The sequence below is a fragment of the Ostrea edulis genome, chromosome 1, assembly GCF_947568905.1.
Source record: "Ostrea edulis chromosome 1, xbOstEdul1.1, whole genome shotgun sequence".
Lineage (NCBI taxonomy): Eukaryota > Metazoa > Mollusca > Bivalvia > Ostreida > Ostreidae > Ostrea > Ostrea edulis.
Window position 1 is genome coordinate 109,910,759 of NC_079164.1, and position 72,089 is coordinate 109,982,847.

Consider the following 72,089-nt stretch of genomic DNA (forward strand, 5'->3'; position numbering starts at 1 on the left):
CAGCCATAGGCGGTCGTGTATTCGCCTCGTAGAGCATATAGGCAGCTAGATTTAGCCACGTCGATATTTTTGTTACAAAGAGCATTACATTTTAAGCAGGGTACCATGTTCGATTGGTTTTTTTTCCCAGACCCTTTAGCGTCAAAGAAAGGGCGGCTCTCTAAAGACTCTATGGCGGATTTCTATGTGAAAGGGTTAGCCCCCTGCACATTAGCTCAACGGGGACTACCTAGGTAGGTGTAGATATGTTCTACCCACCAAAACATTCATAAAGAATGTATGTAGTTAGGAAAAATAAATTATAGTCGATTAATTAACTCTCCGAAGAAGAAAGTGCCGTCCAATTTGCCGTATTTACAGAAAATACCGAAATTCGCGTTCTGAGCAGTAGGCGGTCCCGTATTCGTCTCGTAGTGCATATAGGCAGCTAGGTTTAGCCACGCCGATATTTTTGTTGCAAAGAGCATTACATTTCAAGCAGGGTACCATGTTCAATTGGGTTGTTTTTTTCAGCACCTTTAGGGCCAAATAAAGGGCGGCTCTCTAAAGACTCTATGGCGGATTTCTATGTGAAAGGGTTAGCCCTCTGTATATTAGCTCTACGGGGACTACCTAGGTAGGTGTAGATATGTTCTACCCACCAAAACATTCATAAAGAATGTATGTAGTTGGGAAAAATAAATTATAGTTGATTAATTAAATCTCCGAAGAAGAAAAGGCCCTCCAATTTGCCGTATTTACCGAAAATACCGAAATTCGCGTTCTGGGCCGCAGCGGTTTCCCCATTCGCCTCGAGGTGCTTATACGAAGCAAGGTAGAGCCACGCCGATATTTTTGTTGTAAAGAGCATTACATTTCAAGTAGGTCAACAGGTTCGATTGTTTTTTTTCCCCAGCCCCTTTAGGGCCAAAAAAAGGACGGCTCTCTAAAGACTCTATGGCGGATTTTTATGTGAAAGGGCTAGTCCTCTGTATTTTACCTCTACGGGGACTACATAGGTAGGTGTAGACATGTTCTACCCTCGAAAACATTCATAAAGAATGTATGTAGTTGGGAAAAATAAATTATAGTCGATCAATTAACTTTCCGAAGAGGAAAAGGCCCTCCAATTTGCCGTATTTATAGAAAATACCGAAATTCGCGTTCTGGGCCGCAGGGGGTCCCGCATTCGAATCGTGGTGCCTATACAGAGGTAGATTTAGCCACGCCGATATTTTTGTTGTAAAGAGCATTAAATTTCAAGCAGGGTACCATGTTCGATTGTTTTTTTTCCGGACCCTTTAGGGCCACAGAAAGGGCGGGTCTCTAAAGACTCTATGGCGGATTTCTATGTGAAAGGTTTATCCCTCTGTATTTTAGCTCTACGGGGACTACCTAGGTAGGTGTAGACATGTTCTACCCTCCAAAACATTCATAAAGAATGTATGTAGTTGGGAAAAATAAATTATAGTCGATTAATTAACTATCCCAATTAGAAAAGGCCCTCCAATTTGCCGTATTTACAGAAAATACCGAAATTCGCGTTCTGGGCCGCAGGGGTCCCGCATTCGAATCGTGGTGCCTATACAGAGGTAGATTTAGCCACGCCGATATTTTTGTTGTAAAGAGCATTAAATTGCAAGCAGGGTACCATGTTCGATTGTTTTTTTCCGGACCCTTTAGGGCCACAGAAAGGGCGGCTCTCTAAAGACTCTATGGCGGATTTCTATGTGAAAGGGTTAGCCCTCTGTATTTTAGCTCTACGGGTAGGTCTAGACATGTTCTACCCACCACAACATTCATAAAGAATGTATGTAGTTGGGAAAAATAAATTATCGTCGATTAATTAACTATCCGAAGAAGAAAAGTCCATCCAATTTGCCGTATTTACAGAAAATACTGAAATTCGCGTTCTGGGCCGCAGGGGGTCCCCCATTCGCCTCGTGGTGCATATAGGGAGCTAGATTTAGCCACGCCAATATTTTTGTTGTAAAGGGCACTACATTTCAAGCAGGGTACCATGTTCGATTGTTTTTTTTTTCAGCCCCTTTAGGGCCAAAGAAAGGGCGGCTCTCTAAAGACTCTATGGCGGATTTCTATGTGAAAGGGTTATCCCTCTGTATTTTACCTCTACGGGGACTACCTAGGTAGGTGTAGACATGTTCTACCCACCAAAACATTCATAAAGAATGTATGCAGTTGGGAAAAATAAATTATAGTCGATTAATTAACTCTCCGAAGAAGAAAAGGCCATCCAATTTGCCGTATTTACAGAAAATACCGAAATTCGCGTATATGCATATATTCTCAAGGGTTAAATTTTCATTTCTTAAGCTATGTAAGTGTGCATTTACTTTGATATTAACAGGTTAAATAAGAAATATCCCATTAAACTATAGATGGTAACCCAGGGGGTAGATCATTACTATATATCCCATGTTAAACGTTGAGTTACAATTTACACTATTGAAAATGGTCTTTTTCTATGTGAAAGGTTTATCCCTCTGTATTTTAGCTCTACGGGGACTACCTAGGTAGGTGTAGACATGTTCTACCCACCAAAACATTCATAAAGAATGTATGTAGTTGGGAAAAATAAATTATAGTCGATTAATTAACTCTCCGAAGAAGAAAACGCCGTCCAATTTGCCGTATTTTCCGAAAATACCGAAATTCGCGTTCTGGGATGCAGCGGGTCCCCCATTCAGCTCGAGGTGCTTATACGAAGCAAGGTACAGCCACGCCGATATTTTTGTTGTAAAGAGCATTAAATTTCAAGCAGGGTACCATGTTCGATTGTTTTTTCCAGCCCCTTTAGGGGCACAGAAAGGGCGGGTCTCTAAAGATTCTATGGCGGATTTCTATGTGAAAGCGTTAGCCCTCTGTATTTTAGCTCTACGGGGACTACCTAGGTAGGTGTAGACATGTTCTACCCTCCAAAACATTCATAAAGAATGTATGTAGTTGGGAAAAATAAATTACAGTCGATTAATTAACTCTCCGAAGAAGAAAAGGCCGTCCAATTTGCCGTATTTACCGAAAATACCGAAATTCGCGTTCTGGGCCGCAGGGGGTCCCGCATTCGCCTCGTGGTGCATATAGGGAGCTAGATTTAGCCACGCCGATATTTTGGTTGTACAGAGCATTACATTTCAAGCAGGGTACCATGTTCGATTGTTTTTTTATTCAGCCCCTTTAGGGCCAAAGAAAGGGCGGCTCTCTAAAGACTCTATGGCGTATATAGAGAGAGTCCCCTGTAGTATGTCTATAGAGAGTGAATGCCCTGTAGTCTGTATATAGAGAGTGAGTCCCCTGTAGTCTGTGTATAGAGTGAGTCCCCTGTAGTCTATATATAGAGTGTGTCCTCTGTAGTCTGAATATAGAGTGAGTTTCCTGTAGACTGTCTATAGAGTGAGTCCCCTGTAGTATGTATATAGAGTGAGTCCCCTGTAGTCTGAATATAGATTGAGTTTCCTGTAGACTGTCTATAGAGTGAGTCCCCTGTAGTATGTATATAGAGTGAGTCCCATGTTGTCTGTATATAGAGTGAGTTTCCTGTAGACTGTCTATAGAGTGAGTCCCCTGTAGTCTGTATGTAGAGTGAGTCCCCTGTATATATAGTGAGTCCCCCGTAGTCTTTATATAGAGTGAGTCTCTTGTAGTCTGTATGTAGAGTGAGTCCCCTGTCGTCTGTATACAGAGTGAGTCCCCTGTAGTCTGTATATAGAGTGAGTCGTCTGTACTATATATATAGAGTGAGTCCCCTGTAGTCAGTATATAGAATGATTCCCCGGTAGTCTGTATATAGAGTGTGTCCCATGTAAACTATAAAGTGAGTCCTTTGTATTTGGTTGAAAGGGTGGACCTTTAATTGGGGACATGTTTTATAGGTGTTTTGGACCATTCTAAGACGATGGAGACCCACCTTTGAAAGTCGAAAAATTGACCATAAATTTATTTAAAGTACAGGAAAAATGTAAAAAACGACTCGACCAACGATACGACCAAACATAAAAAGTGTAAAAAACGACGAAAGTTGTAAAAAGTGACTATTGAACTAAGAATTTTTCCCGGCTCAAAAAGTATCGATTGTTTTAATGTTCTACCCCTTGGAACTAGCATTTGTAGTTAGGATATTTAAAAACCTTTTCTACTGTAGATAGTTCGGACTATTTTAAGTACCGGAAAGTGTAAAAAACGACTCGACCAACGATACGACCAAAGATAAAAAGTGTAAAAAACGACGAAAGTTGTAAAAAGTGACTTATGAACTAAGAATTTTTCCGTCCTCAAAAATTATCGATTGTTTTAATGTTCTACCCCTTGGGACTAGCATTTGTAGTTAGGATATTTAAAAACCTTTTCTACTGTAGATAGTTCGGATTATTTTAAGTACCGGAAAGTGTAAAAAACGACTCGACCATCGATACGACCAAACATAAAAAGTGTAAAAAACGACGAAAGACGGCATTTAGTCGCGATTTGTTTTTTCTACAAACTATGGCTTGGGAACAGTAGGTATATACGTAGTCTGTATATAGAGTGAGTCCCCTGTAGTCTGTATACAGAGTGAGTCCCCTGTAGTCTGTATATAGACTGAGTTCCCTGTATACAGAGTGAGTCCCCTGTAGTCTGTATATAGAGTGAGTCGTCTGTACTATATATATAGAGAGGGAGTCCCCTGTAGTCTGTCTATAGAGAGTGAATCCCCTGTAGTCAGTATATAGAATGAATCCCCGGAAGTTTGTATATAGAGTGTGTCCCCTGTAAACTATAAAGTGAGTCCTCTGTAATTGGTTGAAAAAAGGTTAAGTCCAAAAGGGTGGACCTTAAATTGTGGACATGTTTTATAGGTGTTTTGGGCCATTCTAAGACGATGGAGACCCACTTTTGAAAGTCAAAAAATTGACCATAAATTTATAAAAAAAATGACGAAAGTTGTAAAAAAGTGACTTATGAACTAAGATATTTTCCGGGCTCAAAAATTATCGATTTTTTTAATGTTCTACCCCTTGGGACTAGCATTTATATTTAAAAACCTTTTCTACTGTAGATAGTTCGGACTATTTTAAGTACTGGAAAAGTGTAAAAAACGACTCGACCAAAAATAAGCCCAAGTATAGGTGTTTTCTATTTCTGTAGTCGTGATTTGTTTTTTCGACAAACTATGGCTTGGGAACAGTAGGTAACTTTCCCGCAGTGAGTCCCCTGTAGTCTGTACATAGAGTGCATTCCCTGTATATAGATAGTTCGGACTATTTTAAGTACTGGAAAAGTGTAAAAAAACGACTCGACCAAAAATAAGCCCAAGTATAGGTGTTTTCTATTTCTGTAGTCGCGATTTGTTTTCTCGACAAACTATGGCTTGGCTTTATACCATTTTTTTTTACCTCATTAAGACGAGAAAGAATATAGGTAAATAAAACATATAGCTTGAACAATAAAGTTTTTAAACTTTAATAAGACATTTCTTATTCAACTTGTTATTATCAAAGTATATGCATAGCTTCTTGAGGGTCAAATTTTCATTTCCTAAGCTATGTGAGTGTGATTTATAATATCCTTTTCGTCTCGAAAAGACGAAAAAGAATATGTAATTAAAATAAATGTAGGATGGATAATGAAAATGTTATGTCACAAACCTTTTATAATTTGAAATGAGCCATTTTTGATAAATGACTGTAATGCTATTAGGGACTGATTTCTTTTTTGATTATTATATTTCAATGTTCTTTATACCATTTTTTTTTTTCGCCTCATCAAGACGAGAAAGAATATATGTCAATAAAACATATAGCTTGAAAAATAAAGTTTTTAGACTGTAAAAGGATTTTTCTTATTCAACCTGTTAACATCACAGTATATGCATATATTGTTGAGGGTCAAATTTTCATTTCTTAAGCTATGTAAAGGTGCATTATACCATCTTTTTCGTCTCGAAACGACAAAATAGAATATGTAATTAAAATAAATGTAGGATGGATAATGAAAATATTATGCCCCAAACCTTCTATAATTTGAAAAGAGCCTTTTTCGATTAATGACTCTAATGCTATTAGGGCCTGAATTCTTTATTGATTATTATATTTCAATCTTCTTTATATAATTTTTTTCGCCTCATTAAGACGAGAAAGAATAAATGTAAATAAAACATAGAGATTGGAAAAAAAAGTTTTTAGACTTTAATAAGATATTTCTTATTCAACCTGTTATTATCAAACTATATGCATAGATTTTTGAGAGTCAAATTTTCATTTCTTAAGCTATGTGAGTGTGCTTTATACCATCTTTTTCCTCTCGAAAAGACAAAAAAGAATATGTAATTAAAAAAAATGTAGGATGGATAGTAAAAATGTTATGCCCCAAACCTTCTATAATTTGGAATGAGCCTTTTTCGATAAATGACTGTAGTGTGATTAGGAGCTGAATTCTTTATTGATTATTATATTTCAATCTTCTTTATACCATTTTTTTGCCTCATTAAGACGAGAAAGAATATATGTAAATAAAACATATAGCTTGAAAAATAAAGTTTTTAGACTTTAAAAGGATATTTCTTATTCAACCTGTTAATATCAAAGTATATGCATAGATTTTTGAGAGTCAAATTTTCATTTCTTAAGCTATGTGAGTGTGTTTTATACCATCTTTTTCCTCTCGAAAAGACAGAAAATAATATGTAATTAAAAAAAATGTAGGTTGGATAGTAAAAATGTTATGCCCCAAACCTTCTATAATTTGGAATGAGCCTTTTTCGATGAATGACTGTAGTGCGATTAGGGGCTGAATTCTTTATTGATTATTATATTTCAATCTTCTTTATACCATTTTTTTGCCTCATTAAGACGAGAAAGAATATATGTAAATAAAACATATAGCTTGAAAAATAAAGTTTTTAGACTTTAAAAGAATATTTCTTATTCAACCTGTTAATATCACAGTATATGCATAGATTTTTGAGAGTCAAATTTTCATTTCTTAAGCTATGTGAGTGTGCTTTATACCATCTTTTTCGTCTCGAAAAGACAAAAAAGAATATTTAATTAAAATAAATGTAGGATGGATAGTAAAAATGTTATGCCCCAAACCTTCTATAATTTGGATTGAGCCTTTTTCGATAAATGACTGTAGTGCGATTAGGGGCTGAATTCTTTATTGATTATTATATTTCAATCTTCTTTATACCATTTTTTTGCTTCATTAAGACGAGAAAGAATATATGTAAATAAAACATATAGCTTGAAAAATAAAGTTTTTAGACTTTAAAAGAATATTTCTTATTCAACCTGTTAATATCACAGTATATGCATAGATTTTTGAAAGTCAAATTTTCATTTCTTAAGCTATGTGAGTGTCCTTTATATCATCTTTTTCCTCTCGAAAAGACAAAAAATAATATCTAATTAAAATAAATGTAGGATGGATAGTAAAAATGTTATGCCCCAAACCTTCTATAATTTGAAATGAGCCTTTTACGATCAATGACTGTAGTGCGATTAGGGGCTGAATTCTTTATTGATTATTATATTTCAATCTTCTTTATACCATTTTTTTGCCTCATTAAGACGAGAAAGAATATATGTAAATAAAACATATAGCTTGAAAAATAAAGTTTTTAGACTTTAAAAGAATATTTCTTATTCACCCTGTTAATATCACAGTATATGCATAGATTTTTGAGAGTCAAATTTTCATTTCTTAAGCTATGTGAGTGTCCTTTATACCATCTTTTTCGTCTCGAAAAGACAAAAAAGAATATTTAATTAAAATAAATGTAGGATGGATAGTAAAAATGTTATGCCCCAAACCTTCTATAATTTGAAATGAGCCTTTTACGATCAATGACTGTAGTGCGATTAGGGGCTGAATTCTTTATTGATTATTATATTTCAATCTTCTTTATACCATTTTTTTGCCTCATTAAGACGAGAAAGAATATATGTAAATAAAACATATAGCTTGAAAAATAAAGTTTTTAGACTTTAAAAGAATATTTCTTATTCAACCTGTTAATATCACAGTATATGCATAGATTTTTGAAAGTCATATTTTCATTTCTTAAGCTATGTGAGTGTGCTTTATACCATCTTTTTCCTCTCGAAAAGACAAAAAAGAATATGTAATTAAAAAAAATGTAGGATGGATAGTAAAAATGTTATGCCCCAAACCTTCTATAATTTGGAATGAGCCTTTTTCGATAAATGACTGTAGTGTGATTAGGAGCTGAATTCTTTATTGATTATTATATTTCAATCTTCTTTATACCATTTTTTTGCCTCATTAAGACGAGAAAGAATATATGTAAATAAAACATATAGCTTGAAAAATAAAGTTTTTAGACTTTAAAAGGATATTTCTTATTCAACCTTTTAATATCAAAGTATATGCATAGATTTTTGAGAGTCAAATTTTCATTTCTTAAGCTATGTGAGTGTGTTTTATACCATCTTTTTCCTCTCGAAAAGACAGAAAATAATATGTAATTAAAAAAAATGTAGGATGGATAGTAAAAATGTTATGCCCCAAACCTTCTATAATTTGGAATGAGCCTTTTTCAATGAATGACTGTAGTGCGATTAGGGGCTGAATTCTTTATTGATTATTATATTTCAATCTTCTTTATACCATTTTTTTGCCTCATTAAGACGAGAAAGAATATATGTAAATAAAACATATAGCTTGAAAAATAAAGTTTTTAGACTTTAAAAGAATATTTCTTATTCAACCTGTTAATATCACAGTATATGCATAGATTTTTGAAAGTCAAATTTTCATTTCTTAAGCTATGTGAGTGTCCTTTATACCATCTTTTTCCTCTCGAAAAGACAAAAAATAATATCTAATTAAAATAAATGTAGGATGGATAGTAAAAATGTTATGCCCCAAACCTTCTATAATTTGAAATGAGCCTTTTACGATCAATGACTGTAGTGCGATTAGGAGCTGAATTCTTTATTGATTATTATATTTCAATCTTCTTTATACCATTTTTTTGCCTCATTAAGACGAGAAAGAATATATGTAAATAAAACATATAGCTTGAAAAATAAAGTTTTTAGACTTTAAAAGAATATTTCTTATTCAACCTGTTAATATCACAGTATATGCATAGATTTTTGAAAGTCATATTTTCATTTCTTAAGCTATGTGAGTGTGCTTTATACCATCTTTTTCGTCTCGAAAAGACAAAAAAGAATATGTAATTAAAAAAAATGTAGGATGGATAGTAAAAATGTTATGCCCCAAACCTTCTATAATTTGGAATGAGCCTTTTTCGATAAATGACTGTAGTGTGATTAGGAGCTGAATTCTTTATTGATTATTATATTTCAATCTTCTTTATACCATTTTTTTGCCTCATTAAGACGAGAAAGAATATATGTAAATAAAACATATAGCTTGAAAAATAAAGTTTTTAGACTTTAAAAGGATATTTCTTATTCAACCTGTTAATATCAAAGTATATGCATAGATTTTTGAGAGTCAAATTTTCATTTCTTAAGCTATATGAGTGTGCTTTATACCATCTTTTTCCTCTCGAAAAGACAGAAAATAATATGTAATTAAAAAAAAATGTAGGATGTATAGTAAAAATGTTATGCCCCAAACCTTCTATAATTTGGATTGAGCCTTTTTTGATAAATGACTAAAGATAGTTTCATGATCCCGGAGCCTGGTCCCACCTGGTATATTCAGGGGTCCGTGTTTGCCCAACTCTCTATTTTGTATTGCTTATAGGAGTTATGATATTGATCACTGTTCGTTATCTTCACCTTTCACTTAAAGGGAACGTAGGGTATAAAAAAATATTTTCACATTTCAAATACTAAATATTTAGTAATTAAGTCCACTGGTTATTTCCATTTGATTGTAATCTGTTGTGTAGAAATCGGCTATTAAATATAGCTACACATCATCTGCTGGAGGCTGCCATTTTGCAAGATAAAGTTATGGCTCTTTAAGATATTTCCAACAATCCCATCTGTTTATGACGTATACCGGGCAATTGCCTCTCAGTGAAAGCATCTGATCATGTCTGACTGCAAAGGATATCAATATGAGCCTGATTATAATGAAGTGGAATTATTAGCAGATTCAAATCAAAACACTAGTGCATTGGGATAAATTGATGAAAACGACACTCTTAATTCTTAAACTTTTAATTTTGTATTCTTTATACAGGATTGTTCATTATCTTCACTTCTTCATTCTTCACTTGAACATTCCTTAGCACATATGATGGACAATGACTGGGCAATTCTATCTGTATATGTTGCACAAAGTTGATTTATTCTTCAATATGGATTGAGTGTGGGATATTTTTGTCACTATTCATGTCTTCATTGAGCTGAAAATATAAAAATGAAATCAAACCATTAATTTATAACTTTAGTAATGAATTTTCATGAAAGTGCATGTACATGTATTTCACACAACAAAGAGTTTATTTTTTATAGTAGTTTTCTCTCTTTCTGATTTATTAGTACATCTGTTTACAAGAGAATCTTACAATGTGAATCTGTATACAGCACAAATCAGTTGATTATCACTACACCCCTGCAGTAATTGCCACGTAAATGTCAAGACTTGAAAGATTAACTGCACAGGGGGAATTAAAATGACCTTGGTTGTAAAACTTTGTTAATCATTTAATAGAGAAGTGCATCAAATTACCTGTTTCCTTAGATGCTGATAGTCCAGGTTGGTCAATAGGTTCTGCATATGAGTTTTCATTGGTTTCCAAAAGAAAATGGATTAGCTGAAAAATAATGACTAATTAATTATATATACTTACTTCATATATACTATACTTCATATATACTATACTTCATTTGTTTACTTGTACATTTCCAATTTCTTTAAAAACAATAGTATAATACAAAATGTGCTAGTGCTGTGATGAATTGTGAAAGTATTACATGTATCCTGCTTTTCCTCATCTTTTTGAGCTATTTTCTCTTATTTCTTAGGCTTGCTGCCATCAAATATTTTAGTTACTGCATCTTCTATTTAATAGGTTTTGGTGTGTATCCCAATATCTTAACTTAAATAGATATTAATTTAACTTTGAATATTTAAAAAGCAGTGTTTACCCGTCCCTTAATTCATATTTAGCCTGTACAAAATGTTCACTGGATAAGGATAGATTAAATTAGAAAATTATTATATAAGTAAAAGTTTGTTGTAAATAAACTCTGGTTATACACATTAAGAATTATTAGTATTTACTGAGTAAAAAGCAAATATAACTGGTACTTACCCTGATATCCTCTTTAAAAGACTCTTTCTCAAAATGCCGTTCAAAAACAAAAGATTCATTTCCAAGGTTATGTATCCAATTATTGCACAATGTTCATAGTTTTGGGGGGAGATCAGGGATGCTAAAAGGTAGATATATGTATTCCTTTTCCTTTGACCACAGTGCAAAATTTCGCTTGAACTCCCGACATTTAGATCATAGATACTCTGTAACCCATTTAGTGCTAGGCACAGCAGTTGTAATGAATTGCCGCATACACGTCATCAGCCGCCATGATAAGAGATTCTCCCATTCAGCTCAGTTTTCAGTGTAAATGACAGATTAAATCTTGTTATCAGCAGCAATTATTTTTTCTATGCTAGATTTTGTTGTCTGCATGGTACCAGTTTTCACATATCAAAATTTGATTTTTGACCCTACGTTCCCTTTAATACATGTAGTGAAATACATATTGTAATGAGAAATTCAATGCTCATGCAAAATAAAACCACCATGGAATGAAACATGGGAAAATAGTGAATTTTAAACATGTGGCATTAAAGACATTTATACCACCCTTTCTGAAAAATGCTGCTTTCAATTTGATACTAAGTATGTCCTTTTTGTAATCACAGCATGAATCACACACCAACCCCGAAAGTCAAATCTGATGGGCGAAATGATGGTAAGTTATTTTCTCTCAAAACTGTTTATATAAAAATAATGTCGAGTAGAAGTATTGAATCTCTTGCCATATATCATAATTGATAGCTTTGTCGTCTAATTTCCTGATAAATTGTATGTACCTTTACTTATTGCAGACAATAGCAAGCATCTCAATTTTGCGTTGTATATCGTCGGAATCATTTGTGTAATGATCCTCGTGTTTCTCTTGTTGATGGTTCGTCACTATGTGAAGAGAAAACGAAGAAACGGTAAGACGTAGCTCTTTCATTAGCTCACATGCACTATAAAGCTCACGTAAACTTTTTTGCTAACTTTCAATTGTGTCAATATCTGTCTGTAAACTTTTTCACATTTTAATTTTATTAACTTTATTAATTTTACAAACATACTCTGAGGTTAAGTGCCCTAAGGGATGTGATTTTTTAAATGGAGAATTCAGTTTTTATAATCCCACTATAACATATCCAAATTTATTCAACAGAATTTTATTAGTCAAAATATAAGAGTTTTTATGTTGTTTAAATTGGGGAAAATGCAACTGCTCAGGTGAGTGATGTGGCCCATGGGCCTCTTTCTTTTTGAAAACAGCCACTTGTTAAATCTGTTTGTATGCGTGCAGATTTGTCACTGAAATACAGACCTTGGCTTAATTCTAAAGTTGGAAAAAAGGAAAGGGTTAAAGGTTACAGAAGTATTACAATGTATATATCTGTAGGAACAGCTTGTGTCAGGTGAGTGTTTTGGCCCATGAGCATCTTATCACATAATCAGAAAGTACTCATTTGATATTTTGTCTTAATTACAGACTGCAGACCCGTAGAAGAACCGAAAGCGAACAGTGCAGAGTAAGTCACCACTTAAATATTTCTGTATAAATTTCTTCAAAGCTAAATATCCTATAAACAGAATCTTTAGTGAGGATTTATAAATTGTGGCATTATTAGCGAGGTGTTGAGATAACTAAAATTGAATATCGCTAACAATTTATTCCATTTCGGAGGTAGTAGTTGTCTTTCTTGGAATGATTAAGTTGCTTAAATTAGCTCTTCCTAAATATATATATATATCAATTTTTATGGGAAAATCACTAAATTTGTGTCTTGCTGAAAGTTCCACTTATACGGTACTCTTATTATATGTATATGGGTCAACATTGTAAATCACTTGCTGTTCCTGTCAAACACAAAAATAGTTAGAAATATCATTTAATGTTCAATTTTTATACCATTTGGTTTTTGTGGCTGAATAGTTACTTTTGTTTAGAAAGTTCAATGTTTTATTTTTGTTTTCAGGTGTAAGAGTGTAAGAATTGACATGTCAACAGAGGGTAGGAATGGAGATAGACAGCCCCTCCTGTCCGGCACCAGTGATAATCTGTCCGTGATGACAGAGCCCGTGGAACTGGATGAAATAGAACATCCTGGATTACCTTCCCCGAGTACAGAGGATCCCCAGGATCTGAGCACAGATGGAGATTGTGCTTTCGTGATGGACCAAGAAGCTCTTACCAATGTTACAGACGGAGACCCAGAACACGGCACTTCTGACTCGGGGAATTCGGAGACGACGTCCACTGACGACGGCACAGACAGCAGTACAGACCAGGAGGGTATTGGTGTGGATCTGGTGACGGATGCCACCACTGAGAAATTTTCTAGAAAAATCCTGTTTGAGCGGCAGTGGTCCCACCCGTTTGATGGGAGGGGAGAGAGAGAATATTACAGCAGAGCATCTGGGGCAGAAACGATGCCAGTCGTTGATCGTATTTCAAAGGATGACTTGTCTTGTGGCAAAGAGGAGGAAAAGTGAGTATTTTAGAATAAGCATGAAATATGTTCAAGGGAATGAGGATCGATGTTTACAGATAAAGCATATACATAATCTCTAACTGTTAGATTAACATCACTCTTATTTACAACAACAGTATATAAGTATAAGTAATTTCCAGTCTGATTAAATCAAACCTCTCACTTCGCTCGATATACAGACAATCGCTGCAGCGATTGTCCATATATCGCGCGAAGTGAGAGGTTTGATTTTAATCAGACTGAGCAATTTCTTAATTGGATCTAAATCGGTCTTCATATTTGTATATTTTTTGGCTCATATTGTTTTTTTTAAAGAATGACTACTAGCAACTCTTGCTTGAGCCAAACTTTCCAAGTTTTCCAAGTACACAATTCGAAATTTTTATTGGAAAAAATTCTGTTTGGTGTTAGGTATTGGTATTCATGGAATAACCAGCCTCTGTCAAGATACTGCTTTAACAGTCGCATAACTTAGTCTTACGGGCAACGGGCAATACGTCAGCTGGTAAATGGGAAATGTTTGTGATCGTTAAAGCGGAACTCTTGAAATCTGAACACTGAGGCTAGTTAGTCCATATACTCTATAAAACGAAATGTCTAATTAAATCTAATGAATTCTAATTAAAAATAGGCAGACCACTGATCACATGACTGAAATACGTTATGTTAGCTGCAGATCTGTAGCTCTCTGAGAAAATATTATCTGTCCCAATCAGAGACCTGTTCCGCTATTTACTCAGAGAGCTACAGATCTGCAGCTAACATTTTGTCAGAGACTCCATGTTAAAATGATGGCTGTCGTCCGAGTACTAACTGTGTTATGTCTCGTACAAGGGCGTGACTCAGCATAAATTTTGAGTACGCGAGACATTTATAATTATGAAGGAGTTCCGATTCACGGTTTGGTACAAATGTGATATGTTACAGTGATAAGGATTTCAAATACCCGAATGAATTAGAATTTCGCTGAGGAATGATTTTTGTTTTTTATTTTCCCCTAATTTCTCTGCCAGATCTCTTGAATTTAATGAAATCATTCAGAATTAATTTGATTTGAATAGTTCTTTGGAATTCTTGAATATTGATAAGATTGAACATGTTAAAGTTGCCGTTTAAGTATATATGATTATAAAAGCTAGGCAGTAAATATGGTAGTGCATATGCTAGAGCACAAAATTAAATGTCATCATAGTTTACCTCTGATGTTAGCTTAATTATAAGTACTTCATATTCCCTTGTCATATTTTAAAAGTCCACGAAAATGTGTTTTATTTGATATGTTTTCAAAAATATTTTATCGACAAGTTTTTTTTTTTTTAATTTAAAAAAAAGTTGAATAAATGTGTTTGTAACAAAGTGAAAACTTGGTTTTATGTTATAAATTTTCATGAATGATTGATTTTGCCTTAATTACTAAATCTGAAAAGAAACTGAAAAATATTGAAAGAGTATCTGCATTCCTTATAATCTGAATATCAGAGGAAGTTTAACAGGAGAATATAAGGTAATCAGTTTTCACTGATTATCAGGGGAGGAAACTCTTTCATGCCCATAACTCCCCTTCATTGACAAAGACCCTCTGACTATGATTTAGACATATTTGCATTGAGGGCCCGGCTGTATATCACAATTTTAATTACCAATTATGCGGAAAATTCATTGATTTTTCCATGCCACTGTCCTGCCTAACTTTAAATTTTATGATTGTGCATTATTATACGTCTTCACAATGAAAAGCTTTGCATCTCATCAACTTTCATTTAATTGCCTCAAACTTTAATATTAAGTTTAGCCAGTGAAAATGCAGATTGCATTTGCATATTGGTTCCTTTATAGAATTCGTTTTAACTGTACGAAACATTCATGTCTTGGTTCATTGCAGAAAGTCGGACTATTGACGAGAAAACCCTACACATTGCTTCCAAATATCTGGTGCCTAATAGACTCTACTTGTTGGTTGCGAGAGAATTCAGATTGGAGGAAGCAGATATTGATATAATAAAGTACAATTATCAGAATGAATCTGTACAAGAAGTTTCGTACCAAATGCTGCTGAAGATTTCACAGATTGAGCGTCATATGACACTGGACGGCTTAAGAGATGCTGTAGAGAAGCATGACCGACAGGCCTGGGAAAATATTTCAAGCCACTTACCTGCATGATGAAAATGTTAATTAGAAATATCTCAGGCAATGTACAGCGAAACCTGTCTAATCCGACATGCACTGGGGGATGAAATTTTTTGTTTTTTTAAACAGTGTAAAAAAAATGAAAATATAGGGATGGGAATGCCCTGTGAAATGGAAAGTAGTGTGTCTGATGAGGCAGTTTTTACTGTACATGTATAACTAGAACATTTCTCTTATACCATTAGAAAGTTCCATGTCTGAGACCATCATAAACATTATTTTGCATCAATAACCACACAAACTTGAAACCAAGGCAGCAATAGCTTATTTTTTTTAAAACCCTTTTTAAAAATATTTTCATTGAAGTATTCATAGAGCAACACCCACCTGACTATCGCTTTAAAAAAAAAACCTATCTAAAAACACACCACCATTTCAATCATGTTACAAAACCTTGTACTACTGTAATATTGTAAATCACTATAATGACTAGAGTCCTCATACCGGTAAATATGTATCAGGAATATAGATGCTGCATAAGCTTTAATGAAAATGTAGTGTGGTTGTATATGTTTAAACTCTTTAATTAGGCTTTCTAATACAGCACTCTTCAACAATGCTAAAGCAATGAAAATAAAACAAAACATAATCGTAATAGAAGTATATGTTGTTAATAAAACAATTACTCATAATTACTAAAAAAAAAAAAATTCTAATGCAAATGGGTCCTGTGCTGATGAGCCATGATAATCATGATAGAAGTATTTGCTCATTTAAAACATTCCTATTTATATAATTACTAAAACAAATTTTTAATGCAAACAGGTCCTGTGCTGATGAGCCGTTTTACATTTGGAATTTCTGCACTGGAAGAGTTGTTAATTGTGTAAGGTTTCTTCTTTTACAAAAGAGCTGAGATTTTTTCATAGTTTATTTCTGTTAATGATATTGTAAATGCATAGTTTAGATTTTGTGTGTAGTATCACAATATGATATATTACACAAGTTTGGTGAGATTGTGTCAAAACCCTGTGTTTAGTACTATAGCTAGTGAAATGTCACATGACGTTGACGTGCATTATGCTTGGAATACATGTACACATTAAATTTGTACTATTGCTGTAAACGTACTCCTGTAAAGTGAAGAGTCTCAGTAAACAGCTGTAGTTGTAAACTCTTGTTTACGTCGGATACGTCTAAAAAAAAAAAAAAATGTATGAGAATGGAAACAAAAATATGCATACCGGTGCATTATAACAGAATAAGTTATAATTACTGCAGAAATACGCATACCGGTACATTATAACAGAATAAGTTATAATTACTGCAGAACCTCTAGTTAGTGGAATAAAACACTATATTCATGTTGATGATGGTGTTCTTGGAAACTGCTATAGAGTTCATACATGTTTGCTCGTACAGAAATTGTGGGGCTCATGTATTGAATTGATGAAGGTGCAACTTTTTATATAGAAAGTTGTACACTTTTTTTCATTGAATATGAAGTATTTCAAGAGAAGAAGTGAAATTTTACCGAAACGTTTGAGTCACAAAAGTTGTGTGGTGGTACAACAAGTACAAACACATGAAGCTGAATGACATTTTGTTTCAAACTGCATTGTGGACACACGGGGGTCACTTATACAGTAGATATATGAATGGTAACTGTGTCTTGTGTACTAGATATATGAGTGATACCTGTGTCGTGTGTACTAGATATATGAATGATACTTGTGTCGTGTGCAGTAGATATATGAATGATACTTGTGTCGTGTGTAGTAGATATATGAATGATACTTGTGTCGTGTGTAGTAGATATATGAATGGTACTTGTGTCGTGTGCAGTAGGTATGATATATGAGTGATACTTGTGTCTTGTGCAGTAGATATGATATATGAGTGATACTTGTGTCTTGTGCAGTAAGTATGATATATGAGTGATACTTGTTGTATTTTGTGCAGTAGATATGATATATGAGTGATACTTGTGTCTTGTGCAGTAGATATGATATATGGGTGATACTTGTTGTATTTTGTGCAGTAGATATGATATATGAGTGATACTTGTGTCTTGTGCAGTAGATATGATATATGGGTGATACTTGTTGTATTTTGTGCAGTAGATATGATATATGAGTGGTACTTGTGTCGTGTGCAGTAGATATGATATACGAGTGATACTTGTATTGTGTGCAGTAGATATGATATATGAGTGATACTTGTGTCTTGTGCAGTAGGTATGATATATGGGTGATACTTGTTGTATTTTGTGCAGTAGATATGATATATGAATGGTACTTGTGTCTTGTGCAGTAGATATGATATATGAGTGATACTTGTGTCTTGTGCAGTAGGTATGATATATGGGTGATACTTGTTGTATTTTGTGCAGTAGATATGATATATGAATGGTACTTGTGTCTTGTGCAGTAGATATGATATATGAGTGATACTTGTGTCTTGTGCAGTAGATATGATATATGGGTGATACTTGTTGTATTTTGTACAGTAGATATGATATATGAGTGATACTTGTGTCTTGTGCAGTAGGTATGATATATGAGTGATACTTGTTGTATTTTGTGCAGTAGATATGATATATGAGTGATACTTGTGTCTTGTGCAGTAGATATGATATATGGGTGGTACTTGTATCGTGTGCAGTAGATATGATATACGAGTGATACTTGTGCAGTAGATATGATATATGAGTGCATGTTACGTGCTGTATCTTGTGAAGTACAACTGTAGATTACGATGCTCTTACACTATTTCTGACAGAATTCTGTAAGGTTTTAGAATTTTAACTTCAAGTCAATGTAATAGATCTATAATGTATTGGGAAAAATGCATGAAATGAAAATTTAAACATTCAAATTTTGTGGATATTTTATGAGAATGCAAGTGTAGGTTTTTGTATATCAGTAATTTTATTGTGGATGAGGCTGTTAGTATATCAGTAATTTTATTGTGGATGAGGCGGGTTTTTTTTTATGCATGTCTATGACTGGGTGAAAGTCATGCTTAAAGGCATAGTACATTATTTGTCGTAGAAATAGTGTAGATTAGTACATTATTTGTCGTAGAACAAGTGTAGATTTGTTGACTTAGCGCATTAAGATAAGCTTCGTAATTCACTATGGTTACAGTTGTAACTAACCTGATATGTGTTGTATACAAAATACAGTTAAACTTCATTATCTCGAACACTGATATCTTGAATACCATGGGTATGTCAAAGTGATTCGGAAGTCTCAACCAATTATTCTTTAAGTATTTTACCCTCGATATCTCAAATCCTGGGATAAGTTTTTTCTCAGTCCCATTGAGTTCTTGATAACGAGGTTTGACTGTATGTTTAAAATTTTATGGTATATTCATATTGTATAGAGTATCATATATTTTTCAAATTGTTGTATTTTTAAAAAAAAATCATTTTTCACATTTTGAAATACTCTGGGGGAAATTTATACGCATGTTAAAAGTTGTTGTGTTATATTGAAAAAGCTGCTGTTTCCTTTATCTAAATTTCATTATTGATGTTATGATCATAACTTTGATAACATCATTTACTGTTACTATACAGTCTGATTGATTGTTTCATGACATCAAATAGGGCAACTAAATACGGTATTGATTAAATCTTCATTTACATGTAATAATCACAGACTTCTCAATATTTTCTCCAAACTGCAGGCAGTTAAAAATATCCTTTTTGTATTCAAAGTACATTTTAAAGTAATCTTTGAAGTTTCCATATTATTACTTATAATTACATGCATGAGTGTAGTGTCATGTAAGTTTATTCATGTATAATTTAATGGGTTTTTTTAATTTTCTATTTTTGTACTGTTTATTGTCTGAAAATTATCATCATTGATAAATTCATTAGATTTCATGCAGAGAATTCGGTCATATCAATATGTATTCATACCATCATGATAGTTTTCTATATACCGAATCATCTGATACACTTTCAGTATGTGATATGGATAGGTACATCTGTTAAGATGCTCACCAGAATTCTTAGCAGCCATGACAATTCAGACTAATGATAGGCACCATTAACTATAAAGATTCTGCTGGGTGATTCAGTGTTAGAATGCAGCACACTTTCAGATCTCTCTTGTATTATTCGTGGTCACTGTATGTACATGTGTGGTACGGTCAGATAGTGCCAGTGACCAGAGAGAATTCAGCGGGTAGATAGACTAGAATTCGGGAACTCCAGTTGAATCCCTGTCTGATTTGTCACATTTTCTCCCTCTCATTTTACATTTTAATATTAATGGGTAACTCGTACTGTGTCTCATTTTAATGTTGTAAATATCCAATCTTTATAGGTCAATATTGAGATTCATGCATTTCATGGTCAGATTGTCAAATATTAATTGCTTCCTCTTGGATTTGGGTCTAACCTATTTGCAATATTGGAAAATATTAAGTGCCATATTATGTGAGTGATGTAGTACTGTATATCGGATAATTTTGCTGCACTGGAAATATTGGAAAATTTACCAGAACTAAAAGCACTGAAAGTTCTTTTTATATAGATACACTTGTTAAATGAAATTGTGCCAAAAATAGGCTTAATTTTTTTTTAATGAAATGTGCTAGATATTCCTTATGCCAATATTACCCGATATACAGTAACATTGAACTCACTTTAAAGTTATGAATGTTAGTAACCCCTCATTCTATGATAAGTTTTGTTTGATTGGAGTAAAATACATTGTTAATGAAAGTATAAACCCATTGTAAAATGGCTAAACCAAGATCATATATAGATGTTTGAATGGTGTGGAATTAAATGCTTCAACAACATTGAAAATGTTAATGGAATGTATTAATTTGCAATTGAACCATTTTTTTTTTCTGTAGGATAATTCAAGTGTGTATGTCCAGTGAAAAATTATTGAAAGAATTAATAAAATGTTGATCAATTGTGAATGTTTTTTTTAATTCTTGGTGACTTACCTAGAAGGGCATGGATTCCCAGTGTTTTACGCATAGATTTCTAAAAATTTACCAATCATTGGTGGATAACACAGAAATGGGAGATAGAATTACTGAACTCTGGAAAAGCACTGCCTGAGGCTAGCAGATAGAATTACTGAACTCTGGAAAAGCAATGCCTGATTGTAGAGGCTAGCAGATAGAATTACTGAACTGTAGGAAAGCACTGCCTGATTGTAGAGGCTAGCAGATAGAATTACTGAACTGTAGGAAAGCACTGCCTGATTGTAGAGGCTAGCAGATAGAATTACTGAACTGTAGGAAAGCACTGTTTGATTGTAGAGGCTAGCAGATAGAATTACTGAACTCTAGGAAAGCACTGCCTGATTGTAGAGGCTAGCAGATAGAATTACTGAACTCTAGGAAAGCACTGCCTGATTGTAGAGGCCTATCAGTATCATATATTGTAAACTGGCAGGTCTTGAAGGCTTAGCGCTCGTTATGTTGGCATCTTGTAAATCTCAATGTAAGCCCTTTGAGCTATTTTATAAGCCTGTTTTGTACGTTGCCTTTTGCTGGTGTTGTGAACAATGTTGTTGGCTTGCAGATCTCGTGAGCTTAATTAAGGTGATCAAATCACTCACTACACCCTGAAAGAGTATGTCAAATCAGCATGAAATGATTTTTAATCATGAAAGATATTATGATATGTAATAAGTGCATTCGTCAAAAAGGAAGAAAATGTGCAATTTTGGATAAAAAGCATGATTTTCAGACATTTATTTCATTTGAACTAAAGCCTCTGGGAGATTTGAACTTGGGACCTCAAGGTCACTAACTTGATACTTTATCCACTCAGCTACTGTGATAGTCAAATTTAACAAATCGATCGATACAAATAATTTCACAAAACATTTAAATAGCCATCTTATTGTATAAGTCTTGATGTAAGGAGCAACTCCAAATGTAAACTTGATTCTGTAGACCTAGTGCAAGTCTGATCCTGAAGTTTGAAAACTTATGCTCCATAACCATAAAATGAAAATAGACTTTTAAAAGTCAAAAATAAGAATATACCCTTGTCACAAATAATTTGTCATTTTGAATTAAAATTAAGTTTAGTATTCAGAACATGTAAACCTAATGTAAATCTGATCCTGTAAACCTGATGTATGTCTGATCCTGTAAACCTAATGTAAGCCTGATCCTTTAAATCTAATATACACATGTAAGTCTGATTCTGTAAACTTAATGTAAATCTGATCCTGTCAACCTAATGTAAATCTGATCCTGTAAACCTAATGTAAGTCTGATCCTGTAAACCTAATGTAAGTCTGATCCTGTAAACAACTTAATGTAAGTCTGATCCTGTAAACAACCTAATGTAAGTCTGATCCTGTAAATCTAATGTAAGTTTGATTCTGTAAATCTAATGTAAATCTGATCCTGTAAATGTAATGCTAGTCTGATTCTGTAAACCTAATGTAAATCTGATCCTGTAAACATAATGCAAGTCTGATCCTGTAAATTCAATGTAAGTCTGATCCTGTAAACATAATGTAAGTCTGTTCCTGTAAACTTAATGTAAGTCTAATCCTGTAATCTAATGTAAGTCTGATCCTGTAAACAATCTAATGTAAGTCTGATCCTGTAAACAATCTAATGTAAGTCTGATCCTGTAAACCTGATGTAAGTCTGATCCTGTAAACAATCTAATGTAAGTCTGATCCTGTAAACCTAATGTAAGTGTGATCCTGTAAATCTAACGTAAATCTGATTCTGTAAACCTAATGTAAGTCTGATCCTGTAAACAATTTAATGTAAATATGATTCTTTAAATCTAATGTAAATCTGATTCTGTAAACCTAACGTAAATCTGATTCTGTAAACCTAATGTAAGTCTGATCCTGTAAATGTAATGTAAGTCTGATTCTGTAAACCTAATGTAAAATCTGATCCTGTAAACCTAATGTAAGTCTGATCCTGTAAACCTAATGTAAGTCTGATCCTGTAAACCTAATGTAAAATTTGATCCTGTAAACCTGATGTAAGTCTGATCCTGTAAATCTGATCCTGTAAACCTAATGTAAGTCTGATCTTGTAAACCTGATGTAAGTCTGATCCTGTAAATCTAATGTAAGTCTGATCCTGCAAACCTGATGTAAGTCTGATCCTGTAAATCTGATGTAAGTCTGATTCTGTAAATCTTATGTAAGTCTGATCTTGTAAACCTGATGTAAGTCTGATCCTATAATCCTAATGTAAATCTGATGTAAGTCTAATTCTGTAAATCTGATGTAAGTCTGATTCTGTAAACTTAATGTAAGTCTGATCCTGTAATCCTAATGTAAGTCTGATCCTGTAAATCTAATGTAAGTCTGATCCTATAAACCTAATGTAAATCTGATGTAAGTCTGATTCTGTAAATCTGATGTAAGTCTGATTCTGTAAACTTAATGTAAGTCTGATCCTGTAATCCTAATGTAAGTCTGATCCTGTAAACCTAATGTAAATCTGATCCTGTAAACTTAATGTAAATCTGATCCTGTAAATCTAATGTAAGTCTGATCCTATAAACCTAATGTAAATCTGATGTAAGTCTGATTCTGTAAATCTGATGTAAGTCTGATTCTGTAAACTTAATGTAAGTCTGATCCTGTAATCCTAATGTAAGTCTGATCCTGTAAACCTAATGTAAATCTGATCCTGTAAACTTAATGTAAGTCTGATCCTGTAAACCTAATGTAAGTCTGATCTTGTAAATTTAATGTAAGTCTGATCTTGTAAACCTAACATAAGTCTGATCTTGTAAACCTAATGTAAGTATGATTCTGTAAACCTGATGAAAGTCTGATCTTGTAAATGTAATGTAAATCTGATTCTGTAAACCTGATGTAAGTCTGATTAGATGTAATCCTAGTGTAAGTCTGATCCTGTAAATCTAATGTAAGTCTGATTCTGTAAACCTAATGTAAGTCTGATTCTGTAAACCTAATGTAAGTCTGATCCTGTAAATCTTATGTAAGTCTGGTCCTGTAAACCTGATGTAAGTCTGATTCTGTAAACCTAATGTAAGTTTGATCCTGTAAACCTAATGTAAGTCTGATTCTGTAAATTTAATGTAAGTCTGATCCTGTAAACCTAATGTAAGTCTGGTCCTGTAAACCTAATGTAAGTTTGATCTTGTAAATTTAATGTAAGTTTGATCCTGTAAATCTAATATACACATGTAAGTCTGATCCTGTAAATGTAATGTAAGTCTGATTCTGTAAACCTGATGTAAGTCTGGTCCTGTAAACCTAATGTAAGTTTGATCCTGTAAACCTAATGTAAGTCTGATTCTGTAAACTTAATGTAAGTCTGATCCTGTAAACCTAATGTAAGTCTGATCTTGTAAATTTAATGTAAGTCTGATCTTGTAAACCTAATGTAAGTCTGATCCTGTAAACCCGATGCAAGTCTGATCTTGTAAATCTATAATGTAAGTCTGACCCTGTAAATGTAATGTAAATCTGATTCTGAAAACCTAATGTAAGTCTGATCCTGTAAAGCTAATGTAAGTCTGATTCTCTAAACCTAATGATACAACCCTAGAGGAAATCCCACTCTATAAATTTAAGTTACAGTGTACGTACGTGTAAGCAATTATATAATTCGATAGGAAATAACCTAGAATTAATTTATGTTGATTAATCATTTATAAATAATGGAATTATAATATCTAGAAAACGAATTTGAAAACATGTATTCTGGGCAACTTGAATTAGACAAATAAGAGCGAGGTTGATCAACACTACGTTGAAAAACTGGAAAATATATGAAACAATGTGAAAACTACATACAAAATTATCGCAATTCAAGACTGTTGTCTTGGGATGTTCAGAAAAGCGTGATTTTATGTTTGAAGAGATTCAGTTTTGGTGAACATTTTATGAGATGTTATTTTTTATTACCCCCCCCCTCCTTCCCCACAAAGACCAAACCAAAACAAACGCCAATAAAATTCTTCAATTTACGGAGATGATTTTAGCATCAGACTAGATTAAATACGTCAGAAAAATGTCAACTGGACTCCTGCAGTTGTATTTTAAAATTCCCGCGAAACTAGCGTGTTTTCCTTGACAACGACGGCGCAAGGAACTATTTTCAACACTCTCAGAAATCCCGTATAGTGATACCTGTTGAAGTAAAATATGGACTAATAAGACGTGGTAAAACTGTTTGTATAATTTCAAATGTGCAGTTATTTGGGATTGTGTACAGTTTGAGAGTTTAATTTTATTTATTGCATCGCGGATGTATTTCCGTATCTGATATCTTTGGTGTAAACAAATGGCGGCTAGTTGACAGTGATGGCTGAGCGCAAATATGATTTAGCGTTAGTAAATACTGCACCAGGAACTAGAATAAGAGAGAAACCTTGGTATGAATTTTGTAGAAGATTCTGTTGTTTATGTCAGAGCGCAAATCGCCTCGAACAGTGTATATATTTAGTATGGCATCATCCATTGAACACCTAGCATACATGCAGGCGCTGTTGATGCTGAGTGTGTATCTAATTCCTCGTTCTTTCAATATACAGGGTTTCCTTGCACCCATATTATAATTACTATGAATCCTTTGTTATGAGATACAGGGGCTAGGACGAAGGGTAGGGCATATATTATTCTGAACATGATTACTGAAAGAATAGGTACATGTACTGTTAAAGGTAATGTGATAGCTGACTGCCAAGAATATAAAGTACATATTGAACACTGTTTTATGATGATATCACCTATAAAAGGCATAAGACAGCTTTTGTTGGTGAATTTCACATACAACTCTTTAAATGGACAATTCATTGCATCATTCATTTTACATATCATCTTTTAACTGGCGATTTGTTAATAAAACAATGCCTTCAGTATTATTCATGTCGCGGCTAGACATGATATCTAAAGAGTTGAGTTGAAAACTATATTATTTACTGCAGACACTCGATCACCTCAGTGCAGTCATATAATGATAAGATATACTTTATATATACAATAACAGAGATTGATACGATCAAACTGCATGTTTTTCACACCATAATGCCAAAGACTGGTAGTTAAACAACAGTGCTTATATCATACCATCCATATCAGTTTTTTCCCCGCATCATCTTTTTTCCGCTAATCAGAACCTAGTATATTAAATTTATGCAAATCAAATTTTAGCTATTTCAAAGTCATAGCAGAAATATAGATCACTATTATTTAAACTTATGGAGGAATTGATAAAAACACCAGCATTTGTACGTATAACTCTTAATTTTTAATGCAAAAATTCAGTCGATGAAACAATATACATGATTTCTGAGTTACTGTCACATTTATTATCAAATCTTAATATGGATGATATTCCTGCTTCTCTGAGTCCATCTCTGACAATTTTGGGTTTTGTTCGCTCCAAGTGGCTTTATCCAGGTGAGAGATATATGTCGACCTTCACCTCGTCAATTTCGGAAGACGCACTTAGTTGATCACATACCTGTGCTGTGTACCATTTTTCAAAAACAATTTTGCACTTTTGTTTACACTCAAGTAAATATGTACAATTTGGCGGTATTTTAATGTAAATCACTGCTCGTTATTTTCACCTTTTATAGAAATGTAAATAAGTCGGTTTGCAGAAAAGTTTGCAGTGAACTCCGATATATCAACTGGAAAAAGTTCCAGCAAATGTATTGTAATGCAAAATATTTATCGATAATTATTTTTAGAGTTTAAAACCGTCATAAACCCTGTACCGTTACATGTATGAGTAGCTCAGGTGTAATTATACATTGATTGAAGCAATGAACGTTGCCCATTTAATTAGCTTGTCATTTATTAAATAAACAACGAGGCTTACATACCTGTTACTCGACGCTTGTCAGATATAGGGGGAAACAAAGCACACGGAACTTTCACATCATTACAACTGTATTAACTATATGCTATATAACTCTATTGCAAAAAAAAAATTGTAACAAATTTACGCTGATTTATCTTCCATGATTCAGAAATCGTCGTGAACAAAGCGAAAATTGGATACACACGGAAAAAAACTGATATATGGTATAACATTAGGTCTTTTACTGCCACAGGCAACTACAGTCAATTTACCAAATGTACCCATTGAAATTTCCTGGTCAATAGAGGGCAGTGATATTTTTCTGGTTGTCATGCAGAAGCCAAAATGTTTTTCAGTTCTCTTGTTTTTTTAATGATTTATTGGTTTTTATAGTGGCTGAAGTTTATTTTTGTGGTTTGAATACATGTGCCAAGCATGTCAGCAAAATGTGTTCTTTAAATGGGTAAAGTTTCAAGTCGACTTGTCGCTCATGGCAGTGAAAGTATATTTTAGTATAGTATATACTAGGTACATTTTAGTTAATTTGATTACAAATATTTGGCAGTGTATGGAAATAGTTTAGGAAATTTGGCAGAAAAAGAATTAATTGATTCATGGAATATTGTTTGTGTGTGTGTAAGATTTATAGGGTTATTTTCTTGATTTAAATCTATGATCCACCAGTACAGGGAAATCCCTGACCAGGATGTACAGTATTCTTGTAAAAGCATCTTATACTGGTGATAATTTATAAAGGTTATTAACCGATGATGAAATTAAATGATTCCATCCTACATATTTTATCAAATATATGCCATGAATCATTAAATATTACTCTGGGTACAATAATTGATGCTACATGTATAGGCTTTGATATCCATGTATAAGCAGATTACCTGTGGATAACAGGCACAGGTTTAAGGATTTTTATTATTGGGTTCAGTTTATCTGAAACATACAGTGACAATTTTTTCTATGAAAATTTGGGAAAGCATGAAAATTTATTACCAACATGTGGATCAAGAGATGGACTTGAACAGTGTGAGACTTGCACACAAAGCATGTGACTCCAGAGATTTACGTGTATACCCATAGATGTGAAATATCTATGGCTTATTCTACAGGTTTTGTCAATTGCATGGAAGTTGAAATTATTGTCACAATTTAGGAAACTCTTTGTTATACCTATCCTCTAATTATTTTTTGATCGTGGATATATGTGGTAAATGAATTAATTATCATGATGGTTTTTCCAAATTAGTTTGATTTGATTATCATTTTGTGTGGGTTTTTTAGGTACAAAGAAAGACTACAAACAAAATATATTAAATCACTGAAACCGGAAGACACTTCTAAGTCACTACTAGGCAAGGACTGGATTTTTGTAAAAGATGGTCTAGACGATTTCAGAGATGGTCTCCCTCCGCCAGTGAAGGGAGACATATTAATAAAGGTAATGATTGCAAGATTGACCTTACAATGATAGAATGATAAAAGAGGTAGCTGGTTAAGTTGAACAATTCTACAATCTAGTCTATCTGGAAATGTAAAGTAATTTTATTATGACACAACATACTATTAATACTAGATAAGATTAAACTATGAAATCATTGAAAGTCTTGTTCAAATCATTGAAAATTTAGGAAACTTCATCTTCTTCCTTGAATCTTAGGGATCGAAAGGACCAGGTCCGAGTCTGAAAGGCAGCAGTGAGAACGTCAGCCCAGTGAAGCAGCCTGCTGTCCGGAATCGCTTCAGTAAACACCAGATATGTTATTCCAGATCCACCCCACTTCAGCAAAACAGGAGAGACCACATCGATGAAATCGAGTACAGTCTTGTTCTGCACCCCCTGGCTCTGTATCCTCATCTGGAAGAAAGTGTCCCTCCAGAGGTATAGTAAAATAAAAAACATGATCAGAAAGTGTCCCTCCAGAGGTATAGTAAAATAAAAAAACATGATCAGAAAGTGTCCCTCCAGAGGTATAGTAAAATAAAAAAACATGATCAGAAAGTGTCCCTCCAGAGGTATAGTAAAATAAAAAAACATGATCAGAAAGTGTCCCTCCAGAGGTATAGTAAAATAAAAAAACATGATCAAAAAATGTCCCCCCGGAGGTACAGTAAAATAAAAAACATGATCATCATCATAAAATAGTTAATCTACACCAGCTCTGTGAAGAAAGTGTCCCTCCAGAGGTATAGTAAAATAAAAAAACATGATCAAAAAATGTCCCCCCCCCCCCAGGTATAGTAAAATAAAAAACATGATCATCATCATAAAATAGTTAATCTACACCAGCTATGTGAAGAAAGTGTCCCTCCGGAGGTATAGTAAAATAAAAAACATGATCATCATCATAAAATAGTTAATCTACACCAGCTCTGTGAAGAAAGTGTCCCTCCGAAGGTATAGTAAAATAAAAAAACACGATCATCATCATAAAATAGTTAATCTACACCAGCTATGTGAAGAAAGTGTCCCTCCAGAGGTATAGTAAAATAAAAAACACAATCATCATCATAAAATAGTTAATCTACACCAGCTATGTGAAGAAAGTGTCCCTCCGGAGGTACAGTAAAATAAAAAACATGATGATCATCATAAAATAGTTAATCTACACCAGCTATGTGAAGAAAGTGTCCCTCCAGAGGTACAGTAAAATAAAAAAAAACACGATCATCATCATAAAATAGTTAATCTACACCAGCTATGTGAAGAAAGTGTCCCTCCAGAGGTACAGTAAAATAAAAAAACACGATCATCATCATGAAATAGTTAATCTACACCAGCTATATAAAGAAAGTGTCCCGGGGGTATAGTGAGAAAGTGTCCCTCCAGAAGTAATGATTTAATGAAAGATATAACAGTTAATCTACTCTCGCTATGTGAAAAAAGATACATATAACAGTTAATCTACACCCAGCCATGTGAGGTTAATATCTATTCTTATATTATTCAATGTTGCAATCTGCCACCCAACCCCAATCCCCCTCCCCAAGTACATCTCAAAAAAGTTTCCCTCTGGGGGTATAGTAAAATAAAAGATATAGCAGTTAATCAACACCCAGCTATGTAAGGGTACTATCCTTATTTTATTCAATGTTCAACGGAACGTAAAACAATCAATCAAAACCTGTCTTTGTTGCATCATCTCTCTTTATCAGTCTCTTCCCTGTCTTTATGTTGTTACCTGTCTTTGTTGCATCATCTCTCTTTATCAGTCTCTCCCCTGTCTTTATGTTGTTACCTGTCTTTGTTGCATCATCTCTCTTTATCAGTCTCTCCCCTGTCTTTATGTTGTTACCTGTCTTTGTTGCATCATCTCTCTTTATCAGTCTCTCCCCTGTCTTTATGTTGTTACCTGTTGTTTGTTTTGAAGGAGGAACACATAAAGAAAGTAACCAAGGATTTCTGTGACTGGGTGGCAGAAAGCCTGGGAGGGGACCAGAACAAGTTTGAGGAGTCCACCATTATGAGCCTGTTTGCCAGCGGGTATGAGACCAAGCCTGCCCTGTCGGTCCCTATCCATGTCGTAGAACTCACTAACGTTCCCCAGGAGTTACGTCAGCAGGCTACTGTATCTAACCAACAGACAAATAAAAACATACCACCCCCAGAAAAAGCATCCACAAACTGGGTAAGAAATGACATCTTTATATCAGAGCAAAATCCATTATTAGATAAAAATGAGTGTAAGAAGAGATTTATGAAAGAGTGTCAGTTAGAAATGGTTGATCATCTGTTGTTAAATGCTTACATACAGACACCCAATAGTGTTCACAGCTTAGTATTTAAAGTCACTAGTCAACAGGATCAATGACCAGGTAGAGTTACCAGTCCTGTACCAGATTTATCTGTCCTACTCGTGATATGAAGTGAATAGTAATGGGAGTAAAGTATGAGTCTTTCGTTAATACAATTTGTTAAAGTAATAAATTTTGATAAAAAGTCAAAGTTATTTGGTAAATAGATTTTGACTACAAACTTTATTGAAAAAAAATGGAAGCAATTCATATGTAGGTACATGTATATGCTTGTAAATGCAGAAACAATTCAAAATGTTTTACAACTTTGTTTGTACACATTAATTGTCCAAAGTGCTTTCCAAATATCTAGTGCTCTAAGTACATTGTATTTACATAACATGTTTATCAAATGTTTACCAATGAATAAAAAAGGTGATTCAATTTGCATATTAAATTTACAATTTAGAAATACTCTAGTCAGTATGAGCCAAGCTGGGTGAAGTTCAAATATGGGGCATGGTACCTGGATCCCACATCATGGAGCAAGAGGCGGGATGATGAACTGTTAGAAAACCCCAAGGACATCAAAGACAAAGAAATGTCGGAGGCAAAGAAGAAAAGTAAAGAGTTGGTAAGAACCTGACTGTCATTCAAAATCAACAATACATTGCTATGGTGATGTTACTGTAAATAAATGTATAGCTGTTGTACTCATTTTATTTTTCTAATTAGGCTTTATGCGTCTCCTAATATTTTTATAGAATCATGTGATAGCCCAGTCACAGGGTGCTATATTTTATGTTTCCTCTATGATTGTTTTAGAATCACGTGATAGCCCAGTCACAGGTTGCTTTATTTTATGTTTCCTCTATGATTGTTTTAGAATCATGTGATAGCCCAGTGACAGGGTGCTAAGCTGTTCATGGACTGGGTAAACGATCCTAAGCGACAAATTGATCCCAAGAGCGAGCATTCTAAACCCGAGGTAAGTCATTAACACAGCACTCTTACACTCACACACTCATAAACTCGTTCACTCACACATTCCTACACTCATAAACTTGTACACTCATATTCATAAACTTGTACACTCATATTCATAAACTTGTACACTCATAAACTTGTACACTCATATTCATAAACTTGTACACTCATATTCATAAACTTGTACATTCATACATATGTACATTCATAAACTTGTACACGTATATTCATAAACTCATACGCACATAAACTTGTACACTCATACTCTCACACACATACAGATGGCAAGACTAGCCCTGACACAGCACTCATACACATGTACACTCATAAACTTGTACACTCATACAGATGAAACAGGTAGAGGAAAAGTAGCCCTTAATCTTAAGTCAGATGTTTAAACACCAGACGGAGTTCAGATCGTGGTTCCCTCAGTCTCTAGTGAGGTGTTCTGTTCAGTCTCTATTGAGGTTCTGTTCAGTCCCTAATGAGGTGTTCTGTTCAGTCTCTAGTGAGATGTTCTGTTCAGTCTCTATTGAGGTTCTGTTCAGTCCCTAATGAGGTGTTTTGTTCAGTCTCTAGTGAGGTGTTCTGTTCAGGCTCTAGTGAGGTGTTCTGTTCAATCTCTAGTCCGGTGTTCTGTTCAGTCTCTAGTGAGGTGTTCTGTTCAGTCTGTAGTGAGGTGTTCTGTTCAATCTGTAGTGAGGTGTTCTGTTCAGGCTCTAGTGAGGTGTTCTGTTCAGTCTGTAGTGAGGTGTTCTGTTCAGTCTGTAGTGAGGTGTTCTGTAGTGAGGTGTTCTGTTCAGTCTCTAGTGAGGTGTTTTGTTCAGGATCTAGTGAGGTGTTCTGTTCAGTCTCTAGTGAGGTGTTCTGTTCAGTCTCTAGTGAGGTGTTCTGTTCAGTCTCTAGTGAGGTGTTCTGTTCAGGCTCTAGTCCGGTGTTCTGTTCAGTCTCTAGTCCGGTGTTCTGTTCAGTCTCTAGTCCGGTGTTCTGTTCAGTCTCTATTGAGGTGTTCTGTTCAGTCCCTAGTGAGGTGTTCTGTTCAGGATCTAGTGAAGTGTTCTGTTCAGTCTCTAGTGAGGTGTTCTGTTCAGTCTCTAGTGAGGTGTTCTGTTCAGTCTCTAGTGGTGTTCTGTTCAGTCTCTAGTGAGGTGTTCTGTTCAGTCTCTATTGAGGTGTTCTGTTCAGTCTCTAGTCCAGTGTTCTGTTCAGTCTCTAGTGAGGTGTTCTGTTCAGGCTCTAGTCCGGTGTTCTGTTCAATCTCTAGTGAGGTGTTCTGTTCAGTCTCTGTTGAGGTGTTCTATTAAGTCTCTATTGAGGTGTTCTGTTCAGTCTCTAGTGAGGTGTTCTGTTCAGTCTCTAGTGAGGTGTTCTGTTCAGTCTCTATTGAGGTGTTCTGTTCAGTCTCTAGTCCAGTGTTCTGTTCAGTCTCTAGTGAGGTGTTCTGTTCAGTCTCTAGTGAGGTGTTCTGTTCAGTCTCTAGTGAGGTGTTCTGTTCAGTCTCTAGTGAGGTGTTCTGTTCAGTCTCTAGTGAGGTGTTCTGTTCAGGCTCTAGTCCGGTGTTCTGTTCAGTCTCTAGTCCGGTGTTCTGTTCAGTCTCTAGTGAGGTGTTCTGTTCAGTCTCTATTGAGGTGTTCTGTTCAGTCTCTAGTGAGGTGTTCTGTTCAGTCTCTAGTGAGGTGTTCTGTTCAGGCTCTAGTCCGGTGTTCTGTTCAATCTCTAGTGAGGTGTTCTGTTCAGTCTCTGTTGAGGTGTTCTATTAAGTCTCTATTGAGGTGTTCTGTTCAGTCTCTAGTGAGGTGTTCTGTTCAGTCTCTAGTGAGGTGTTCTGTTCAGTCTCTATTGAGGTGTTCTGTTCAGTCTCTAGTCCAGTGTTCTGCTCAGTCTCTAGTGAGGTGTTCTGTTCAGTCTCTAGTGAGGTGTTCTGTTCAGTCTCTAGTGAGGTGTTTTGTTCAGTCTCTAGTGAGGTGTTCTGTTCAGTCGCTAGTCCGGTGTTCTGTTCAGTCTCTATTGAGGTGTTCTGTTCAGTCTCTAGTGAGGTGTTCTGTTCAGTCTCTGGTCCGGTGTTCTGTTCAGTCTCTATTGAGGTGATCTGTTCAGTCTCTATTGAGGTGTTCTGATCAGTTTCTATTGAGGTGTTCTGTTCAGTCTCTATTGAGGTGTTCTGTCAGCTGAGTAAATAGGGTGATCAAACATGGAGGAGGCTGTTCTCTTGTTTAACATCCGTCATTGACTACATTTACAGAGAAGATTTTGATATTTCAGCTTGTCGATATCTTACTGATAATTATTGATCTCGTTTGTTACGTTGTTTCAGTTTCTGGATGAGGTGGCTAAAATTCAGGAACAAGCGGTGATAGATGAACAGAAACGGCTGAAGGCGGAGCAAGACGCCAAACAGAGAAAGCTTTACACCAGAAAAAGGACAGAGACGGAACAGTCCGTGGCCTGCGTGCGTTCAGGTGTGACGGAGGGGATTGTGAGGACCACTGCGGACACCAGGATGTATCTCGGACTAACACATGTACTATTTAGGCTATGCGTGTTAAACAATTTCCATATCATTATGGAATTGAAACTAGAAAAAAATACACCATGCTTTTGAATATTATTCATTTGTTTTATGTATTGTTGAAATATAAACACTGAACTGTTTTAGTTTTTATTGATTTTTTAAAACTTTAAGGGATTGAATGCTTTTTCCGGACCTTAACTGTATAATTACTGGTAGTTTGCCTTACAATGGCATAAATTGCATATCAGCAAAAGTTTTAAGTTGATGAATTCTGAAAAGTTTCTACGGGAATACAATCAATGATGTTGCAGCCTTCACTGTTACCTGTTGATCTACATTTGGATTTATTTATTACAAACACACACCTTCTGAAGGTTTTCACCAAAAACTTGAATTTGTTAAGTACTTTTCACTCTCCTACAAGAGGTATAAGTAATTGATTTCCTTAAGCGTGATATCTGAAGATTGATGTCATGGAGATATCAAAATCACTCCTTATCATGTCTAACCCTGAATTATTAATCGTATATTTCCTTCAACACGTAGCTCCTTAAAACTTCATGAAGAACTTAATAGTTAATTATACCTTCCATCAAAATATACAAGCAGCTGATTCCCTGAAGCGTGATATCTGAAAATTGATGGCATACTAAGATATTTGAATCACACAGTGTCGTGTGCACAACATGAATTCGTACATGCTTCAGACCTTGAATAAGAATTTTACCTATACCAAATCACTTGATACACCACCAGTCCAAGCTTCATGGATGGGTACATGTAACCCTGCCAATAATTATGAATGATTGGAAGTAAGCAAGGAAAATATATCAAGCACTCTGAACACCATGTTTCCACATGTTTCACAGATAAAAAACTAACCACTTGCTTCAAATGCCTAAAACTTAAACTAGGCACATCTGAGTCGAAACGTCGGTTGAAGCATAAACCGTCACCGACTCCGGCATTTACACGTTTTCCAGAATCAAAACATGAATGCTTGCGAAGAGAAGTCGATGAAGGCTATGCCTCTCGACTTCTCTAAAGAGAATATCAACCCCACCTGCTCAAACATCTGATTCTGTCCAAATTGCAAAATCTTCCATACAAAAACGTAAAGCCAAACATAGATATTTTTTTTAATTTTAGACTGACCTAAGGGTCAGAAGCTACAAGTTTAGCGTCAAAATAGAATGGGGTGCATAGTCTTATGAGATTAGCATTTTTATACTGTTGCGCACCGAACTTCAAAGAAAATTATTTATTAAAATTGCTTTGTCCATATCAATGGTGACCGACCGCATTGTTTATGAAATATTCGAACTAAAATCAAACACATCAAAATCAAAATCTTGTAATCAACGTGTTTGGCCGCAAAAACAAACAATTGATGTATTCATATATACATTATACACAATAATACGGCCAATTTAATTACCGGTCGGTTCTCTGGTTAAGAATTGACATTAATCAATAATGTGGAGATGATATCACGATAATGAATAACACTGACAACAAAACCTTTGACCTTGTGACCTTATCATTGACCTTTGATCTGATTCCACTTTGTTGTAATCCAGGGGCATCAGCGTTTCACAAACACATCTGGATTTTGGGAAAGGCTATAAGCCCGTGAACTGATCCGACCGGAAACTCTGTGCACTCAAACACACACAAATTGCATACGTCATACCTTCTACTTTCGTTTTCCTATATATGATGCTGTACTCTGTTCACGGGCCTGATTCTAACACGAATTAAAATGTGATTCAGTTTCCGGGCCTGACTTTAATACTAATTAGGATAAGATTCAGTTCACGGGCCTCTAATTAGGATATGATCCAGTTCACGGGCCTGACTCTAACACTAATTAGGATGTGATTGAGTTCACGGGATTGCTTCTAACACTAATTAGGATGTGATTCAGTTCACAGGCTTGACTCTAACACTAATTAGGATGTGATTGAGTTCACGGGCCTGATTCTAACACTAATTAGGATGTGATCCAGTTCACGGACCCGATTCTAACACTAATTAGGATGTGATTGAGTACACGAACCTGATTCTAACACTAATTAGGATATGATCCAGTTCACGGACCTGATTCTAACACTAATTAAGATGTGATTCAGTTCACTGGCCTCTAATTAGGATATGACCCAGTTCACGGGGTTGACTCTAACACTAATTAGGATGTGACCCAGTTCACGGACCCAATTCTAACACTAATTAGGATGTGATTGAGTACACGGGCCTGATTCTAACACTAATTAGGATATGATCCAGTTCACGGACCTGATTCTAACACTAATTAAGATGTGATTCAGTTCACGGGCCTCTAATTAGGATGTGATTGAGTTCACGGGCCTCATTCTAACACTAATTAGGATGTGATTGAGTTCACGGGCCTCATTCTAACACTAATTAGGATGTGATTCAGTGCACTGGTCTCTAATTAGGATATGATCCAGTTCACGGGCCTGACTCTAACACTAATTAGGATGTGATTGAGTTCACGGGCCTCATTCTAACACTAATTAGAATATGATTCAGTTCACGGACCTGATTCTAACACTAATTAAGATGTGATTCAGTTCACGGGCCTCTTATTAGGATGTGATCCAGTTCACGGGCCTGACTCTAACACTAATTAGGATGTGACCCAGTTCACGGACCCAATTCTAACACTAATTAGGATGTGATTGAGTTCACGGGCCTCATTCTAACACTAACTAGGATATGATCCAGTTCACGGGCCTGATTCTAACACTGATTAAGATGTGATTCAGTTCACGGGCCTCTAATTAGGATGTGATCCAGTTCACGGGCCTGACTCTAACACTAATTAGGATGTGACCCAGTTCACGGACCCAATTCTAACACTAATTAGGATGTGATTGAGTTCACGGGCCTGATTCTAACACTAACTAGGATATGATCCAGTTCACGGGCCTGATTCTAACACTGATTAAGATGTGATTCAGTTCACGGGCCTCTAATTAGGATGTGATCCAGTTCACGGGCCTGACTCTAACACTAATTAGGATGTGATCCAGTTCACGGGCCCGACTCTAACACTAATTAGGATGTGATTGAGTTCACAGGCCTTATTCTAACACTAATTAGGATATGATCATGTTCAAGGACCTCATTCTACCACTAATTAAGATGTGATTCAGTTACCAGGTCTCTAATTAGGATATGATCCAGTTCACGGGCCTGTCTCTAACACTAATTAAGATGTGATTGAGTTCACGGGCCTGATTCTAACACTAATTAGGATATGATCCAGTTCACGGGCCTAATTTTAACACTAATTAAGATGTGATTCAGTTCACGGGCCTTTAATTAGGATATGATTCAGTTCACGGGCCTGACTCTAACACTAATTAGGATGTGATTGAGTTCACGGGCCTGATTCTAACACTAATTAGGATATGATCCAGTTCACGGGCCTAATTCTAACACTGATTAAGATGTGATTCAGTTCACGGGCCTCTAATTAGGATATGATCCAGTTCACGGGCCTGACTCTAACACTAATTAGCATGTGATCCAGTTCACGGGCCCGACTCTAACACTAATTAGGATGTGATTGAGTTCACGGGCCTTATTCTAACACTAATTAGGATATGATCATGTTCTCGACCTCATTCTACCACTAATTAAGATGTGATTCAGTTACCAGGTCTCTAATTAGGATATGATCCAGTTCACGGGCCTGACTCTAACACTAATTAGCATGTGATTGAGTTCACGGGCCTGATTCTAACACTGATTAAGATGTGATTCAGTTCACGGGCCTCTAATTAGGATATGATCCAGTTCACGGGCCTGACTCTAACACTAATTAGGATGTGATTGACTTCACGGGCCTGATTCTAACACTAATTAGGATATGATCCAGTTCACGGGCCTAATTCTAACACTAATTAAGATGTGATTCAGTTCACGGGCCTCTAATTAGGATATGATTCAGTTCACGGGCCTGACTCTAACACTAATTAGGATGTGATTGAGTTCACGGACCTGATTCTAACACTAACTAGGATATGATCCAGTTCACGGGCCTAATTCTAACACTGATTAAGATGTGATTCAGTTCACGGGCCTCTAATTAGGATATGATCCAGTTCACGGGCCTGACTCTAACACTAATTAGGATGTGATCCAGTTCACGGGCCCGACTCTAACACTAATTAGGATGTGATTGAGTTCACGGGCCTTATTCTAACACTAATTAGGATATGATCATGTTCACGGACCTCATTCTACCACTAATTAAGATGTGATTCAGTTACCAGGTCTCTAATTAGGATACGATCCAGTTCACGGGCCTGACTCTAACACTAATTAGCATGTGATTGAGTTCACGGGCCTGATTCTAACACTGATTAAGATGTGATCCAGTTCACGGGCCTCTAATTAGGATATGATCCAGTTCACGGGCCTGACTCTAACACTAATTAGGATGTGATTGAGTTCACGGGCCTGATTCTAACACTAATTGGGATATGATCGAGTTCACGGGCCTAATTCTAACACTAATTAAGATGTGATTCAGTTCACGGGCCTCTAATTAGGATATGATTCAGTTCACGGGCCTGACTCTAACACTAATTAGGATGTGATTGAGTTCACGGGCCTGATTCTAACCTAACTAGGATATGATCCAGTTCACGGGCCTGATTCTAACACTGATTAAGATGTGATTCAGTTCACGGGCCTCTAATTAGGATGTGATCCAGTTCACGGGCCTGACTCTAACACTAATTAGGATGTGATCCAGTTCACGGGCCCGACTCTAACACTAATTAGGATGTGATTGAGTTCACGGGCCTTATTCTAACACTAATTAGGATATGATCATGTTCAAGGACCTCATTCTACCACTAATTAAGATGTGATTCAGTTACCAGGTCTCTAATTAGGATATGATCCAGTTCACGGGCCTGTCTCTAACACTAATTAAGATGTGATTGAGTTCACGGGCCTGATTCTAACACTAATTAGGATATGATCCAGTTCACGGGCCTAATTTTAACACTAATTAAGATGTGATTCAGTTCACGGGCCTCTAATTAGGATATGATTCAGTTCACGGGCCTGACTCTAACACTAATTAGGATGTGATTGAGTTCACGGGCCTGATTCTAACACTAATTAGGATATGATCCAGTTCACGGGCCTAATTCTAACACTGATTAAGATGTGATTCAGTTCACGGGCCTCTAATTAGGATATGATCCAGTTCACGGGCCTGACTCTAACACTAATTAGCATGTGATTGAGTTCACGGGCCTGATTCTAACACTGATTAAGATGTGATTCAGTTCACGGGCCTCTAATTAGGATATGATCCAGTTCACGGGCCTGACTCTAATAGTAATTAGGATGTGTTTGAGTTCACGGGCCTGATTCTAACACTAATTGGGATATGATCCAGTTCACGGGCCTAATTCTAACACTAATTAAGATGTGATTCAGTTCACGGGCCTCTAATTAGGATATGATCCAGTTCACGGGCCTGACTCTAACACTAATTAGGATGTGATTGAGTTCACGGGCCTGATTCTAACACTAACTAGGATATGATCCAGTTCACGGGCCTAATTCTAACACTGATTAAGATGTGATTCAGTTCACGGGCCTCTAATTAGGATATGATCCAGTTCACGGGCCTGACTCTAACACTAATTAGGATGTGATCCAGTTCACGGGCCCGACTCTAACACTAATTAGGATGTGATTGAGTTCACGGGCCTTATTCTAACACTAATTAGGATATGATCATGTTCACGACCTCATTCTACCACTAATTAAGATGTGATTCAGTTACCAGGTCTCTAATTAGGATATGATCCAGTTCACGGGCCTGACTCTAACACTAATTAGCATGTGATTGAGTTCACGGGCCTGATTCTAACACTGATTAAGATGTGATTCAGTTCACGGGCCTCTAATTAGGATATGATCCAGTTCACGGGCCTGACTCTAACACTAATTAGGATGTGATTGACTTCACGGGCCTGATTCTAACACTAATTAGGATATGATCCAGTTCACGGGCCTAATTCTAACACTAATTAAGATGTGATTCAGTTCACGGGCCTCTAATTAGGATATGATTCAGTTCACGGGCCTGACTCTAACACTAATTAGGATGTGATTGAGGTCACGGGCCTGATTCTAACACTAACTAGGATATGATCCAGTTCACGGGCCTAATTCTAACACTGATTAAGATGTGATTCAGTTCACGGGCCTCTAATTAGGATATGATCCAGTTCAGGGGCCTGACTCTAACACTAATTAGGATGTGATCCAGTTCACGGGCCCGACTCTAACACTAATTAGGATGTGATTGAGTTCACGGGCCTTATTCTAACACTAATTAGATATGATCATGTTCACGGACCTCATTCTACCACTAATTAAGATGTGATTCAGTTACCAGGTCTCTAATTAGGATATGATCCAGTTCACGGGCCTGACTCTAACACTAATTAGCATGTGATTGAGTTCACGGGCCTGATTCTAACACTGATTAAGATGTGATCCAGTTCACGGGCCTCTAATTAGGATATGATCCAGTTCACGGGCCTGACTCTAACACTAATTAGGATGTGATTGAGTTCACGGGCCTGATTCTAACACTAATTGGGATATGATCCAGTTCACGGGCCTAATTCTAACACTAATTAAGATGTGATTCAGTTCATGGGCCTCTAATTAGGATATGATTCAGTTCACGGGCCTGACTCTAACACTAATTAGGATGTGATTGAGTTCACGGGCCTGATTCTAACACTAACTAGGATATGATCCAGTTCACGGGCCTGATTCTAACACTGATTAAGATGTGATTCAGTTCACGGGCCTCTTATTAGGATGTGATCCAGTTCACGGGCCTGACTCTAACACTAATTAGGATGTGACCCAGTTCACGGACTCAGTTCTAACACTAATTAGGATGTGATTGAGTTCACGGGCCTGATTCTAACACTAACTAGGATATGATCCAGTTCACGGGCCTGATTCTAACACTGATTAAGATGTGATTCAGTTCACGGGCCTCTAATTAGGATGTGATCCAGTTCACGGGCCTGACTCTAACACTAATTAGGATGTGATTGAGTTCACGGGCCTCATTCTAACACTAATTAGAATATGATTCAGTTCACGGACCTGATTCTAACACTAATTAAGATGTGATTCAGTTCACGGGCCTCTTATTAGGATGTGATCCAGTTCACGGGCCAGACTCTAACACTAATTAGGATGTGACCCAGTTCACGGACCCAATTCTAACACTAATTAGGATGTGATTGAGTTCACGGGCCTGATTCTAACACTAATTAGGATATGATCCAGTTCACGGGCCTGATTCTAACACTAATTAGGATATGATCCAGCTCACGGGCCTCTAATTAGGATATGATTCAGTTCACGGGCCTGACTCTAACACTAATTAGGATGTGATTGAGTTCACGGGCCTGATTCTAACACTAACTAGGATATGATCCAGTTCACGGGCCTGATTCTAACACTGATTAAGATGTGATTCAGTTCACGGGCCTCTTATTAGGATGTGATCCAGTTCACGGGCCTGACTCTAACACTAATTAGGATGTGACCCAGTTCACGGACTCAGTTCTAACACTAATTAGGATGTGATTGAGTTCACGGGCCTGATTCTAACACTAACTAGGATATGATCCAGTTCACGGGCCTGATTCTAACACTGATTAAGATGTGATTCAGTTCACGGGCCTCTAATTAGGATGTGATCCAGTTCACGGGCCTGACTCTAACACTAATTAGGATGTGATTGAGTTCACGGGCCTCATTCTAACACTAATTAGAATATGATTCAGTTCACGGACCTGATTCTAACACTAATTAAGATGTGATTCAGTTCACGGGCCTCTTATTAGGATGTGATCCAGTTCACGGGCCAGACTCTAACACTAATTAGGATGTGACCCAGTTCACGGACCCAATTCTAACACTAATTAGGATGTGATTGAGTTCACGGGCCTGATTCTAACACTAATTAGGATATGATCCAGTTCACGGGCCTGATTCTAACACTAATTAGGATATGATCCAGCTCACGGGCCTGATTCTAACACTAAATAAAATGTGATTGAGTTCACGGGCCTAACTCTAACGCTAATTAGGATATGATCCAGTTCACGTGCATCTAATCCAATCCTTGTAAACCCTAACCCAGTCCTTGTAGAGCATAGATTAGTCCCTGTAGAGCATAACCTAGTCCCTGTAGAGCATAACCTAGTCCCTGTAAAGTATAACCTAGTCCCTGTAGAGTATAACCTAGTCCCTATAGAGTATAACCTAGTCCCTGTAGAGCATAACCTAGTCCCTGTAAAGTATAACCTAGTCCCTGTAGAGCATAACCTAGTCTCTGTAGAGCATAACCTAGTCCCTGTAAAGTATAACCTAGTCCCTGTAGAGCATAACCTAGTCCCTGTAAAGTATAATCTAGTCCCTGTAGAGCATAACCTAGTCCCTGTAGAGCATAACCTAGTCCCTGTAAAGTATAACCTAGTCCCTGTAAAGTATAACCTAGTCTCTGTAGAACATAACCTAGTCCCTGTAGAGCATAACCTAGTCCCTGTAAAGTATAACCTAGTCCCTGTAGAGCATAACCTAATCCCTGTAAAGTATAACCTAGTCCCTGTAAAGTATAACCTAGTCCCTGTAGAGTATAACCTAGTCCCTGTAAAGTATAACCTAGTCCCTGTAGAGTATAACCTAGTCCCTGTAGAGCATAACCTAGTCCCTATAGAGCACAACCTAGTCCCTGTAAAGTATAACCTAGTCCCTGTAAAGTATAACCTAGTCCCTGTAAAGTATAACCTAGTCCCTTTAGAGTATAACCTAGTCCCTGTAAAGTATAACCTAATCCCTGTAGAGCATAACCTAGTCCCTGTAGAGCATAACCCAGTCCCTGTAGAGCATAACCTAGTCCCTGTAGAGCATAACCTAGTCCCTGTAGAGTATAACCCAGTCCCTGTAGATCCTAACCTAGTCCCTGTAGAGCCTTACACAGTCTTAACCTATAAAATGCAACTTTGTCTCTGTACAACAGTATCGTATTTCACTGATAATAAATTTTCCATACATGTTTATTATTAGTTTAATCATCAGGCAGAATTGAATAGTCTCGTGGGGATTCGGGTTAGAATAGATCCTCAGTACCCCCTTGCTTGTCGTAAGAGGCGATTAAATGGGGCGGTCCTTCGGATGAGACCGCAAAAACAGAGGTCCTGTGTCACAGCAGGTGTGGGACAATAAAGATCCCTCCCTGCTCAATGGCTATAAGCGCTGAGCATAGGCCTAAATTTTACAGCCCTTCACCGGCAGTGGTGACGTCTCAATGTGAGTGAAATATTCTCGAGAGGGACGTTTAACAATATTCAATCAATCAATCACAATTGAATAAATACCCGGTCTCTCTGTGTTATAGACTTTACCAGTCATCTTGAGCTAAATCAACATTTTTGTGCCAGACCCATTTTTGTGTGCATCATAACTCAGTATCCCTATAAATAGTTGAATCTGCAACTACTACATGTAAGAGCTTGACGTATTTGACAGACATTTTTTTCCACAATTTCCTCTGGTACTTAGTCTTGATTTTAATTAAGAAGAAAAAGTTGAACAGATAACAGTTTTATTATCAAGACCTTAGACATACAATGATTACATTATCACATTGTTGTAACCTTTGACATTGAAATATATTTTCCAGATGCATGTACTTATGAAAGAGCTGGCTCGCATTCTACCTCATGCTCCAAGATTGCGTAGCAATAGTAACACATGATGGCTATATTAGACAGATTGATAATGATGGGTAATCAGATCAAACATCCTTAATATAAATCAAATTTACATAATCTGTTAAGAATTGATTATATATTACTGGGTAATTAAGGGGTCTTTCATGAAAAGAAATGAAAAAAAATTTAAGTTTTCATAAAACATATGAAACAACAATTTTATCTTTCTTTCAGTGATTAATTGGTAAACGCATTAAACGTTTCAATGTTCCATGGGAAATACAACATAACTACATGTATTTATTCTATATGTTGAACAAGAGGCCCATGGGCCACATCGCTCACCTGAGCCACCTTGGCTCATATTGAAAGATTTTTCCTGAATAATTGTATGTAAAACTTTGATTCTCTATTGTGGCCCCATACAACCCCTGGAGGCCATGATTTCAATAAACTTGAATCTGTACTATGTCAAGAAGCTTTCATGTACATTTTAGCTCTTCTGGCCCAGTGGTTCTTGATAAAAAAAATTAAATGACCCACCCTATTTTTGTGGTCATCTCCCCTTTGAAGAGGGCATGGCCCTTCATTTGAACAAACTCGAAAGCCCTTTACCCAAGGATACTTTTGGCTAAGTTTGGTTATTATTGGCCCATTGCTTCTGGAGAAAATATAAAATGTTTAATCACGGACAGACAATGAACAACAGGCGATCAGAAAAGCTCACTTGAGCTTTCAGCTCAGGTGAGCTAAAAAGTATTTACGTATGGAATAATTTTCTTCATATGTGTCTTTTTTCATCCAATGCTATTTCTCCCCACTTTTAAATTAACGTTCAGATTTAAAATACATCAGAGTTTCCTGTAAATATGCATATCGATATGTGATATATGTCCTTATCAACTACAGAGTTTCATAATACTGCCTTGCCTTGCACGTGAGTTAAAACAGTATACCCTTTACAAGTCGTTGCCTGCAGTATATAATAACCTCTCTAGGATAAGAATGAGTTGAATTAAACAATGCTATAATTCTAATATACAAATGATCCATGTGTACATGTATACTCTCCAAAGAAAACAATTTAAACAATGTTAATGTTGCTGAAGAAAATTTACCACAAAGCAAAAGAAATGCAAAAGTTTGGCATCGGATCAAGTGCCTTTGACCTTGTTGACAATATACAATTACAAACAAAAGAAATAATAATAATTTATTCGTTTTGTGAGTGCACACTCAGTGGAGGTCAGTGGAGGTGCATCTTCTGTTGGCCTCCTCATATGCCATTCCTGTTTTGGAACAAATGAGAACAACGGCCTCTTTTAGCATCACTAGGGGCAGGTAGTGAGCTGCCATTCTGGATAGCAAACAAAATTCTATGAAAATTTAAACTTTAAATATTGTGCAATCATAATAAACTATACTGTCTTTAAAAAATTTAAAGGTTGAAAAAGCATAACATACATAAATATACTATATTAAATTAGTTTTTATTGTTTCAAGGATGATATGTTTAAGTTCTAGATATGAATTACTGGTAAGTAGCCTTACAGTGGATAATTTAGAATTTTTTTTACTGAGGTCTTCATTTTGCAAGCCTTGCAGTGTTCTGTATTTGGTAAAATCTAAAATAGATATTGAAAAAATATTATATTCAAAACATGATGAAATCATGAACTCTTTGGGAATAATTTATGATTCAATTGCAACTACATGTAGGATCGTCTATGAAATAGACATGAATGCCCTTTCTTGCAGAGTGGTGAGAAATCAACACACAGAACAATAGATGGAAGGAAGGACATAATTTAGATAATTATAACAAACATTATACAACCTAGCCATATACATGCTTGGATATGAAAAGTATCAATATTAAATGGGAGTATCTCTACCCATGACGAACCCTGCTGCACATCATTCTGTCCCTGAGTATATTTAGAACGTGTCCCAATTCCTAAAAATAAAAGTCGGATTAGAAAGCTTTAATATGTTATGTGATGCACTACTTGTGTAAAAATTGAGCAAACATGTTCATTCAACTTCATAAAGATGTGTATTTTGGATCCATACCCAAAATATATATTGACTAATTCCTATCATATCAAAGTAATCAAAATGTGAGCTGCTGATTCTTTAGAAAATTACTTTCTTACCAATATATCAATATACTTTCCCCAAAGCAGTAAAGTTTAATATATTTATTGAACGGATTTTTTTTATAAACTGGTGGTGTCTTTCATGGTCTTCTTCCTCACTGGAAAAATACTGTTGTCTTGTTCATACATGGTTTTGAAGTGGACATTGTTTTCAGAAGTAAGGATGTAGATGTATATCATGTTTTCCCCACAACCCCTGGCCAATGGATTTTTTTTTTTTTTTTTTTTTTTTTTAGGTTCATACAACATTTATTCACATTATGACAGTCAGGGTTTTAACATCATGCCCTTACAAACCCACCTGACTAGGGGGTACAGGGTATTTTATCTACCATTTACTCACACATCCACTCTAATAGGCATTCATTCAAAGATAGGAAAAAAGGAAGAGAATTAGAAAGGAATGAAATTACTCTGGCTTATCATATGTACACTATACAAAATAATATTAATCTAATAGGTTGTCACAAACTAAAGGTTTTAAATGTATAACAAATGTACTGTTATGACATTGATAATAACTTCCGATGCTATACATAGGCTAATTAATATATACAATTACATATTATATATTCTGGATGATCTAAAATCTATAAATCTTTTAATTTATGAAATGTATTCCATTTCTTCTCAAAAACATCTACATAATCATTTTTACATGCTAACTGCCTTTCTACTTTGTACACATCTGTCCAAGTGGTAATAAAGTTATTTAACAAAGGCGGATTGCCTCTACATTTGCAACCATACACAAAGTACTTTAAATAATAATTAATCAAATTGATCATTTCATTTTCTGAGCTACCCAGCAAAAAGGTTTTTTTTTTTATCAACAACAATATTTACTGGAAAAAAATCCCTAAACCATGACTGCACATTCTTGCAAAATAAAACAACATTTTCACAGTCATACAAAACATGCTCTATTGATTCCCTTTCTTTTACACAAAACGAACATAAATCGTTGTCTATTTTCTTTATTTTGAACAAAAATAAATTTGTGACTAAAATTTTTTGATTTATACGATATTGTAGCCACTGTAATTTTGTATCCTTTGTAATAGTAAAAACATTTTTATTAATTGTATTCCACTCTTCTTGAGAGATATCAAATTGTATATCCCACTTCTTTTGACCTGTAGGTTTTTCTTCACTATGATTAAAAATTTGGTACAGTTTTTTCTTGTTTCTTTTAAAATATATGAAAGGGGCTATATGTATGGGAATAGTAGGTTCTTGAACTTTTATAAACTGGTTTATTCCATTATCTCTCATTGCTTTCTTCAATGCTTGTCTTAAACCAAAAAATTCCAAAAAATGAGATTTTACTTTATACATTTCCATGAATTGATTATAATTCATGATATCTCCATTCTCATCTAACATTGAGTTAACTGTATATACATTATTTTCACACCATTCTTTCAGATATAAAGTTTTTCTATTTACCTTTATGTTTTCATTGTACCATAAAACACTATTAACCATACGTTCAGAAGATTTTTTTTTCTCAAAAAGACATATTAACCATTTCCAGGATTTACTTACATCCCTCCAAAACATATTCTTTCATTTTTCAAGTTTTTGTAAAGCATACACCGGTCCAAATTTAATAACAATGGATTTGAATAATTAGGAGCTAGGATGAACTAAAAATTGTCTACCACACCACATACAAACAAGAGGCCCAAGGGCCACATCGCTCACCTGAGTCACTTTGGCTCATACATATGTATTTAAAGATTTTTCCTATATATTTGTATGCAAAACTTTGATCCCCCATGTGACCCCATCCTACCTCTGGGAGCCATGATTTTCACAAACTGAAATCTGAAATATGTCAGGAAGCTTTCATGTCAATATCAGCTTTTCTGGCTCAGTGGTTCTTGAGAAAAAGATTTTTAAACATTTTCCTTATATATTTGTATGTAAAACTTTGATCCCCTATTGTGGCCCCATCCAACACCCGGGGGCCATGATTTGAACAAACTTGAATCTGCATTATGTCAGAAAGCTTTCATGTAAATATCAGTTTTTCTGGATCAGTGGTTCTTGAGAAGATTTTTAAACATTTTCCTTATATATTTGTATGTAAAACTTTGATCCCCTATTGTGGCCCCATCCAACCCCCAGGGGCCATGATTTTAATAAACTTGAATTTGTACTATGCCAGTAAGCTGTCATGTAAATTTCAGCTTTTCTGGCCAAGTGGCTCTTGATTAGAAGATTTTTGAATGACCCCACTCTATATTTGCATTTTTGTGATTATCTCCCCTTTGAAAGGGACATTACCCTTCTTTTGAACAAACTTGAAAGCCCTTTACTCAAGAATGCTTTGTGGGAAGTTTGGTTGAAATTGGTCCAGCGGTTCTTGAGAAGAAGTCGAAAATGTAAAACGTTTATGATGCCGACGACGACAGACAACGGGCAAATTTTGATCAGAAAAGCTCACTTGAGCCTTTGGCTCAAGTGAGCTAAAAATATAAATGCTCACCATTTACGAATATCACAGTTTATCATTCCTGTCGGTGCATGGAGTAAACTGCCAATCTGCAAGATATTTAATTATCAAATACTTTTATGCTATTCTCTAAACTGAGCACACTAAAACCTGTAATTCATATAATACAACACAAGAGATGTTTCTAAAACACATATGCCCCCAAGTTGCAAAATTGAAAGGGTTATACCCGTGCCTCATTTAATTGATAGTAGTATCACCAATTCAAAATATTGAGCAGACAATACCTTCCTATGTCAAGAGTGGACTGACCATGTGACCTAAGAATCAATAGGGGTCATCTACTCCTTATATATGCTGTACAAGTGTACCAAGTTTGTTGTCAATCAACCAATTAATTCGTAAAATATAGGAAACATCCCCCTTAATGTATTGAATAGTATGAAGGAGAAAGCATGGGCAGGAAGATAGACATGAACTCTGATAAGCCATATAGGAGGAGAAGCGTTCACAAACTATTTTATACCCTACACCCCTCAGATCCACTTTAACTTTAAGGATAGCAATTGGATCCTCCTGTCCCTACAACTTACACATCTACAAATGGCATTGAAGCATTGTACAAATTCTCAAGTCTATCAGATAAGCCATATAGGAGAAGTGTTCACAAGGTATTTTAACATCCTCCACCCCTTTTAGATCCACTATATCTTTTAGGAAAAACTTTGGATCCTCCCATTCCGACAATATGCACATCTACAAATGACAATTAAGCATTGTACAAAGTTTCAAGTCTATCCAATAAGCCATATGGGAGGAGAAGAGTTCATAAGCTATTTTACATCTTCCACCCCTCTTAGATCCACTATAACTCTTAGGAAAACAATTGGATCCTCCCGTCCCAACAATATTCACATCTGTAAATGACAATGAAGCATTGTACAAAGTTTCAAGTCTATCTGATAAGCCATATAGGTGGAGAAGCGTTCACAAGATTTTGTGGCAGAAGGAAGGACGGACAGAAAGTACAAATACAATATGTCTCCCCCTGGAAGAGGGAAGATATAATTATATGAGTGCATGTTTATATACACACAGCACTAAACATAACTTAAAGTAATTTCACCCTCCTATGATGTCATCAGATTTTGCAAAATCAATGATTTATTTAGATTTATGCATGATAGGAACATAAATTTTGTTAGTCTTTTCCGATAGTTATTGTAAAAAAAAACAAAAAACTGTTAAAACAAGAGGTACTGTGAGCAATGCTCACTAAGAATACCCCCCGCTTACCCCAATCTCCTAAAGGGTGTTGGAAATATATAGGTAAAACTTCAATATTATGATCCAAAAGGTATCTAGGAACACAGCATCTCCATGCGATGAAAAAAGCCGTTAAAGAATTTAAATGGAAACCATATTGCTACTTTGATGTCCAGTGCGCGTGACCTTTGACCTTTTGACCCCAAAATCGATAGGGAACATCTTCATCCCATGGGTAGTTCATATATATGATATGGTAACGGTAGGTGGAAAGGATAATGCTTTAGAGCCCGGAAACCATTGCGTCTACAGACGGACGGACAGACGGACGGACGGACAGACAGACGGACAACCCGATTCCAGTATACCCCCCCCCCCCACAACTTGTTGCGGGGGGTATAATAAACTATTTCAAAAGTCTAAGTTATAGATGAATAATCAATGATACGATTTAAATCAAAATAGATGTGTGTAACATTTCACTATAAAGAGTTGTATGAAAATGTGATTTGTGGAAATAAATAATAATGCTATAATTCTAATTAGAGGCCTGTGATCTTAATCACATCCTAATTAGTGTTAGAGTCAGCCCCCTGAACTGGAGCATATCCTAATTAGTGTTAGAATCAGGCCCGTGAACTCAATCACATTTTACTTAGTGTTATAATTAGGCCCGTGAACTCAATCACATTTAATTAGTGTTAGAATCAGGCCCGTGAACTCAATCACATGCTAGTTAGTGTTAGAATCAGGCCCGTGAACTGGATCACATTTTAATTAGTGTTAGAATCAAGCCCGTGAACTGGATCATATCCTGACTAGTTTTAGAATCAGGCCCGTGAACTCAATCACATTTTACTTAGTGTTAGAATTAGGCCCGTGAACTCAATCACATTTAATTAGTGTTAGAATCAGGCCCGTGAAGTCAACCACGTGCTAGTTAGTGTTAGAATCAGGCCCGTGAACTGGATCACATTTTGATTAGTGTTAGAATCAGGCCCGTGAACTGGATCATATCCTAATTAGTGTTAGAAGCAGGCTCGTGAACTCAATCACATGCTAATTAGTGTTAGAATCAGGCCCGTGAACTGGATCACATTTTAATTAATGTTAGAATCAGGCCCGTGAACTGGATCATATCCTAATTAGTGTTAGAAGCAGGCCCGTGAACTCAATCACATGCTAATTAGTATTAGAATCAGGCCCGTGAACTCAATCACATGCTAATTAGTGTTAGAATCAGGCCCGTGAACTCAATCACATTTTACTTAGTGTTAGAATTAGGCCCGTGAACTCAATCACATTTAATTAGTGTTAGAATCAGGCCCTTGAAGTCAACCACGTGCTAGTTAGTGTTAGAATCAGGCCCGTGAACTGGATCACATCTTGATTAGTGTTAGAATCAGGCACGTGAACTGGATCATATCCTAATTAGTGTTAGAAGCAGGCCTGTGAACTCAGTCACATGCTAATTAGTGTTAGAATCAGGCCCGTGAACTCAATCACATGCTAGTTAGTGTTAAAATCAGACCCGTAAACTGGATCACATTTTAATTAGTGTTAGAATCAGGCCCGTGAACTGGATCATATCCTGATTAGTTTTAGAATCAGGCCCGTGAACTCAATCACATTTTCCTTAGTGTTAGAATTAGGCCCGTGAACTCAATCACATTTAATTAGTGTTAGAATCAGGCCCGTGAACTCAATCACATCTTATTTAGTGTTAGAGACAGGCCCGTGAAGTGGACCATATCCTAATTAGAAGCCCATGAACTCAATCACATCCTAATTAGAACCCTGTGAACTCAATCAAATCCTTATTAGTGTTGATTCTGTACCTCCACTTACAAAAATTTTTTAATATGCATCTCGGGTACGAGTTAATACTAGGCCTTTAGTAAAAACGAAAGTAAATTGTATGACGTATGCAATTTGTGTGTGTTTGAGTTCACGGAACTTCCGATTGTATCAGTTCACGGGCTTATAGACCCTGCCCTGGATTTTTAGGTCCTATTGCAACTGGTTGTTTTCCGGCAACGTGTGTCGTACAACGTGCGTTGACAATAACTACTGCTCCAATTCTTTACAAATGGTATGAAGCATTTTTAGGACAAGGGGGACATAAATTGTAAATTTCAGTACTCCTGCACCCCTGGGGCCTCGGGCAGGGCAAATACTGCCAAAAATTGACCAATTTTCAAAAGTCTTTTCTACAACCATACATGTGCAAGAAAAACTAAATACATAGTGTTGTAAGGCCTTTACCAAAATTGTAAATTTCATGATCCATGGGGTAGAGTTTCTGAGACCAGCGTGGGACCAAAACCTAGTATTGTATAGTATATATATAATATATATGTGTGTGTAAAACATTTAAATAATATGGTCTTAATTGGAGTAGTGATACTTTTAACTAATACTCAGGTGACCGATAAGGCTTGTGGGCTTCTTGTTAATTCATGCATTTATAATTTTGCTTTTAGCCAAGATGAGCTTTTCTGATAAAAATTGTCCTAACATTTTTAACTGTCAACTTTTCACACATTTTTTATTTAATTCAGAACCACTGTGAGTTTGTTACAACTGACTTTGGGCTGCGTTCTCAAACACACACTCTTTAAGACATAAAGCAGTTGGATTTGGTACTGGTGGAGGTTGAAATCATGGTTCTGAAGAATGAGTTATGATGGAAGTGATACAATGATGGGACACTTAACATCATACCAGAATTAAAGAGTCAATATAAAGGTGAGATATGTAACCCAGATGCATTTATCAAATTATGATTTTTATTTATTTTTATTTTGGGGGGGGGGGGGGGGGGCAACTTATATACAATTTTTGTTTGGAACAGGAATGACAAGCAGCACACTTGATAATGAATTCTTTTGAGTATTAATACCCTGAATATGTACAATGTACATTGAAATGTGAAGTTTGTGAATGTGACATGCTTTCAGTGCTATAGAGTTGTTATTACTAATAGATACTTCATTTTGTTTATAAATTTTGTTAAGGTTACATATCTTTGGTATGTACTGTACATGGTAAATGTTTTGGAAATGCTTTGTATACTAGATGCTAATTTATGTATTTGATTAAGTTTGTGTTCAAATTGGTAGATACACATGTAGGTCCAACGGGACAGTTGTTTGATTTAAAATTATTTTTATACTGCCCATTTACATAAAATGAGAATGTATATGTAAATAAATTACTTATATTACAAACTTTAGAAATAGGAAATTATGCTGCATTTTTTTTTATTTCTTTGTAGTACATCTACATACAATTAATTATTCCAATGGGACAAAATTCTAATTTTATCTTCATGACTTGAAGTGAAAATTTTCATTATTGAACATGACTTTCAATTTAAATTTCAAACTATATTTCCCCCTCAAAATTTCTCCATGTGTACATAACACTGTAAGGCTTATTTAAATGTGAATATTTGTAGATTATACAGTGTATGTAGAGTTTGAACCATTGTGAATACATGCACAATTCATTCTTATCAGTCATGCTTATATGCCCATGTATGCATTAATCTTCCCCAGAACACCCCCAATAAAGGCCATTCTGATCCACATTTTTAGAATGGTAGAAATAGTTTATTATTGTATTTTTGTGCTTTGATGTGATATCCTTCTTATTTAAATTTCTCTTTAATTCCAGATTCTTGAATGATCAACTTCCACTGGGGATGAAGGATGAATGAGAAATCTGTAAATGATATTTTGATTCAAATTAAGTTATATTTTATATATAATGAATCAGAAACATGCTTGCTATCCAATCTCGCCTGTATTAAAAATTATGCATGTTGCATAAGCAGTATCTATTGCATTAGATTAGAATAAAACTTTATTATGATATAAAGAATTTTTTAAAAAAATAAAATTAACATGACAGCTGGTTTGATTTGTTTTGTTTTGAGCTCAGGCGAGCTTTTAAAATTCTAATCATCTTTTGCCTGCCGTCTGACTCTGTCCATCAGCTTCTCCAAAAACCACTGGGCTAATTCAATCAAACTTGGTAAAAATCATCCTTGGGTGAAGGGTATTTAAGTTTGTTCCAATAAAGGGTCATGCCCCCTTCAAAGGAGTGTCAGAGATAGTAATGAGAAGGCAAATTAGGGTGGGGTCATTTAACAATCTTTTTTTAAGAACTACAGGACCAGAAAAGTGGAAATTTACATGAAATCTTCCCAACATAGTGCAGGCATATAACATATCAAAGACACACACACACACACACACACACACACACACACAAATATATATAATATATAATATATATATATATATATAAAATATATAATATATATATATAAAAGCACAAAAACCCAACAACACCCTACTTTCTTAAAGTCTCGGATCTGAGAAGATACAAGGCCAGTAAAGAAATTTATAAAAGCACTGAAAAGGCCACGACACTGTTGGTTATTTAAAACTCAAATTTTCGACGCAACCCGCGTCTTTATCAAGAGATATAAATTACATAAACAAATAACACACAAAAACGACAAGTATCGATAAACTACATTGGTGAGAAGAGTGATACACTATTGTACTGAGTGATAAAAATGGTGGTGGTTACGTTGTAAAGCGTGTTTACTGACTATGGTTTAGAGAGTTTGTACCATGGTCGGGTCGGGATGAAAATAAAATTATTCTTGAAAAATTACAAAAATCAGAAAAATTTAGAGGGAAATCTTACAAAACAATGTGATTATGGAATAAAATGGTGGGAAGATAATGATATGGAGTGATTAAGTTCAAAACAATATTAGGTAGTCCGTACCATTGATGATTCGGATATGGTGAACAGCGAAAAATAATGATTGCCAGAAGAACACGATTAAACAACAAACAAAGTCAATCAAAGGACACTGATCTAGCATTAAAATCAACAATCGAATAGGTGAATGGGAGAGAAGTCTAAGGAAAAAGATTCAATAATATTTTTATTTTTCAAGGTAATATATTTTTCAAGGTCAGACAAATTGAAGCCGCATTCTAGAAATTCTGATATCCCAACATAAAGAGTACATGGTACAAACTCTCTAAACCATAGTCAGTAAACACGCTTTACAACGTAACCACCACCATTTTTATCACTCAGTACAATAGTGTATCACTCTTCTCACCAATGTAGTTTATCGATACTTGTCGTTTTTGTGTGTTATTTGTTTATGTAATTTATATCTCTTGATAAAGACGCGGGTTGCGTCGAAAATTTGAGTTTTAAATAACCAACAGTGTCGTGGCCTTTTCAGTGCTTATAGATATATATATATATATATATATATATATATATATATACATGTATACGGAACTATTTTGGCGAGGGCTTTCATATTTTGTATATAGATTCTTTATGGCAAAACCTTTTTATACCTTAGTATATGATCTTGAAATTTGACCTACTTTTAATTAAAATCTTACCTATTCATATATCTCCTGAACTATTTAAGCTTTTGAAGCGGTTGAGAGTTATTCCCCTTTGCAGTATTTTGTAAATCAAGAAATCATTGTATATAATTTAATTAACGTGTTAATTGATTAAAAGAAATTACAAGAATGAATGTTGTATGTATATAAATAAGATGAAAATGAATGTTTGGTTCAGATGAGCAAAGTAAGCTCAAAAATCGGATTCTTGCCTATAGAAAATTATGCTTATTGACGTAAAGATTATTTATGTAGGAAAAAGGCCTGGTGGCTGATGTGAATTAATGTGTTCAACTTGCATGACGACGAATTGTTGTCAGGCTTATTTACAAACTAGAAACCATAGTCGTGAGAGTCAGAACTAGTGTAAGTAGTTATCATAGGTATACTACTGTTTGACAAGTGGCAAGTGATCACAGAGAGCCAAGTTGACTACGGGTCGTGTGGCTATACTAGTGTTTGCATAAGCCAAGTGGCAAGTGCGGGTGACCAAGTGGCAAGTGCGGGTGACCAAGTGGCAAGCTGCCAAGTGGTGTGAGTAAGCCAAGTGGCAAGCTGCCAAGTGGTGTGGGTAGCCAAGAGGCAGCACCTTGATTAAAATAGGCATAAGTGATTTCTCTTTGTTAATTATAGCACTAGGCAAGTGACACAAGCATATCTGTATATTAGAATTTGTTTTACACTAGACAAGTGTCCATTATCTGTATATTTTGCATTCGTTATTATCCTTATAAGACTTGGGCAAACCAAGTACGATCCCATGGAGATCGCTCGGGTCTCGCACGTTACACTTTCATATTTTGTAGATATTTCTTATGGCAAGGTCTTTCATTTCATATCATAATCTATGACCTTGTGACTTTGGTCCTATCCAGAACAGCAAGATCATGCTAGTGATGTTGGTGTTGAGGCATACTAAGTATCTGTTTTGTGTGAATTCATTTTCAGTATGTTGTGATTTTTTTAGGTCAAAATTTTTCATCACAACAGCTGAATAACGGCACGGTGACTTGTGTAAGCGATGCGGCCCACGTGCCTCTTGTTTTTGTTGGGTTTTTTTTTGCATGTGAATAACTACCAAGCAAAGATGTCTGAGAAATAAATTTTGCAATAAAAAAAGGGTAGGAATGAGAAAAATGCAAGCACATGACTGGACCCCCCCCCCCAATTTTTTTTTTTTTTTTAGAATGTACACTATTTGTGTTCTTGTGGGTATTTTTCTTAATGCAGATTCTGAATTGAATACCAAATTTTGGACCCCTAGTATACATGTACACGTAGGTTGTAATTAACATTCCCCCTCCCCAAATAAAAAAACCTTGATCTGTGCACAAGTAGAATTGCGCCTAGGATGTTTGAATTAAAGAGCAGTGGCGGATCCAAAAGGGGGTAGGACCATCGAAGACACTGCAGGCGCGGATCCAGAATTTTTTTCCAGGGGGGGGGGGGGTCGAACTTTATATAATAACAGTAAACTCATTTTTCTTATAAATCATTATATTGTATTTTTTTTTTATTTTTGCAAATTCCAAGGGGGGAGGGGGGAGGGGGGGGGGTCCGGACCCCCCCCTCTAGATCCGCGCATGCACTGGGTCCAGGGCAAAGACCCCTGTAGCTACTGATTTTTAACAAAACAAGACATTTTAAAAACGTTATTGGACCTATTTCTTTGTATAAGAAAAGATCATATTTTGTGATATTTTGAAGAAACATTTTTTTTTTTTGCATTTTCAGTAGGCAACTGTAAAAGAATTTGTCACTAATGTTTAACCAGAAAACCGATGGTGTCTCTAGAGATCTAAAAGTATATATTTGTTATATCATGTATTAGAAAATACTTGAAGAAATAATACATGCCTGCTTGTATGTATTTGGTTTGTTTTTTTTTATTATTATTATTAGTGCAAGTTACGTACATCTCTTGCACTGATAAATGATTGTAAAGGGGGGGGGGGGGGGGGGTGATTATTGATTGTGTCAAGTCTATGTTTGGAAATAACACTTGACGTTAGGGTATTCTCTTTCGAGAAATGTTGACTATTTGAAGTGAAGTGCATATAACGTTGGATCTGTCAAGAACGACATTGAAACAAAAAATTATAACTTTTTAATTTTTCACCAAAGAAAGCAGACGATATATAGAACTTCTCTATCCGCTGGACTGTAAAAATCGGATAATATAGAGCTAATGTATGGAAAGCCGTAGGGTACCCCCACATTATTATTATTTTTCCCTATATAAAATACCAAAATTATAATCTCTTCCAAAAATAAAAATTTCCCCCTATTTGCCGATATTATTATTATATCGCAGCGATAATAATAATCTGTCCCGATTCTCAGATACCAAATTATAATTTCATCCCCAAAATAAAAATATTCTTAATTTATGACATTATTATAATTATAAATACTGCCGCAATAATAATAAAAACTGACCCGATTTAAAGTCACACTTTATCTTTATAAATATAATATTTCCACTACAATAATAATTACTGAACATCGCCAACAATAATTATCTTTTTTTTATTTGAACGCTACAAAATATAATCTGTACTGACAATAATAATTCTGGACCAGCCAAAAAGACAAGATTATTATTTGGACGCTTGAAACAGAAAACGTTTGTCTGACTCGGATTCACAATAATAATCTCCGACTTCAGATTGGCAGATATTATATGAAGCGTGAAGGCAGATATTATTTGAAGCGTGAAGGCAGATATTATTTCATGCGTGACTGTAAGCAAGCGTCTGAGTGATAGGGAAATCACATGATTTAGTGTCGTTATATGATCTGAGTAGAGAGCAGTGCAACTTGAACTTACTGAGCCTTACGATCGATCTATCATCTGATATAATACGTTCATCCATCTGTCAAAAAGGTATGTGTACAGTATATTTTAGTGGGTGATAGAATGTGAATAATACAGTGTGTATTATTATCCATGTAGATCTATAGCATTTTTCTGCCCCCCCCCCTCTTTTTTATCTTGGGCACGATGTATATATTTACACAACCAGCATGCAGTAATTTTTCTTGGCTATTTGCACATTAACCGTCTGTCATTTAACTTTCCTTGACCATTTCCATTACTGTGATTGACTGAATTTGACATAGATAACTTACTAGACATATATCTGTATGTGCGTGTTTTAATAATGAAAGATGAAGGTAACGAACAGTGATCAATCTCATAACTCCTATAAGCAATACAAAATAGAGTGTTGGTCAAACACGGACCCCCGGACACACCAGAGGTGGGATCAGGTGCCTAGGAGGAGTAACCAATTGAATTTGTTTTCATGGATTGAAATTTGTATATATAAAATGCTTGGCGTTTGTTAAAAAAATCATTTATTTTCCATCCACTATCTGAGAAATGTTTGTGTAGATTGCATGATGTGTTTGAAGGCATACAACTTAAGAAATCACTTTTTAAAATTTTTGGAGGCCACATTAGTCCATGATTCTGTATGAAAATCCCACAGATATGCTTGCAGCATGGCAAGGTAGATACGGCTATGCAGGTTTAGGACACGATATGGTGGTACTTTATATAGCCTACAGAAACTAATTTGCAGGACGGTCCTATATATAGCCTACATAAACTAAGCTGTATGGTGTCTTGTACATAGTCAATGTCTATTTACTCACTAATGGACTACTCGTGGCCATTAAGAAAATGTTTGTAAATGTATGGACTTTTAAAATTTGAAACTGTATTATTTGCCTGTATAAGAAGATGCAAGTATTGTGTATGTAATATATTTCTTTGCAGATGTTTTGTATGGAATGTGGTTCGAAGCTTGACGCAAAGTCAAAATTTTGTGCTAATTGTGGTACCAAATGTACCAAGGTACCTTTGGCCTCTGAAGAAACAGATCCTGGTTAGTACTTACTATCATGGTTTTACAGAAAAAGAAACAATAAATTATATAACATCCATCCTTGACAATGAAAGTATTGAACAGAAATTGCAAAAAGAAGGTTTAAGTGTGTTATGAAATGAATTTGCAGGTACTGAAGTTCTCGCATGTGATGTTGAGGAAACTTTGTCCCAAGGTAATAAATGGTAAAATTGACTAGTGAATAATATTTAAAAGGTGTAAGAGAAATTTCACAGAAATCTGAATGGATTAAATGTTCTATTGTTTGATGAATTTGTTTTTGGCATAGAAATAATGGAGAACCAAATTAACATAAACTTATTATTATAAGAGATATTTTTCATTATTTGAAGATATCAATTCAGTTATTGCACTCTTCAATTGAATTGATGCAAGCAATAATTGAATTGATGACAGTGATAATTGAAAGCACTAATTGATGTGTGGCATTGTGTGCATCAATTCAGTGGATGCATGCATCAATGTGAGGGAATTAGTGCATTTGAAGATAGTCGAATAATTTTATGATCTCTTTAATTTAATTGAAGATATCTTTAATTATTTGCAACGCTTTTGTATAAGAAATTAAAGCACACATCAGTTCAAGAGAGCAACAAGTCAGTCATTAAGAGATCATTAATCCAATTGTGGATATGTTGAATTGAAGATATCACTAACCATATAGTTACTCTCATAAAAAGAATTATTGCATGCATCAATTGAATTAATGATATCATAATTCAATTTAAAAGATCAATAATGCAATTATTGCATGCATAAATTAATACGCAACTTCCGAGATATCAGCTCCTCTGTGAAAGAGGTACGTTAAGTGTTCTGTTGAACGCTTGAGTGGGTACAAGATATATACATATACTATAGGTTAGCTATATAAATTCGGTTAAGTAATGAAAGTGTACATTTTGTTTATACCAACTGTTGGTATACATTAAACTGACCATATCAAGAATAATATTTGTTTGAATTAGGCCATTAAATTAAATATGAAAAAAAAAAATTATTTCCTTTTCTGTACAAGTGATATTTTAATCAAAGAAGAAAGTGATTATCGATTTTTGTTTGAACTATTTCATTATTGAAAACCAATAAACTTACTAATAGTGTGTGTCCCTGCAGTTAGGGTGGTTACATGATGTCTGATAATCGGCCTTTAGTGATAAGCATTTGTACCCACCGCGTGTGGACAATAGTATGTTTTGCGTCTCACTGTGCATAAGAGTTCCACAAAGGGAAAGAACTATTGGACAACTCGGAAATTACATATTAAATGCACACTACAAATGAAGAGAGTAATAATTCAATTATTGCTAGGATTAGTTGAATTGATGCGCACATCAATAGAATTATTGCTCTTTTCAATGTAATTGTAGAACACATCAATTAAATTTTTGATATCATCAATTCATTTATTAATAAAGAGAGCAACAATTCATGTATAACACTCATCAGTTCAGCTGAATAATTAATGCTATCAAAATATCATTACCTTCTTTACAGCCATTATCGGCATACAGTGTGCTGTAACTGAAATGTCAGAAATTGATATATATATATATATTTATTTGTTGATAGGTGCAAAAGAAAGCTTAGCAAAATTGAAGGAGAAGTATGGTTTTGGGCATGTTGGAAGAAAATCGAAACTGGGGTCCAAAAAGAGAAATTGTGAAATAAAAGTAAATAGATTTGATTTTCATTCTCTAACACTGTGCATGAGCAAGCCACATGTGTGACTAATTGTTGATATACATGTATTTGTAAATTATCAGTATTTTTCAATACCATTGTAAGAGATTGCGTTATGCAGTGGAATGTCAATATTTCATGCATTAGTTATAGCAAACTACATACATTTCAACATTTGTTTAGGAATTGTTAATCCATGTTATGGATAAAAACAAGAAAGCTCTTAAAAGAGCTTTTCCCTGTGAAGAGGGTTTGACGGGATGTGTGAAGATCTCGACCAGTCCTGGGCAAACTACTCGGGACTGGATGACATCCCTGAGAGAACATTTTAAAGGGAGTATAGAGTTTGTTCCCTATGTGATGGGGAGAAGTGGATTACAACGAATGAATGAGGATGCTACGTTATTGGAACTTGAGAGTATGAAGGTACCAAAGAAACCTTTGAAGGTGTATGCCATGGCCAAGGGAAAAGGTACCTCTCAGAAAGTTCTTTGTTTTTGGTCAAAATTCCATTAAACTCTTTATAATGACAGCATTAAATTTTTGTCAAATAATGGATTGTATCCACAAATACTTAGCAATGTATGGTTATTTGGTAACATGCATATTACTATAATTGGATTTGAAGGTTATAGCATGTACAGTGTTATTAATTTTCAGAGTAATATTTACTGTAAATGTTCAAGATGTTTATATATAAAGCTTTCTCCCTTATGACTTGTGGAATGATAGACTTATGGGTCAGAATGTTCATTTATAATTCCTAGTCAAGAAATAAACAATAAATGAGGCCTCATTTTGTACAGGATATGTTTGCCTTAAATTTGTATGGAATTGTTATCATGACTTTGAAGAAATGTATATTCTGAGAATTAGAAAGACTTGGAAATACTGTGTATCGATAGCAAATGTAGGACATCAAATCATATGTGGATAGTTTTATCTTTTATTAGTTACACTCACACCTACATAATAAAATTAAGTGTTTTAATAATTTTGATACTTTTAGAAAGGCACGAAATAGTAGGAAAATTTAACAGACAGAAAATCCCAAAGGTTTATATTGTTTTGTTTTTTTAAATGAAGTTTTATGTATGAATATTTTTTCCTTTGATTGTTGTTTTATTTCAATTTGGTGATTGACCTGTCTGTCAATCAACCATTTGCTTGTTCAATGGAAAACCACCATTGTCCAATACATATATTATTTTATTTCATACATGTCACTTCAGATATGGATATACCGGTAAAATGAAAACATATAATTCATCTACAAATTTTCGGAGTTCAAAGTTGTTATAAAGTTGTTGAAACTGAAGTATTTTCTTGTCAATTCTGGTGATGACAAATGCAAAAATTATGATATGATTTAATCGTCGCAATCAACGGGTCATTGTTTCATTCTATATCACGAACAATAGAATGAAACATTATATCCTGTGGTTTGCAACGATGGATTTTAATGTGATTTTGTGAAATTCCACTGTTAACAATTTTGAAATGTCATAGATTCTAAAACATTTAGGGAAACTGTGAGTGTTTCATTACTTGATGTTTTTTCCTTCTTTTTTACTTTTTTACTAACAACTTTTATTCACAGATCGAGACAAAAAATTGTCAGGCCAATTGATTTATACAGATACTTTTATTTTCTTCGAAGTCAAATCAAAATGAGAACCATATCTCATGTTACGATCATTTTCCAACAAAATACACTAAATATTCTTGTCAGATGTACAAAACTTTTTAAAACTGAATAAGAATTTAATCGAAGAAAAGATAATTCTGAGGTATATATGGAACTACAAATTGAGGAAGTTAATTTTGATTGGTCATTTACAGGTGTGATATACCTTGAAGATGACAGTAGTAATGTGATTCGTATTAGGCTTATATAAGATCAAAGCTATTATTATTTGTGCTTACAAGCCAAATTGAGAAACACAAACACACCTTGCTTAGGTACATATGTATTAATTCTTGAAGTGAAAATAACTGAACTTTGTGGAAATTTTCTATATTTAGTTTTTTGATGATGACCATGATGACTTGGAGTTACCGAGTTTAAAGGTATCCAAATCTGTAAGTATGCAGTTTCCTTGTAATCACAAAGTTACATGAACATGTATTTGTGGGACTTTCAAATTGTAATTGCATAGTATCATACAAGTCTATGAGTACATGCATTCTAATTATTATTTAATCAAAACCAAATACATATGAATAAAGATGTTAGTTTCAATTGGATCCTTTTAAAATATGTGGTCATTTGGAAAGGTGCAAAATTATTTTTTGTTTGAAACATAAAAAAATATGAATTACATATATGTTTTATTTATTCTATTATTACAATGTTATTTTGAATGCAAGATTTTCTTCTTATGCATTACAGCTGCAGTCCTGTAGAACTGAGACAGAAGAAATGAAGGAATGTTAAGAGATGATGCAAATGTAGGTTAAATTTGATATGCTATTCAATTTTTCAATGCTTCCCTTTAATAGTTATAATCTGCCACTGCTTTACAATCAAAAGATATAATGTTGAATTGATGCCAGTTGTTCCTTTCTGGTAAGTTATGTGTTTGCAACAATTTCACATTGGTACAAATTATTTTTAAAAAAACCTCATATACCGACAGTGCTTGTAATACGCCAGTTTTGAGATAAGAGCTCTCCTGTGTAGGAGGTACATTTAGTAGAACTTTGAGGGCCTAAGTGGGACATAGTGAACCTACTGTCAGTGAGGAAGACAATAAAATGTATTAATAGCGGCTTCTCTTTAAATATATAAATGTTGGAAACACAAAATACTATTGAAAGAAATGTTTTACTAAAGCAGAAACATGAAAACAATGTCATATTTGAAAGTAATATCCAGGATATGATACCTACTACCAATAAAATTACGTGATACAATAAGAATTCCATGTATCTAATTACTCCCTGAATACTTATCACTTACTAATAGTTTGTTTATCATTTGAATTCGGGTGATTAAACAGCGTATGAGAGACTTAATGATTACATTCACTTATGCCGTGATGAATATTCGTCCCACTCCCGCATGTAAACAAGTTGTTTCATGCCTTACTATGTACGAGAGTTCTTCAAAGGGAAATAACTCGAGCGTATCTCGAAACCGGCATATTATTCATAAGCTTTTATGGGTAGCAATGGTCGTAGCTTAAACACCTACAGGGATCAATGAATTTAAATTTAGGTTATTTGAAGTGTCAACTTATTTCTAGATGCCGGGACCATCAGGTTTTGGAAAGAAAAGCGGAAAAAGTGTTGAACAGTAGTGTAAGTAAATCAAAATGAGCTTAGTGTTTTTGAATGTTTTTTCATCAGCAAACCAAACTTTTTAGCTCACCTGAACTGGAGGTTGTTATTGAGCTTTTCTGATCACCTGGTGTCCGTCCGTCATTTGTCTGTCCGTCTGTAAACTTTTCACATTTTAACTTCTTCTCAAGAACCATTGGGCCAATTTTAACCAAAATGGCACAAAGCATCATTGGGTAAAAGGGATTCTGAATTATTCAAATAAAGGCCCAGGGCCCCTTGCAAGGGGGGGGGGGGTAATCCAGAAAAATTAAAATAAGGTTGGGGTCATTGAAAAATCTTTTCAAGAACCACTGGGTCAGAAGAGGTGAAATTTATAGGGAAGCTTCTAGAGGAAATGTCTATTCTAAATTGTTCAAATCATGACCCCCAGGGTAAGGGTGGTGCCACAATAGGGGATCAAAGTTTTACATTGAAATATATAAAGAAAATTTCTTAGAATTGTCTTCTCAAGAACCACTTGGCCAGAAGAGGTGAAACATATGTGGAAGCTTATTGAGAGAATGTAGATTCAGAATTGTTCAAATCATGATTCCCAGGGTAGGGTGGGGTTATAATAGGGGATCAAAATTTTGCATTGAATTACATAAGAAAAAATCTTTAAAAATCTTTTTCTCAAGAACCAGTGGGCCGGAAGAGGTGAAAGTTATGTGAAAGCTTTCTTATGAAGTATAGATTCTAGATTGTTCAAATCACGACCCCAGGGGTTAGGTTGGGGCCACAATAGGGGATGAAGGTTTTGCACTGGAATATATAAGTACAATCTTCTTCTCAAAAACAGTCATATTTATATGGAAGCCTTCTCAGGAAGTGTAGATTATAAATTGTTCAAATTTGTTCAAATCATATGACATCCCCCCCCCCCCACAATATATATTCAAGGTTTTGTAGTGACTCGGATGAGTGTTGTGACCCATGTGCCTCTTGTTTCTTTTGTAATGCAGGAACAAGTTTTAAATTATGTACACTGTAGTACATTTACATATAGATACATGTACATTATACTTTTAAATACACTCTACTACTTATTATAGCCTGTGATTTTTATGAATGTGTTCTATATGTACCTTAATTTTGTCAACACTGACACAGGCAAAGATGACTACAGCTACCAGTACCATGGATGTTACTTCTAATGTCAATTTAGTAAGTTATACTGTATTACAATTCTTAGTTAATTTTTTTATAGGCAGAATGTTTCCATATGAATGTATTTTTGTAGAAGGTAATTTCTATGATTTTCCAGCCAATATCTTTATTACCAAGTCATGAAAAATATACAAAGCATTTTGTACCAAAATATGAAATGTCATTTAAATTGAATTGTACCTGCATGTGCATTCATTTTCAGCCAATGTGTCCATTAAAGAGTTCCTCTGAGAGAGATGATGTGCAGACAGTAAGTTATTTTGGATTTAAACATTCTTTATCAAATGAAATTTTCTTTAGCATGGTTTGACAAATTAATTAGATAGTTTTACATGTTTGAAATGTTAAATTTTAGTCTCGCATGATTAAACGCCCTTTGGAGGAAGACACAGTTGTGCCAGTCAAGGTATGCAATGTTAAATTCTACCACAATTATAATTGTGTCTCCCCTTTATTATGTCTCCCTTTCAAAGGGGAGACATATTGTTTTTGTAATTTTTCTTCTTCTTCTTCTTCAACCAAATTTTGTCCAGGCCCTAACTAGAGAACCCTTTGACTTTTAAGACTTCAAACTTGGAACATAAGGAGATGGTATGGAGGAGGGGTGCCCGCTTCAAAACTTTTGACCTTGACCCACTTATAAAGTCATTTGTATGATCAATGAATTAATACTATTTTCCATAATTTGTTGAGGATTTAAATTCGTTGATTGGGGGGGGGGTGTCCTCAAAAATTGAGCGGCCATGAATTTAATGATTCCACAGTACATGTCTTTTTTTTCTCTATGCAGTCACCAAAAACAGACAAATCAAAGACCTGTAATGAAGATGAATCATGGAGGGTAAGTCATTAGATTGCACATTAATTTTGATAAAAATATTGTATAAAATTACATTTTGTTAACATTTCTTAATCATTGAAATGAAGAAGTTGAATAAGCCATGTACTTGTATATCATATTGAAATTTTAATGCATTAATAAAAGTAAAAATTAAAAAAAATTCAATGAAAACTGAACACGACTCTTAAAAGGCTTGTCCCCATATTTATCTTTGCTCCCCCTTTTCTTCAGCCCCTATTATAAGCCCCTAAATTCTTCATGGTTCCAAGTATTTCAGTGTATGGTTATGACCTGTGTGGACGTACATCTTACATAGCCATTGTTACTCCGTTTCAATAAATTATCAAATGTGTGCGACTATACCACTTCAGGAGAAAAAGTAACAGCAATAGCACAGGTCAATGCAATACAAACAAACACAAAATGCACGTAACATAGCGAAATAAAATGTAAACATTATAGACATAATGTAAGAAATACTACATGTCAGCCAGGAGTTCCAGGTGTGCAATCAGGTAAAACAAATGAGAAAGGTATAATTATATACCCTTGTGGTGATATTGGAGATAGGGAAACTAATATGGCATATAGCTATTTACAAGTCATATTCAGCTTTAAGTTATCATACAATAATGAATATACATGTATAGTTTTTAATGTTCTTTTTCATAACACTTGTAAATTTCAGAATTATGCATTGTGTTAACTAATCTTTGTACATACTGTTTTATTAATTTTTTTCTTTTAGATTTCTGATGATTTTGAGCTTCCTGACATTGAGGTATACCCAACACCTTCAGAAATTACAGATGCCAAGGCTAACTCTGTATGTGAATGACATTGTATATTTTTGTGGATAACTATAAGTATTTACATTTAGTTATAAGCCATCAGATTGCACCCAGTGATTTACTCTTTGTGTAAGACACTATAGGGTTGATGATTTAATGGATGGCTTCCTGTGAAATTATTGTTGAATCTGCACTATCTCAGTTTTTGTGAATTTCATGGGTACCCCTCCTTAAAGAATTATTAAATTTGATCTTTATTTATTTTCATAAAATTAAATCATGAAATTACACACTGAAGAACCTTTTAAAGAAATGGCAATCCAGGAAATTATAATTTCATAAGAATCCTAAGATTCCACTGTATCCTGGACTGTAACAATTGTAATTGACTATATATATATATATATATATATATGTGCGCCATAACAAGTACATTGTACAATGTAAAACTTGTTACACTCTGAAGAGCCGAACTACACGGCAAAAGCGCTAAGTGTAATTAATTAAATGTGGATCATGTGTACTTAGTCATCATTGATGGGACATTGATCATGTATATGTTACCTCTTAATGGGCAGACCATGTGAGGGACATTGTTTGCCATACCCATATTCATCTACCTTGAAATTCTTAACCATATACTTACTTTTCCTGTTTTAAGCTTTCAAAGGAGGACAGAATTGAGGATTCACCAGTAAGTTATCTATGTCTGTATGTGGTATGTTATATAAGTAATATAACTAATAGTGCTTGGGACTTCCAAATCACTTACATTGTAGACATATATATATTTGGTATTCAAGGTATCAGTGTTCAAGATACTGAAGTTCATATGTATTTACAGTGCATTATAAGTTATGAAAAATAAAATCATTTAATTTGCAGAGCCCAATGATCAGGACATTGTATACTGACTTGTACTATGGAAAAGATAACGCGTTCATCATAGTTTAATGAAAATAATTTTCTTTGTCTAAGTCTTGTAGTCTGACTGTCTGTCATTCAGTTTGTGTCAGTGTGTGTAACACTTTAGTTTTCACGCTTTATTTCAGAAAATCATAAGTTGCATGATATGGTTTCTGTATAATAACTTTAGTTCTTTTGCAATGACAATTTATATCATAACTCCTTCTTACTTAAAATGAACCATATTGATAACATTTTTAAATTCTTCTTGATAACTACTAGTCCAATTCTTTTATACTTGGCATGAATCATCTTTGGGACAAGGGGGACATAAATTATAAATTTCAGGACTCCAGCACCCCTGAGGCTCTAGGGGCGGGGCCAAAATTGACCAATTTTCAAAAATCTTCTCTACAACCGCACATGTGTAAGAAAAACTAAATGCCTAGTGATGTAGAGCAGGAAAGCCTCCACCAAAATTGTAAATTTCATTATTCCCGGGGTAGGGGTTTTGAACTCTGGGTGGGGCCAAACTTACTATATAGTGTTTATATGTAAAACACTTAAATAACATCTTCTTTAGTGTTATTGATACTAAATTGGTATTAAATGGATAATTAGAAAGAGCAGGTAAGGATGAAAAAAAAAATTGTATTTTTTTTTAATCTTGTTTTATACTATTGCTGAACATTAGAATTTAGCTTAGATATTCAGAACAGTAAAAAAAAATTTGTAGGTTTCATAGCCCTTTGGAGTAGTGATACTTTTTCACTAGTAATCATGTGACCGATGAGGCCTGTGGGCCTCTTGTTCTGAATTTCCTGAAATAACTTATCAAATATAAGACAATTTTTTCATTTACAGATCATAGACCTGGAGGTAAAAGAGTTCTTTGATGTAAGTACTTGGTACAACAGTGATTATAAATGATCAGTAAATTAAATTATGGGAATGAAGGCCAAAGAAAATGTTCATGTGTTACAACACTGTAAATCCTATGAACTTCATAAAGCAAACTTCTTTACTATATATTCATTTTTAAATTTATGCATATTTTTATGTATTTTCCTGTCCAATCAATATTGAAATAAATATCAAAGTAAAGTTCAACAGAAATCTTAGATACTGTACTTTGTTTTGTGGGGAAAAAAGTGTTGTGTTGTTGTGGCTGTTTTTATTCCATGTGTTTCTTGATTTTACATATTCTAAGAATTCAGATTATTTTCAATTGATAAAAATCTTTTCCAGCTCATGGAAATGAAGATAAAGAGAAGAAAGGTTTGTAAATGCGTGGAGTTTTCTCCATGTTTCATCCATCTCAAACAGTAATATATATAAAAAAGACATAAAAATTACAATTTAATAGGTACATCTTCAGTAACAGAACTTTTATAGAACCAACTTGTGTGTATCTGGATTTCTTAACGTGGTGGACTTTCATGTTGAAAATTGATAGAAAATTGTTTTATATACCTTCTTGAGGTCACCTGGGTCTAATACGCAATTTCCGAGTTGCCCAATAGTTCGTTCCCTTTGTGGAACTCTTACGCACAGTGAGACACAAAACATACTTTCATGCACACGTGGTGGGTACAAATGCTCATCACTGCCTTCATATATTGCCTAAAGGCCGATTATCAGACATGCAACCACACAGACTGCAGGAACACACAATATTAGTAAGTTTATTCAATAATAAAAAAGCTAAAAAAAAAAAAATCGATAATCTCATTTTTCTTTGATTAAAGTATATCACTCTTTCAGTTGAGGAAATAAAAATTATTTCAAATTTTGATTTCATGGCCTAATTCAACAAATATTATTCTTGATATGGTCAGTTTAATGTATACCAACGGCTGATATGAACAAAATTTATGGTTTCATAAATTTTATCCTTATTTACAGTGCTAATCTATAATATATGTGTACATCTTGTACCCACCTAGTGTTCAACAGAATACTAAACGTACCTCCATCACAGAAGAGCTGATATCTTGGAAGTTGCGTATTCTAATGATAATGTGCATGAACAATTGAATAATATTAGCATATTTTTGACAATACACGTGTGAGGTTTATTTGTGCTTTTCATTATAATAACAGTTCATTAAAGCTTCTTAAACTAAGAAGTGCATACATGATTCATGAATCTTATTGATAGTTATGCTTCTCAAAGAGCTAAAGCCATGAAAGTCCAGACAGGCCATGTCACAGACTTTTCTGAATAATTCACAAAATATTGTGCAGTTTTAGTTTTAAAAATTTATGTTGAATTAATTATGTATCAATTGTTTTTGCAGATGGCAGAAGACACTGTCATAGCATTTCCCGATAAGGAGAGAAAAGTTATAACAATAATATACGAAGACCATGGGGGGATGTCCTTTACAAGACCATTCTGTAAAGATGACACTCTGCAGGTAACATTATTCTACTTCCTATTTTATTGTTTCACCCACGTCAAAGACTCAATTTACAAATGTAGTCATTGTAGCTCACCTGAGCTAAAGGCTCAAGTGTGGTTTTCTGATCCAAATTTGTCCGTTGTCTGTCGTTGGCATCGTCATTGTTAACTTTTTACACATTTTCATCTTTTTCTCCAAAACCACTGGGCCAATCTCAACCAAACTTGTTACAGAGTATTCTGGGGTGAAGGATTAAATTTTGTTCAAATGAAGTTTGTTCCTCTTTCGAGGGGAAATAACTGATAATTTTTGAAAATTTTGTGGCATCCTTTAAAAATCTTCTCAAGAACCACTGGGCCAGAAAATATGAAACTTATGAAAGCTTCATAACATACTGTATATTCAAATCATGACCCTCAGGGATAGGGTAGGGCCACAACAGGGGATCAGAGTTTTATATTTGAATATAGAGGAAGTATCTTTAAAAATCTTCTCAAGAAGAGCAAAGTCATCATTAGTCATATTTATACATAAGCATGCTCAGGCATTGTAGATTCAAGTTAATGCTCAAATCATGACCCCCGGGGGAAGAACGGGCCATTATAGAAGATCAATGTTTTAAATTGAAATATATAGTTTTAAAAAAAAAAAAAAATCTTTTTACTGGGTATGCTATATTTAGTCAGAGAAATATGGAAATATCCTTAGTTAGTGTAGATTCAAGTTTGTTCAAGTCATACCCCCCTGGGTGGTAGGTTGGAAACACTAACATGTATACATTTAAACTTTTCAATTCTGAACTGATTTCTGCTTTTCTGTAGCCAAAGTGCTCCGGTGAGTGATGTGGCCCATAGACCTCTTGTTTATTTATTAGTGCCCTGTGCCCATCTTTTTCTCTGTTGTTTGGAGTTTGTTGTGTGTTGTCTGTAAACTTTCCACTTACATTTATTCCTATTCTCCAGAACTATTTGAGTCAATTTCAACCAAACTTGCCAGAAAGCATCCTTGGGTCAAGTTGATAGAAGTTTGTTCAAATGGAGAGCCACACTCTCTTTCAAGGGGAGATAATTAAGACGTTTTGAAAATTTAATGGCATCATTTAAAAATCATCTACTAGGCCAAAAAAGAGAAAACTCATATGAAGGCTTCATTGATTGTGTAAATCAAGTTTGTTTAAATCGTTACAACACCAACCCCCTCCCTCGAAATAGGGTTGGGCCATAATATGCTATCAAATTTTTACATAGGAATTTATCCTCTGTTGAACAGATAGGGAGAAACTGTGATGATGTAGAACTGCAGGGCCATTGTGATTTAGTTGAGCATTACAAATAATTACCAGAGAAGAAATAAGGAAAAAGAGAATAGTAATAATAACAAGAAATGGAGTAAAAACAATATAAAACTATAAAATCTATTCCTGCCTATTTCTAGGAAAAAACAAATGCATAGTTGAAAACATTTAAACCCTCTACCAAAGTCATGAAATTCATGACAAAAAATTTCAGTGCAAATTGAAGAGATGTATTGTATGTTTAGGAAAAGGAAAGTGTCCCCTTAAAATGTGACATCTTTGGCAAAAATTAAGGGCTATTTCACATTCTGGTGATGGTAAAGATTTACATATAGGCCTCTTGTCAGCAATATTTATTATCATATCATATTTTTTATACCCCCCGCAACAAGTTTTGGGGGGGGGGGGTATACTGGAATCGGGTTGTCCGTCAGTCTGTAGACGCAATGGTTTCCGGGCTCTAAAGCCTTATCCTTTCCACTACCGTCACCATATCATACATATGGACTACCCATGGGATGAAGATGTTCCCTATCGATTTTGGGGTCAAAAGGTCAAAGGTCACGCACACTGGACATCGAAGTAGCAATATGGTTCGGTTTGTCATGCCATTTGTTTTTTACACTCAGAAAAGAGGTAGTTTATACCTATTACCAACACCCTTTGGGAGATTGGGGTAAGCGGGGGGTATTCTTAGTGAGCATTGCTC

At 35.0% G+C, this 72,089-nt stretch overlaps 3 protein-coding genes and 4 long non-coding RNA genes across 12 annotated transcripts in view; 5 read left to right on the plus strand and 2 right to left on the minus strand.

Annotated features, from left to right (window-relative positions):
* Positions 1–10,123: 10,123 nt before the first annotated feature.
* LOC130051318 (uncharacterized) lies at positions 10,124–10,815 on the minus strand. The gene is made up of 2 exons (XR_008799778.1): positions 10,654–10,815; positions 10,124–10,327 (listed from the first exon to the last, which is right to left on the minus strand). It is a non-coding gene; the product is annotated as an uncharacterized LOC130051318 (long non-coding RNA).
* A 944-nt stretch (positions 10,816–11,759) lies between these two features.
* On the plus strand, positions 11,760–16,330 carry LOC125678276 (uncharacterized). The gene is made up of 5 exons (XM_056153282.1): positions 11,760–11,903; positions 12,040–12,153; positions 12,711–12,750; positions 13,198–13,710; positions 15,596–16,330. The coding sequence occupies exons 1-5, from the start codon at positions 11,855–11,857 to the stop codon at positions 15,609–15,611; spliced, it is 732 nt and encodes a 243-aa protein (XP_056009257.1). The 5' UTR covers positions 11,760–11,854; the 3' UTR covers positions 15,612–16,330.
* Positions 16,331–17,047: 717 nt separating this feature from the next.
* On the plus strand, positions 17,048–20,793 carry LOC130051319 (uncharacterized). Of its 4 annotated transcripts, XR_008799782.1 has the most exons (5): positions 17,048–17,767; positions 17,809–18,080; positions 18,122–18,197; positions 18,277–18,393; positions 18,435–20,793. It is a non-coding gene; the product is annotated as an uncharacterized LOC130051319 (long non-coding RNA). The 4 variants fall into 4 exon arrangements; XR_008799780.1 differs by having other exon boundaries at positions 17,809–18,197; XR_008799781.1 differs by having other exon boundaries at positions 17,888–18,197.
* A 4,239-nt stretch (positions 20,794–25,032) lies between these two features.
* On the plus strand, positions 25,033–34,041 carry LOC125678279 (protein FAM47E-like). The gene is made up of 9 exons (XM_056145649.1): positions 25,033–25,222; positions 27,955–28,111; positions 28,331–28,557; positions 28,831–28,862; positions 29,740–30,299; positions 30,875–31,039; positions 31,231–31,254; positions 31,316–31,393; positions 33,707–34,041. The coding sequence occupies exons 1-9, from the start codon at positions 25,152–25,154 to the stop codon at positions 33,992–33,994; spliced, it is 1,602 nt and encodes a 533-aa protein (XP_056001624.1). The 5' UTR covers positions 25,033–25,151; the 3' UTR covers positions 33,995–34,041.
* A 10,870-nt stretch (positions 34,042–44,911) lies between these two features.
* Positions 44,912–48,211, minus strand: LOC125660731 (uncharacterized). The gene is made up of 2 exons (XR_008799783.1): positions 45,265–48,211; positions 44,912–45,070 (listed from the first exon to the last, which is right to left on the minus strand). It is a non-coding gene; the product is annotated as an uncharacterized LOC125660731 (long non-coding RNA).
* A 3,095-nt stretch (positions 48,212–51,306) lies between these two features.
* LOC130051320 (uncharacterized) lies at positions 51,307–53,529 on the plus strand. Its single transcript, XR_008799784.1, has 3 exons — positions 51,307–51,691; positions 52,161–52,347; positions 53,278–53,529. It is a non-coding gene; the product is annotated as an uncharacterized LOC130051320 (long non-coding RNA).
* A 9,155-nt stretch (positions 53,530–62,684) lies between these two features.
* The window catches only part of LOC130046637 (uncharacterized), a 10,391-nt gene continuing 986 nt past the window's right edge, over positions 62,685–72,089 (plus strand). Inside the window, exons 1-12 of one of the 3 annotated variants that reach the window (XM_056153284.1) lie at positions 62,685–62,734; positions 63,045–63,103; positions 63,901–63,955; positions 65,087–65,140; positions 65,346–65,393; positions 65,499–65,549; positions 65,934–65,984; positions 66,733–66,810; positions 67,437–67,469; positions 68,546–68,578; positions 68,930–68,959; positions 69,982–70,101. In XM_056153284.1, coding sequence (XP_056009259.1) covers positions 63,093–63,103; positions 63,901–63,955; positions 65,087–65,140; positions 65,346–65,393; positions 65,499–65,549; positions 65,934–65,984; positions 66,733–66,810; positions 67,437–67,469; positions 68,546–68,578; positions 68,930–68,959; positions 69,982–70,101 — 564 coding nt within the window. In that variant the 5' untranslated portion in view covers positions 62,685–62,734; positions 63,045–63,092. The remainder of the gene's footprint in view (positions 62,735–63,044; positions 63,104–63,900; positions 63,956–65,086; positions 65,141–65,345; positions 65,394–65,498; positions 65,550–65,933; positions 65,985–66,732; positions 66,811–67,436; positions 67,470–68,545; positions 68,579–68,929; positions 68,960–69,981; positions 70,102–72,089) is intronic. The other 2 variants (XM_056153286.1, XM_056153285.1) reach the window with 2 other exon arrangements.

Coding starts and splice junctions, on each gene's coding strand:
- LOC125678276 (XM_056153282.1), top strand. CDS start 11,855: ATGAATCACACACCAACCCCGAAAGTCAAATCTGATGGGCGAAATGAT. Junction 12,154..12,710: donor GAAGAGAAAACGAAGAAACG/GTAAGACGTAGC, acceptor TCTTAATTACAG/ACTGCAGACCCGTAGAAGAA. Junction 12,751..13,197: donor CCGAAAGCGAACAGTGCAGA/GTAAGTCACCAC, acceptor TTTTGTTTTCAG/GTGTAAGAGTGTAAGAATTG.
- LOC125678279 (XM_056145649.1), top strand. CDS start 25,152: ATGGCTGAGCGCAAATATGATTTAGCGTTAGTAAATACTGCACCAGGA. Junction 28,863..29,739: donor AGTGTCCCTCCAGAGGTATA/GTAAAATAAAAA, acceptor CAGCTATGTAAG/GGTACTATCCTTATTTTATT. Junction 31,040..31,230: donor AGAAGAAAAGTAAAGAGTTG/GTAAGAACCTGA, acceptor TGATTGTTTTAG/AATCACGTGATAGCCCAGTC.